At 42.3% G+C, this 72,089-nt stretch overlaps 1 protein-coding gene and 1 long non-coding RNA gene across 6 annotated transcripts in view; one reads left to right on the top strand and one right to left on the bottom strand.

Annotated features, from left to right (window-relative positions):
- LOC125436606 overlaps nt 1-5,083 on the bottom strand; it is a 17,890-nt gene extending 12,807 nt beyond the window's left edge. The window contains exon 1 of the long non-coding RNA XR_007245091.1: nt 4,975-5,083. This is a non-coding gene — a long non-coding RNA (uncharacterized LOC125436606). The remainder of the gene's footprint in view (nt 1-4,974) is intronic.
- A 7,551-nt stretch (nt 5,084-12,634) lies between these two features.
- SYK (spleen associated tyrosine kinase) lies at nt 12,635-65,317 on the top strand. 5 transcript variants are annotated; one of them, XM_048503771.1, is made up of 16 exons: nt 12,635-13,406; nt 17,212-17,261; nt 27,136-27,216; nt 31,434-31,884; nt 33,929-34,089; nt 40,527-40,665; nt 41,000-41,087; nt 43,399-43,445; nt 46,898-46,966; nt 53,741-53,825; nt 56,186-56,363; nt 57,730-57,939; nt 59,601-59,787; nt 60,653-60,793; nt 61,097-61,209; nt 63,092-65,317. In XM_048503771.1, the coding sequence occupies exons 4-16, from the start codon at nt 31,471-31,473 to the stop codon at nt 63,162-63,164; spliced, it is 1,905 nt and encodes a 634-aa protein (XP_048359728.1). In that variant the 5' UTR covers nt 12,635-13,406; nt 17,212-17,261; nt 27,136-27,216; nt 31,434-31,470; the 3' UTR covers nt 63,165-65,317. The 5 variants fall into 5 exon arrangements, with proteins under 5 accessions (XP_048359728.1, XP_048359729.1, XP_048359727.1 ...); XM_048503772.1 differs by lacking the exon at nt 27,136-27,216; XM_048503770.1 differs by lacking the exons at nt 17,212-17,261; nt 27,136-27,216.
- Nucleotides 65,318-72,089: the final 6,772 nt, after the last annotated feature.

Genomic DNA, 72,089 nt, shown 5'->3' with positions numbered 1-72,089 from the left:
AACAACAACAACAACAAAACAATGACACACAAAAAACAGTTACAATTACACAACAATTACACACAGTGAGCCAGTTCAATCAACAAAAAGTGACAGTCAATAACCAGCATATTAGGATGTTAGAGGCATAGCATAAGAATTAACATGACGCATTACTTTCAAAAAGCTATACACAGAGTATAGACCACAAGTTCCAATAATTTATCCAAGTAAGTTTGTGAACCATTTTGTGCAGTGAAACCCTATTACTGAACAGAAAAACCTTCTTGAATAGTTCAGTTTTACATAATTTGTGGAAGACCAGGAGAGTGGGAACTCCTGGGGCAATGCCATATTTTTTCTAATATAAACAACATATAGACTGTTTATTGTGTTATCTATACTTTTTTAAAGCATATTTTGCTGATGAAAACAATTTTGGTTGTGCAATCTTGCTGATATAAGCACCAAAAAGACTGTCTTGTTGTATGGCCCATACCTTTTGAAAGAATATTTTGATGATGAAAACAATTGTGGTAGTGCATAACAACATATTCATGCTTGTGGTAGTGCATAACAACATATTCAAAAACACAGGTTTTTGTTATTATCCCTATGCATGAAAAAAGAAGCATGACACAGAGCTGGAGCAATGCAGAAAGGAGCATAATGAGAAATTAGCAAACTGCAGAAAAAACTAAATTAGCTATTTCCACTGAATCCCCCCTTTTGCCTGCATACCCCTCTCATGTTGTGGCATCCGTGGACCCCAGCCTCTGAGAACAGCATTTTGTGGCGATCAGTAGGCTGCAGTAAGAAAGGAATGGCAAAAATGGTCCATTCCATTGATGGGGAATTTAGTCTGGATTTCCATTTCCAGTTTGGAAATTCTTCATTTCCTGATATTTGAGGAATTCTTTTATAAGGGTCATTCTTGGGTCATTTTGGTCATTCTTCTTTTGGATCCAATGCCAGGTTCAGACCTAAGTCTACCTAAGTCCACCTTCACACCCGCTGTTTCTAATACCTCCACTAGTACATTCAAAAAGACAGAATCTCTGCCTTGAGAGGCAGAAAATTAATAAACATCTCAGATACCTTAGCTATAGAAATTATTGTATTTTGGAGAAATTGACCAAGGCTACCAATATTATTATCAAGGAGGTGGACAAGGTTGTTGTGGTGGTGGTGTTGAACACAGTTGATTGTCTCAGATCAGTAACTGGGAAATACATGCAAATTTACATGAAAATTCCTAAGGACCCCACTGGTCACATTGCCTCTATTATTAAAATAGCAATTCAAGAAGCCATGGTCATGGATATAATTAAATGAAAACCTAGCTAGATATCTTATGCAGCACTCCCTCAGAATACCAGTTTTTTATTTACTCCCAAAGATTCAGAAGGCAGGAATTCACAAGGCACCTGGCAGACCCATAGTTTCTGGGATGGGTCACTATTTAAATCATTAGCTACCTATGTTGATTTTTTCTTACAGCCTTTCATGGCCCAAATGGCCTCATATATTAAAGATAATGGGGATTTTATTAGAAAAATAGAAGGAACAATATGTCCATTAGGATCAGTATTAGTGATCTTAGATGTTGGTGCCCTGTGCACCAGCTTTACCCATAATGATGCTAGGGATGTCTTCATATGTGCCTTCTATTTAAAAAAACTGATTTAGATCCCCCACCCTTCTTTTTAACTGAATTGACTGACATCATATTAGAAAATGGCCATTTCCGGTTTAATACACAATTCTACAGACAAATAAAAGTTGTCAGTATGTGCAGCAGCATAGTTCCAAGCATTACTAATCTTTTCATGAAGTCATGAGAAATTTGAGTTTATATGTAATAACTGCAATAACCCATATTTCCAGTACATTGTTTTATACAAACATTACATTGATAACATATTTGTCACTTTGGATGATGTTTATATATCAACTGCATTTATTAAATGGTTTAATCAGATGCGTGCCACCATAAAATTGAAACATAATGCTAGTCCACAGATGTACACATATGTTTTTATGGATTCTGAGTGTAAACTTGCCATGAAGCCATATCATAAGCTGACAGATAAGAACACAGCTTTGCATTGTTCATCACATCATCCTAAACATAACATTTTACCATATAGCCAATTAATCAGGATCAAAATAAATTCAATGTATAGGCAGGATTTTGAAAAGGAAGGTAAAATTATGCTCCAACAGTACAAAAATCACCAAAGTGGGGATATCCACAGCACACTTTGGAATAAAGAATATACAATAGATAGGCAACAACTTTTATCTCCTAAAACTAGAAGGTCTGGCAACAAAATCCAAAATCATTCTTTTGGATTCATCTAAAGTGCCACACCTCAGAGTTCCTGACTTTAATAATTTCCGATGATGCCCTGCAATGTTGTGTCTCAGTTTCATCACAAGGAACACCTGTCGTATTGGAGGAGGCAGAGATTCCAGCTTATCCTATCTGCTAGCTTAAAATATAGTAACACACATATAGGAATCCATGTGCATGCAATCACTGTCAGAGAGGGGAAGTCTGCCGGAAGAACAAAAATAAGGAAGTAACTTGCCACCCTATTTGTAGTAAATTAGAGAATCAGAGCACTGTCCAGAAGCCAGATGTTACCATGTTGGGAGGTTTCAGTTTGCATAAGCCATGCAAACTATAGAATCCTCTTGCTAATTGCATCTCTATAGAAGTGACATGAATATTTTGACTGTATACTGGGTTTCCCCCCCAAGAAAGCATTTATATATCGTGTTTTTAATCACTGAGCAGAGAAACTTAAAGGTTGTCCCAGGGTGTTTCTCATCCAGGCAACATACAAGGCCAGACTTGCGTTGTTTCAGTAGAATATCTTTTCAGGGCTTTTCTGTATCCTTTTTCAAGGCCATGAGAAGTCTTATGGTCTATAAGTCAGTGGTCGTCCCTATTGGCACTGAATTTCACCTTGCCCAGTCAGCTGTTCTTTACAGTCTGATTTCAGTTATATTTATTTGATGCTTATATTTTTACCACCAAAGCGTGGTAAAAAGCTTGCAACAGCAGGCTTTGAAAAACAAGGAACTTGCAACAGCAAACAGTTAATAGGCATGGCTTGTGATTGAACCAAACACTCGCTTTCTTCCACTAGACTGGGACATGCAGAACAAATGGCCAAGCTTCAAAGCAAGTGAAGGGGTTCGTTTGTTTTATGTTTTTATTATTAAAATACATAGACTGCGTTTCTCCATTCAAGGAAACATACAGTGGCTCACAAAAAGCTTGACAATTTGGAGCACACTACAAATATGCTCTCATCAAGAAAATAAGATTGAGATAAGGTATGAACCAGTGTGGTATAGTTGTTAAGAGAAGTGGAGTCCAATCTGGAGAACTGGGTTTGTTTCCCTGCTCCTCCACATGAAGCAAATGAAACCCTGGGCCAGTCACAGCTCTCTCAGAACTCTCTCAGCTGCACCTGCCTCACAAGGTGCCATTTGTGGGGACAGGAAGGGATTGTGGGGACAGGAAGGGATAGAGAAAAGCAGGGTATAAAAACCAAGTCTCCTTATTCTTAATCTTAACTAATGTGTATGCCCCTCACTTTCTGCAGTCAGCAGAAACAGGATCTCCTTCAGCATCTCAGTTGTGGAACTTCCTCTTTGCAACTATTCACCTGGTACAGAATTTGTTTAGTTTTGGACACTAAGTAAAGATGTTTCCTTTTAACCCAGTCTTTTGGTTAAAAGTGCTATTTACCTCTGTCTACAACAGACTTAGAAGGGTATAACTTAGCATAGGATTGCACTGCAAACCTATGCATTCAGTTGCTCTAATTTTCATCTGCAAGGTATATGCAGCATTAGTTAGCTGTTACTGAAAATAAATTAGCTTGAATGCATGCAAGACTCTAACCACTTAATTCTCATCTCTTTTAAGAGAGTGCTGAGGTTGCAAGGCCACAAATGGAGAGACTTCACAAGTGGTTAAGTTAGCTGGACACTGCAAATTTGTAGTTTCCGTTCTCATCCGTCCTTAAGCAGTGTACTATCTGATTAAAACAAAGTTAGACTTTCATATTAGTTTCAGATTTTTTAGAATGTAAGTAACTTTTCTTATATCTTTAGGTGCATCTTTTTAATAAGAAAAAGTAAAATGTGCAATTTGTCTAACCTGTGGATGAAATTTCATGCAAATTCTCATGTTTGCTGCAGAATCTGATAAATTAGATGATTCAGAATATCAATTAATAAAGTAGAATTCAGTGGTGTGGAGATTTAACTAAAAGGCCCCCACACACTGATTTCTCAGTGTAAAACAGTGCCCCACCTTGGTTGCCACCCACCAAATGGGAGCTAGAGTTCTCCCAGTATTACTGCTGATCTCCGGAATCACACCACAACGTTCAGTTCCCCTTGAGAAAATGGCAGCTTTGGAAGGCAAGCTGTATGCATTCACATCCCTGTTGAACCCCCTTTCCTAAACTTCACCCTCCCCTGACTCCGCCTCTTAATCTTCAGGAACTTCCTAACCCAGAGTCTGCAACCCTACATTTAAAAATGTTTGATCTCTTAGGGAAACTCATGTATTGCCATCCTGATTTCTACAAATACTATGAGCTTTCAGGGAAGGGAGAATGCCTGTAAAAACCAGGTAAATGGAAACCTACATATGTTTCTTGGGATACTCAATGCCAAATTAAATCCCCCATGAACTCTTACAGTCTGGGAAAACAGTACAATAGGAGAGGCTGAAGTCGCTTCTTCACACATAACATAGTCCTTCTCTGAATCAGGCACCTTGCATGCTGGAACTGAGGAGAATCCATAACCAATATCTGACGGCTATTCAAGGTCGGAACCAGGCACCAGCCTATGTACTTCATAACATGTCAATGCTTCAGCTCTTCTAAGAGTTACTCAGTCAGTATATTGACAGTATAACTTCTCCACAACATGCTTTCTCATTAGCCAGAATGAATATATTACCTTCTGGTCTCCTCCAGGGAAGATTCAACAGTATCCCATATAAAGACAGATTCCATCCTTGCTCCTTGAAGAAAATAAAAATTGTTCAGCATGTGTTTTTGTGCTCCAGCTTTTATGTAAACATTCAGGAAGTTGTAATTTAACCTCTGATAAACACATATAGCACTCTATCTGATGAGAGAATTATGACCTACTTTCTAGCTGATGTTAACCCATGTCTCTGAGGACTCCCACCCACAATAGTTTTAAGGTCCAGATATCCAAACGAGTGTCTTTTTTTAAATCCCAAAATTTAAAAAAGCTTTATTGCATGTAATGGCATTTCTGATTGGGAATGTCTTATACCCTGTCCAGGATAAAGATGACAGGAGATTTGTGAATTCATATGCCGTTTTCTCGACAGTCTTTGTTCTAGAATGCTCCACTTGGATCCAGAAGTGTAGCTCGGGAAAATGGAGCCCGGAGCAAAATCTGAGTGCCCCCCCCCCCGTATGGGCAGCCACCCTCCTCCCCCACAATAACCAAAGGCCACCCTCTCCCACTACAACCAAAGAATGATTTTTTGCACCAGGTCATCTCAAAGCCACCATTACATTATAGAACATGTCTCAACTCACAAATCTGAACACAGCAATGGGCCATGGCACACAGCAGAGATGAAAAAATTGACATTTTCAAAATGCTTTCAAAATGTTTTATTACTGCTATAAATAATGTTTTATTACCCTCCACTCATTCCTTTGCATTTCTCCCAAGCATTGCCAGAAATAATAGCCAATTTGGATTAATATCAAACCTGTCCAAACAAGCCACAGTACAAGCAAGCCTGAATTTCCATCTCTTCCTATGAATGCCTATTTCACACTTATATCTACAAGAACTACAAGAACTGCAAATTCTTTTGAATTTATATGGTGAGCTTTCATCAACTTGGGTAGCCAAGGCCAGAAGCTGCTGTGGGCACAAACTCAGAATCTACTTTCTTTACTTGCTCTTGAAAAATCTGTCTTGAGTGCTGAAACTGTGCAGAACTTCCACATTCAGAAACAGTAAACTTCTGAATACCAGTACCAAGAGGCAACATCAGACTTTGGCCTCTATGTTTTTTTGTTGGCTCTCTATAGTAACTAGCTGGCCACTGAGTGTGACAAGATGCTAGACTAGATGGACTAATTCTGCAGGGCTTTATGTTTTTCACTAACTTCTTTTTTAAAATAAAAAGTCAGCTGAAATATTTTGTAAATTACCTGAAAATAGACTCACTGTCGCTTTCTCTTCCATGAGGAATCGATACTATCTTCCCCCACACCTATACTATTGTTCTAACTGGCAATTCAAGAATGTGTGTGCACACATAGAAAAAAGCCAGTTTAGAATTCATGATAAAATGCAATTATTTTAAAATGTTCTCAGAGGCTGCTCATCATAACTGATGAAAAAATTACAAATTGAACCTCGGGGAGTTTACTGTGGGGAGTTTACTCTAAGCATTCCAACACATCACTCTCTACAATCCCAGATGCAGAGAAATTATGAACAGCTATGTGTTCATGTCCCCTGCTCTTTCTTCTAGACTCCTTTGTTTACAATTTATTAATCACAAACAAGCAGTGCTCACATTAAAACACTGAAAATATAGCTATTATTAAAACATCCTACATTGTGCAGAACTAGGGTTGCCTGCTCCAGACTGGGAGATACCGGGCCATTTGTCCCCGGATGTCCTCGTGGGATCTCTGCCACTGCTTGGATCCTAGTGCCTTGGGAACAGAACTAGGTAGGCACTTGACTCAAGTGGAGCATCAAGAACAAAAACAGCCCAGGAAAAAGCCCAGGAAATGCCAGATGAATTCACAAATTTCCTATCATCTTTATCTTGAACAAGATATACCAGCTTTTGTATTACTCGATACATCAAGAGCTGGGGTAGACCTCTCTTGAAAATCTGAAGAAATTTAGTTTGTTTGGGAGAAGATATTTCCATATACAGGACACATATTTAGGGTAGGATTACCAGGTCTGCCCTTGCCACTAATGTGGGGTGGAGGGAGGGTTATAGGGTGGCTAGATCCAGCCTGGGAAGCTCCTGGAGATTTGGGAATGGAGCCTATAGAGGACAGGAATCTCAATGGGGCACAATGGGCAAAGTATCTATTTCTTACAGGGGAACTGATCTCTACAGTCAGGAGATGCACTGAAACTCGGGGTGTTCCCCAAGTCCCATCTGGAGGTGGCATTCCTAATTTGGGGATGTGTAGGACATAACAAACTCTTCAAATTGTGTCCTAAAATTGACAGGGAACAAATTCAGAGAATCAGGATCTTTCCACACTGGGGTTTCACACCACATGTTTAATTTATTCCTTCTTTTCACAGAAGTCATTCCACAAGTATCAGAATCATGATGGACATCGGCCTTCCATATTCCGACCCTCCCTGGTTTGCCTGCTTCTGCATGGGCTGAGAGAGTTCTGAGAGAACTGTGACTGGCAATGTCCATTTTCCCCCATAGGAAAAACTGAATACAGGACCTCAGAAAAAACCGATATGTCCCTCCCCACCGCAAAACATTTCTGTGTCTTTTTAATAGACACATCTAGTTTTTTCCCTAGAAATTATTGCTGTTGTCTGCATTGATGTATTGAATAACCTAGTACAAGAAAATGAAAATGGGCACACTGCCAATTAAATAATCTTGAATTCTTGCACATATTTTGGCCAAAGGCAGAATTTAAAGGGGGAGATGATATGTTTCTGCATGAGAAAAACTCAAAACCAATTTTTGGGGGGTGGGGATGGGAGATGTAGAAAAAGTTTATCTTGTGTAAGGAGACAGAACCTACAGAAAAAGCAAGTTATACATGACAACCATTGAGGTGGTCAACCTTTTTTTTTCTTTTTGAGGGAATGATTTCTTTCACGGTGAAAACTGGAAGAACAAAATCTGAATGCTGGTGATTCTCTGATCAGTTGTGGCAAAGAAACTTGGAACTGCCTGAGAATCACAATGTAACTCCAGCAAAACAGAAAGCAATAGCAAATAAGACGTTAGTTCACTTGGCAGAAGCTTATGAAGAGCCACAGAGGCACATCATACCACATCCCCCATTAGGCTTGTGAACTGATATATTCCAGTGATATATACCAGATATATACCAGAAAGAATATATATCCACTGATATATACCAGAAAGAAAGTACAGCAATTCTTGACATCGTGCTAAAGGTACTTCTCCTACATTCAAAGTTAGTGGCCTCAAAATAAAGTGTTTTTCGGGTTAGTTCATTTTATGCTCACCAGTGATGGGTTGAAGAATTTGCCATGATATAAGTCTCTGATTGGTTGCAGAAATTAAAATATCAGTGGAGTGAGCAAAAAGCAATAGAAAGTGCATGTGTGTGAGAATCTCTGCTTGACCACAGAAAATAGAAAGTGATAATAATTCCCCATTAAACCTCAATAACTGTAATAGCAAGCATAACATTTGTAAGAAGGAAGGGAGGGTTATTAACAGGCTCTCAGGAACATCTGTGAGCAATATACTACTGTCATGTGCATGCTCATTTAAAAAAACTCAACTACACCTATTAAAAAAGGTTCTGTTGGGAGAGGAGGTGCTATGGCAACATGCCTGGTAGAGCAATAACTATGCATGCACCATCTTTGTATAGCAACGTATTGATACTGTTCATTTTTAAAAGACTGAAAATGAACGTACAAGTATCTGGGATGTGGAACAGAGAGCTTGGTCTGATGATGATCCCATCATGTGGGCTTCAGGTGGGGAGCAGTGGCCAGAATAAACAGAACCTAACATTACACACAGGGAACAAATGCAACTCAAAGTTGGTTTCTGGGGGGGAAAAGATGGTAAAAATGACCCAAAAGAACCAGAAAAAAACCAGGCCTAAAATATGAGGCAAATAAGACAAAATTGTATGGGGTCAGAACTGCATCAGTTTTTCCCTCCCTTGCATGCAATATTGTCTGCCAGTTGTTGCCCCGCCCTTGTGATTTTTAAACTTTTTTCTCCTACCACCTGCATAGCTATATTGTGTGTAAGTGAAGGAGAAAACCAATGCAATTAAGATGAGCTGCAGCAAAAACACAATAAGGAAAAGCCGTAAGATAACATTAGTGGCTTCTTCCTGCCCTCCCCTCCCCAACAGCTGCATTCTACAGTAGTGGAAGCTTTAAGGACAGCCTCATACGTAACTATCATTTGGATAGAATATATTTTATTAATTAAAGTATTTTGAACTGAAAGGATAAAAGAGTGCTCTAAAAATTGGCAAATGCAAATAAGGTCTGCAAACAGTTTCAATGGGAAACCTTCAAGACTCATGGAAGAGGTGATTTCACCTTTTTCCCTCCTTGCTTCTCCTGCTCCCAGTGGCTCCCTCCCTCCCCCAGCTTCTGTTGCTTCCCCTGCAACACACAGCGTTCCTCATCAAAAAAGATGAAATGGAAAATATTCCTTGCATGTAGGAAGTTTGAAAATGGAAGTCCCAATTATCCCCCTGAACTCTGATTCTATGTAATTGCACTGGAGTAGATCCCTGCACTGCTGGCAGAGGTGTAGCAAGGGGGGAAAGCACCCTCTGCCCCCGTCCTGCCCCGGAACACCCCATCCCACCTTGGAACGCCCCTGCCATGCCCTCACCACACCCCCAAAGAGGCATGCGCCCGGTGCATCACACACACTTCTCCCCCTTGGAGCTATGCCTCTGGGAGCTGGAAAAAGTGAAACAAAAAAGGGGGCAACCAAAAATGATTATGGGATTGGAGAGCTTTTCCTGTGAGGACAGGCTGAAATAATCTGGGACTTCTCGGGGGGGGGGGGGGGTTGGCTCTCCAGAGTACCTGGTTGGCTGCTGTGTGCAACAGAATGCTACACTACATAAACCAGTGGTCTAATCAAGAAAGACTCTTATGTTTTTAACATGTTGGGAAATTCTGACATGAGAGGTATCTAGTTCTTGTGTAACTTGCTCTCCATTTTTCCCACTCTTTTGCATAGGAGTGGCTAGGAATGCAAGCCAGGAATTTCTGATAACTGCCTGAAGCTGGAATGGCTTCTTGACAGTCATTTTAGGAGTAGGTGGAACAATCAGATTTTTAAATAACTGATGATAGTTGGAGAATTTACAAACAGACATGAAGCCAGTAAAAATTTTTCAGTTGTAATATTATCTCATAGTAAATGCAGATTTGTATAATTTACTATGTTTTAAAACTGTATATAGAAAGAAAGCAGAACCAAAAATGGTCCTGATACTCATGTAGGGTTAAAAAAGAATATTTAAGCAGATAATTTTATTGGATAATTATTCTGTATTAATATTAAGCACAGGTCATTCAATACTTCTTAACTGAAGCAGCTAATATTTAAAAAGTGGCTTACACACAGAGCTGATATAGTGAAACAGGGCCCTATCTATGATAGTGCAATATAATTCCTAACTCTGAAAGTAACTGGGCAATTAGCATGTGACATGTATGTTCCTTATGTAACCACAGCTATGCTTGGTTTTCACAGTGTCAACTGCCTTCCTCTTTTCATGAGCACAAAAATTGCACTAATCAAGATTATGAACTTCCAGCTCATGTTTTTCTTCCATACAATTAGATTGCTAACCTGCCTTTTTCCCCAAAAGCTGTGTATGGCACACACAGTTCCTTTCCCATTTCATTCTTCCAATTCTGTAAAGAATGTTAGACTAAGAAATTATTTACCATCCAGTTAATGGTAAATCTGGGCAAATGTGAGGCATCACAGGCATGTAATATGGAGGAACTGCATCAGGGACGTAGGTATAGATTTTTTATGGGGGGGTTCGGTGGTGGGGCCACCCCCACCCCCCACCCCTAGGGCATGGCCACGCCTCCCCAAGCCCCGCCCCTGGCCTAGCGCTTATAAAAGCAGCTCTCCAAGGTCGGGGATGGCAGACTCCCCTGCCCTGCCCTCCCCTCTGGGCAGAGGCATAGAGGGAAAATGGAGCCTGGTGCAAAGTCTGAGTTTTGCACCCCCCCCCCCTCCAGGCAGCCGCTGTGATGCTGGAATCCACCCCCAAACAGCATCACTTTCAATGGTGTTTAAACTAGAGAGCCCAAATTCTCCTTTTAAATCCACCTTAAAGGGAGAATCTGGGGTCCCTAGTTAAACAACATTGAAAGTGATGCTGTTTTGGGGTGAATTATCCCCCACCCTGAAACAGCATCACTTTCAATGTGGCGTAGTGGTTAAGAGCAGGTGCATTCTAATCTGGAGGAACCGGGTTTGATTCCCTGCTCTTCCACTTGAGCTGTGGAGGCTTATCTGGGGAATTCAGATTAGCCTGTACACTCCCACACACGCCAGCTGGGTGACCTTGGGCTAGCTTTTCGGAGCTCTCTCAGCCCCACCCACCTCACAGGGTGTTTGTTGTGAGGGAGCAAGGGGAAGGAAATTGTAAGCCCCTTTGAGTCTCCTACAGGAGAGAAAGGGGGGATATAAATCCAAACTCTTATTCTTCTTCTAAACTGAGGACCTCAGATTCTCCCTTTAAATCCATGCCGAAGGGGGTGAAAGATTTTAAAGGAGAATCTGGGGAAATTTGGGGGGTGCCTGCTGTCAGGAATGCAATTGTTAAGCTAGAAGCACCAAACTTTTAGGGTATCATTAGGAGTCTCTCCTAATGATACCACCCAGATTTGGTGAAGTTTGGTTTCTGGGGGTCCAAAGTTATGGACCCTCAAAGGTATAGCCCCCATCTCCTATTAGCTTCCATTGCAAACAATGGGGGATGGGGGCACCCCCTTTGGGAATCCATAGCTTTGGACTCCCTGGACCAAACTTCACAAAACCTGGGTGGTATCAATAAGAGACTCTCCTGATAGTACATCCCAGGTTTGGTGAAGTTTGGTTCAGGGGGGTCCAAAGTTATGGACCATCAAAGGTATAGCCCCCATCTCCTAATAGCTCCCATTGCAAACAATGGGGGATGGGGGCACTCCCTTTGGGAGTCCATAGCTTTGGACCCCCTGGACCAAACTTCACAAAACCTGGGTGGTATCAATAAGAGACTCTCCTGATAATACATCCCAGGTTTGGTGAAGTTTGGTTCAGGGGGGTCCAAAGTTATGGACCATCAAATGTGTAGCCCCCATCTTCTATTAGCTCCCATTGGAAACAATGGAGGATGGGGGCACCCCCTTTGGAAGTCCCTAACTTTCGACCCCCTGAACCAAACCTCACCAGCCCCGGGTGGTATCATTAGGAGAGACTCCTAATGATACCCTAAAAGTTTGATGCTGCTAGCCAAAATAATGCGCCCCCTGCAGGCCAAAAACTGAAAAAGCACTAAAATGTTTTTAAAACCCACAAACGGAGGGGCGGAGCTTCGGACATGAATGTGGGGGTTCAAACCCGAGAACCCCCCCCCCCTTACCTACTGTCCATGAACTGCATACTCACACCAGCTCTTGTAAACTGCTTACCTCCCGTTTAATTTGCCAACTGCTTGGGAAGCTTTTCTTCCCGATATGCACTTTATACTATACGCTACAGCAAGTTCTCAGCAAGGGCAGCAAGTTCTCAGCAAGCACGAACATGAACCGACTGGTAAGCTGCCTTGCATCCAAGCGCATCTAAACCCCATAAGCACCTGGCTAGAGACTGGAAAGGGATCCACATTTTCTCTCGATCAGATTTCTCAAGTGAAAAGCAAGACCATTTACTTGCTTGGGAGATGAAGTCCTGGGGAGATTCGCCTCTGGGAAATCCCTGCCCGCCATGAAGCCCTTCACCTTTAAGAGCGAGGCGCTACGCCAAGAGGGAAGAAAGGTGGCAAAAACGGCCCTGTGGAAACGCACTTCTCGTGACGAGAGGAGGAAGCCCAAGGAGGCAGTCATGTGGCTCGCAAGACTTCTCCGTGGGAATGTGGATTGTGACACACATTCCCTCTCGTCAAGGTTCGCCGCCTGCCCCAAACGCACAGTCGCTCCAGAAGGACCCAATGGGGTCCCAGAGCACAGAACACTGGCAGTCTTCCAAAGCCGGCTATTGCTCTTTTGGAACAAACTGGACTACCCCCTGTAGTCGACCCCGCCGAGATCTCCTTCGCTGCCCCCGCCCCCCGCCCTCAAGCAAATGAAGGGCAGAGGCGCCTTCGGTCTGACGAGGAAGTATTGCTCAGCTCAGCTGCAACCCCACGCTGAGGAAATAGCTGCGAGAGAAAATGAGGAAGCGAGCGCTTCAGTCAGCCTGAACGGGCGCGCGGCTGGCACCGAGAGTTCAGCGTCCCGGAGTCACAGCTGGGGCCGGGCAGGCGAAGCGTCTCCCTCAGGGGGCTGCGCGGGCCCTCGCTCTAGCTGGCGTGTCGGTCCCCGCACAGTTTGCTTGCAAGCCCTGCGCAGGCCCTTGCTTCGGCTCTCGAGTTTTCCTGGCTCAGGTAAGCGATGCTGATGCAGCTTTGGGAGACACTAACCGGAAAGGGGGTTTGGAAACTTCCTTCAGATTGTAGGGCGGGGAAGCCTAGTGGGAATGTCAGTGAGACAGAAGGTTTCCAACGAGCAACAACGAAAGGTCACAAAATGAGGAAGGAGCAGGGTAGCGATGAGACATTTCTTGGGGAAATCTTAGCTAAGCATGGAAGTGATGAGGATTGTGAGGCCAGGGGGCAACCTCATGTAAATATAGTGTACATATATTTTATGTGTACATATATCGTGCTACATCAGTGTACCCCATCCCTGGATGTTCATGATGAGAAGTGGTTCATTTGTGGCATTTCTGTGTGCCACACAGCCGATAAAGGCACTTCTTGATGAGCTAGAGTAGACATCCAACGCTGCCCTTAGAACATTTCTAAGATATTTTTATCTAAGTGTTTTTAGAAAAGGTCGTCCCATGCTCATCTCCTGTCCTTTCTGCATCGCAGGCAGGGAAGTGTTCTTGGCGCTGCTCCTTTTTTACTCGCCACATTTTTGTGAGGCAGGCTAGGCTGAGAGAGCTTTCTTTGTGGAGTGGCAACTAGTCATCTTTGCTAAGCAGAAAATTGAAGTCAGAACCTCCCTGGCCCAAACCTTGGCATGTAGGCTCATTAACTGAGCAATCCAATAATCTTTCTTAACAAAATAGTTTTTAAATTGTTTCAGGAATTTAATTTTGTGTCTCCTTATGTGAAAGTGGAATTGTCTTCTGAGACAGTTCACCTTACAGGATGAAAGACTGCTAACCCTTCTGTAGGATTGCACAGCTGTTTTTGAGAATGAGAAATTCCCAAATAAATCATGCACCTAATCTTTCAAGGGGATACACTACTTTGCATCACCATCTTGGTTATGGGTTTCACTTCAGTGTGTCATAATCCATAACTGACATAAAACTCCACCATTCCTATTACATTTAAAACTGTTGACTTTAGCATGATAATACTTGTTTAACTGTGTTTTTTAGATAAGACTGACTTCTGATGTTAATATCTTCAGTTTACTGTCGCTGTAAAGATTTAAGAAAATGATAAAAGTCTGCTTATTTAGTAAAGATTATAAGAGGAAGTATGCATTTGTAAACTCAAATTAAATTAACAGAGTTTATTTTCTCAGAATATATTTAGGATTGGAGCTTGAATGGACTTTCATTTAAAATTGCATAAAATCAATGAGCGGAGCTGTAGATCCATGGTTCAAAAGTGTTCATTACAGCTAGAGAAGGATGGGGATACGTATTGCAACCTTCACAAAGTGCAGAAGCAAATTTCTGCATGTTGATCTGTCAGACTGGGTCAGGGTGAGTATGAACTGCAACTAGGAGAAGCTGCAGACAAAGGGTGTTAACTTACCTGATTCACTCAACAAGGACAATGAGGCTGAAAACGTTTGTTTTCTCTGTAGGCAGAATATGTTGAATTCAAGGGTCAGGATACATTAAAATATAACAGAAGGATAGATCTGATGGGAGGGGCAAATGTTCTGCATTGGGAAAGATGAGCAGGTTGAAACCTGAATGGAAAGCTGTTTGGGAGCATTCAATGGACTGTTCTGTACTTTGCAAGGAAAAGGGTTGCAAACAATTCAAATAATTTCTGAAAGCTTACTTAACAGAAACATGTCTTTTAAATCATAACTAAGAGCTGAATCTCAGAACTAAATAAAATGATGATCAGATATATGGCCACAATTAAAGATGGAGTTAGGTCAGTTGACAACTATTTATAACAGCCCTGTGAGATAATTAAGATGGCCCTAACACAATTCTTCTTTGACCTCAGACTTCTACTACTAAGAAACTATTCCAAGGACCTAGGGCAGTGGTTCTCAACCTTCCTAATGCCGCAACCTTTTAATACAGTTCCTTATGTTGTGGTGACCCCCAACCCTAACATTTATCCATTTTACAGATGGAGAACACAGATGCAAAGAGTCTTAGGCGACCCCTGTGATAGGGTCGTTTGACCCCCAAAGGGGTCCCAACCCACAGATTGAGAACCACTGACCTAGGGACTTACTCATCAATTTTCACTACTGAGGAAGCATATTAGTTAGCTAATTTGCATTACCTCCTCTTTTCCAGTCCTCGAGAAAGGGGATCTTTTGTTTTTCATTGGAGTCTCAAATTCTGTAGCCGAAATAAAAATCTGAACTTCAAAGTCTTCAGTTTCTGCACTGTACCTATGTAGTGATTCAGAAACTTCCTTGTATTAGATATAAGATTCTGAGGCCTGAAAATTTAATCTAGATACAACCAAGTTTCAAAAGAATTGGCACCTTTTCATCCAGGTTCCAACATCCTCACTGCAGCTTGTTTCTAGTGAAGACATCTAAACCTGCCCTGGGGGGGGGGTGCCTTCTGTCAGGGGTGCAATAGTTTAGCAGCACCAAAATTTCAGAGTATCTTTAGGAGACCCTCCTGATGATACCACCCAGGTTTGGTGAAGTTTGGTCCATGGGGCCCAAAGTTATGGACCCTCAAATGTGCAGCTCCCATTGGAATTTTTTTTTCAAAACGGTGCGTATACAAGCAGGTCCAGGAAAATCCTGTGAAGCGCCAGAAACGGGACTGATACGTGTTCCACAGTTCGGCTGTGAGGAGATTTCAAGGGAACCTCGATATTTCGACCTATCCCAGGATTAATCGTCAGTGAGGATACCTCCTGAGTCTCTGCTTCTCTGCTTGCTTTGAAATCACGCTGAAACTTGGTATCTGCTCCTTTGCTTACGTTAGATTGTCTTTTTGGTTTACTGGCTGCTCAGGCATGGTTGTTGCAGCCTGCTTTGGACACTGTTGAAAGTAGTCCATATAAGTAGCTATATAATCATATGTGCCTTCCCCTCTTGTTCTGCCTCTTTCAGCCTCTGATCTTCCCATCTTAAGCGACATATGTTTCAAGTGTGCGGGCCTCTGGGATGCTGCTGTCCCTCTCAGCACATTCTGATATTGGGCCCTTTGCTGTGTGCTCAATATTATTATGACTTCCATATCTTTCCTTCAATAAAAGCTCTTTCTGATTTCATCATATTTCAGGTCTCAGAGGTTTTTTTAAAAATATGTGTGAAGATATTGTATTGTATGTGTGAAGATATTGTAACTATGGAAGTTTGATTACGATGATTTTGTGTGGTTTTATGCTGTACACTGCCCAGAGCCCTTCGGGGATGGGGCGGTATATCAAATTAAATAAACAAACAAACATTGCTGAACAAACTCCTTTACGCCATCCTTCAAGCTGGGTGCAAAACTGACAGCTCCTTTTAGCAGAGGAGTCAAGAATGACAGAAGAAAAAAACACCCAAATGTATGTCTAGGCAGATCACGGTAACTCTTGAATGTCTGTCTCTTTTTCGCATTAAATATTTTTTCTTTCAACAAAAGCAGACCAACTTTGGTATTCAGCTGAGATAAATAAGCAGAAATCTTGTATTGTCGAAGGCTTTCACGGCCGGATTCAACTGGTTCTGGTCGGTTTTCCGGGCTGTGTGACCGTGGTCTGGTGGATTTTGTTCCTAATGTTTCGCCTGCATCTGTGGCTGGTATCTTCAGAGGTGTATCACTGTGTCTAAGTGAGAAGGGAAAGTTTAGTGGGGTATATTGTCCATGTCCCAGGGTGGGGAACCAATCATTAAGTGTTTGGGTGGAACTTACTATGCAAAGGTGTGGTTGAGTGCATTGCATTGTGGGTGGGGTTATCAGTCCATTTTTTAAGTACTGGGAGCCAGGCTTTGCTAATTTTTAACGTCTCTTCTTTCTTATTGAAGTTGTCCTGATGTTCGTGAATTTCAATGGCCTCCCTGCACAGTCTGACATAGTAAGCTTCTGAATTGTCCAGAATTACAGTGTTCTCAAATAAAATATTATGTCCAGTTTTGTTTAACACATGTTCTGCAACTGCAGATTTTTCAAGATGGTTAAGCCGACAGTGTCTTTTGTGTTCATTAATATGGGTCTGAATGCTGCATTTTGTGGTTCCTATGTAGACCTTTCCACAGCTACAGGGTATGCGATATACTGCTGCAGAAGTGAGGGGGTCTCTCTTGTCCTTTGCTGAGCATAGCATTTGCTGTATTTTCCTGGTGGGTTTGAAAATGGTCTGTAGGTAATGCTTTTTCATCAGTTTCCCTATTTCAGTGGTGGCGAACCTATGGCACAGGTGCCAGAGGTGGCACTCAGAGCCCTCTCTGTGGGCACACATGCACAGAGTTCGTCATGGTGGGGGGTGGAAAATTGCCCCCCCCACACACACATCTAGGCTGACCTGGGCCACTGGGCATGACGTGTAGGTAACCCTGTTAAGTGCTGTTAAACCCAACTGATTTTCATGGGAAGAACTGAAGCGCAATCCTTCACCTGGGAGTAAGTACGGTTGCTGAAAATGATGCTTGCTTCTAAACCCTCCTAGGTTCGTGATTCACCCATTCGAAGTGTTGCACGGTTGCTTCAAAGCAAAGCCACCGACTACCACCAAGCTTACTCCCGACTAATGCACACCTTGGAGCCAACTGATTTTTCTAAACCAAAACTTCAGTATTCAGGTCAAAATGCCATGTTGGCACTTTGCAATAAATAAGTGGGTTTTGGGTTGCAGTTTGGGCACTTGGTCTCAAAAAGGTTCACCATCACTGCCCTATTTGATCTGTGATTCCCTTGATGTATGGTAGAAATATTTTTCCGGTGGTGGGCTGTTTCTCCTCAGTCCTCTGGGTTTTTCTTGGCCTTAAAGCAATTCTGATTTCTGTAGTGGAGTAGCCATTAGCCTGCAGAGCCCAATCTAGATGGTTGATTTCATCAGGGAGGAGATGATGTTCACAAATTCGTTTTGCCCGATCTGTCAGAGTTTTGATTATGCCCCTTTTCTGTTGTGGATGATGATTGGAGTTTTTATGTGTGTGTGTTGGCTTTCTGTATACTGTGTGGCCCAATTGGTGGTTGGGTCTGCGAAAGACCAAGACATCTAAAAAAGGCAGTTTCCTTTCTTTTTCAGTTTCCATGGTAAATTGTATGTTTGGGTGGATGCTGTTAAGGTGGTTCAGAAAATTCAGCAGTTCCTCCTCACCATGGCTCCAGATTGTAAAAGTGTCGTCCACAAATCTGAACCAAGTTGCAGGTTTCCTGGGTGCTGTTTTGAGGGCTTGTTTCTCAAAATGTTCCATGTAGAAATTGGCTATCACTGGGCTGAGGGGGCTTCCCATGGCTACTCTATCAGAAGAAATCTTGATACACAATGACATTTAAACCTAACCCATTAGCTGAGGCAACTTGCAACCCTATTTTACAGCCCGGCTTTCAGCCTAATTCTGATTTCTTAGCTTGAACTACTTTTGCATATTATTTTACATAACATTATTTGCTAGTAATTGCTGATCTTTGACTTCACAGTTTATACACATTCTTACAACTTTTAGTATTTCTCAGTCTACATTCATTTTCATTCTGGAGCTAGTCACAGGATGAGATCCAGGCCCCTTCCGCACACGCAAAATAATGCGTTTTCAAACCACTTTCACAACTTTTTGCAAGTGGATTTTGCCATTCCGCACAGCTTCAAAGAGCACTGAAATCAGTTTGAAAGTGCATTATTCTGCATGTGCGGAATGAGCCCCAGATTGAATCGTTAATTCTGAAGGTCAGATTGCCATGCCTCCCAGATACTCATGAAGTACACTTCCCATCAGCCACCGCTTTGGGAGACCTGACTGATTATTATTATTTATTATTATTTATTGGATTTAATATGTCGGTTCTCCCCTTTGGGGCTCAGGACAGCTTGCAACATATATCCAAAGCATAAAACTCATAATGTACATCCGAAACATTAACATAAAAACGCTCCAATAATAAAACCAGGTAAACATTCACATTCTAATAATTTACAAAAATTCAGTTTTTCCAGGATGGTGAAAATGCACTCAAGTCCTATGAAGGTTGAATGCTAACTGAGCACAGCAAGTTGTAAGGGAAGAGAAGGAGGAGGCCCAATGGCCTCAACTGTATGTCTGATGGAACAACTCTGTCTTATAGGCCAAGCAGAACTCCATAAGATCCAACAGGGCCCTGGTCTCACAAGATCGAGTGTTCCACCAGACTCTGGTTGAGGCTAGCTGAATAAGCATACTAATGACATCCCAGTCATTACTTGTACTTTTAATTCTGATTCTTATTTTTTCCCCATTCTTATAAGCCTGTAGAGATGAGGGAATCTAAATTTGAAGACCATTTAATTTTTACTAGTTAGCAACATTTCTTGTATAGTTCAAGCTTTGTGTTGAAAAATTGGATCATTGTCTTTCTTACTCATTGTAATAGTCTGTGAATTGCATCCTTCTTTAAAAGATGAAATCCATCTGGAAATGGGCTGCACTGGCATTCTTAATAAGAATGTTCTTACACTGAAAAAGTATACAGAGTCTTGGATAGAGAATTATTTTTAGGGATTCTTCTTGCAGTTAAACTTTTTTAATTCCACAGCTAATGTTTTCATCTTTACATATTTCTCTACTACCTCTGACATTAGAACCTTTTTTATGTCCATGTACAGTGTCCTTGAAGTATCAGGAATTTCTTGAGTATTAGTATTATCTCTCCCCACCCCTGGGCCACATTTCCTCTTACGTGTTTGTTACTGGTAACTTGAAATGTGACTTAAAAGTGAAGGATGCAACATAGTTAACACAAGACTGGAATTGAGGGCACTCATATGCATCAGTAGTGATCAGTGATATGGGATTCTGCCATTAACAGCAAACTCACAATTCCCCCCCAAAGCTCAAGGTTATCTAACTGTAATTTTGACTTAGCTTTTAATAATTGAACACATAACAAATTACTTTTGAAATCCCTTTGAGTCTTGAAAATAAGTTGGTCAGCTCTTGCTGTTGGAGAAACATGAGTTAGGTGGTTCCTTGGCAATCAGGCTTGTAGGTCTTGTGTTTATATCTTAGTTTTCAATTTAATTTAAAAGAACTATCTTGCTTATTTTCCTCTTTCATAGTTCACATTGTTAAATAATTGTGATGTTTATACCACAAATGATACATAGGAGATGTTTCATAAGAAATATTTGTGACCCTGCATGTGAGCTGCCTTTTAAGAAGAAAAACACAGTTATATGATTAACCAAATTAGTGCTTGAAATGTAGCCTTTATACATGAATTCACACAAACCTTTAAACATGAATGCACACAAAGTGTAGCTTTGTTTTTTAAATTACATTGAAACACTATTATTTGAATACACTTCTGCATTTCAGGTTCGTTTTCTTAGCTGACTTAGCATTGGTTTCTGTGTTTCTATATTCCTTATTTCACCCTTATAGTTGGCTTCATAGAATCATAGAGTTGGAAGATACCACAAGGGCCATCAAGTCCAACTCCCTGCCATGCAGGAATACACAGTCCAAGCACACCTGACGCATGGCCATCCAGTCTGTTTAAAAAAATCTCCAAAGAAGGTGACTCTACCATACTTCAAGGCAGTGTATTCCACTGTTGAACATCCTTTGCTGACAGGAAGTCCTTCCTGATGTTTAGGTGGAATCTCTTTTCCTGTACCTTGAATCCATTACTCCTTGTCCTAGTCTCTAGAGCAGCAGAAAACAAGCTTGCTCCCTCGTCAACATGACATCCCTTCAAATATTTAAACACAGTTATCATGGCATCCCTTAAACTTCTCTTCTCCAGATTAAACATACCCAGCTCCCCAAGTCTCTCCTTGTAAGGCATGGATTCCAGACCTTTGACGATTTTGGTTTCTCTCCTCTGGAACTGTTCCAGCTTGTCAATATCCTTGAATTGCAGTTCTCTGAACTGGACACATTCCAGGTGAGGTCTGACAAATGTTGAACTAAGAGGTACTATTACATCCCTCAATCTAGACACTAAATACTCCTTTTGATGCAGCCCAGAATTGCATTGACTTTCTTGGCTGCCACATTATACTTCTGACTCATGTTCAGTTTGTGGACTGGTAAGAACTCCCAGGTCCCTTTCACATGTACTGTTGTCAAACTAAGTGTCACCCATCCCATATTTGTGCATTAAATTTTTCCTCCTAAATGTAGTACCTTACATGTACCTCTGTTGAAATTCATTTTGTTAGTTTTGGCCCCGCTCTCTAATCTGTCCAGATCATTTTGAATTCTGCTTCTGTCCTCTGGGGTATTAGCTATCCCTCCCAATTTGGTGTTATCTTCAAATTTAACATGTCCTCTATTGCATCATCCAACTCATTGATAAAAACGTTGAATAGCACTGGGCCCCAGGACAGAACTGTGTGGCACCCCATTAGTCACATCTCTTCAGAAGGAAGATTAGCCATTGGTCATTCAATCAATTACAAATTCATCTAACAGTAGCCCATATTTTACTAGCTTTCTTACAAGATTATCATTTGGCACCTTGTCAAAGGCCTTACTAAAATCCAGGTATTCTACAACCACAGCATTCCCTTTGTCTATCAAATGTGTTTCTCTATCAGAAAAAAGAGATAAGATTAGTTTGGCATGATTTGTTTTTCAGAAACCCATGTTGACTTTTAGTAATCACATTATTCTCTTCTAAGTACTTACAGACCATCTGTTTAATGATCTGTTGTCAAATCTTTCCTGTAATTGATGTCAGGCTGGGTGGTAATTGTTTGGGTCCTCTTTTTTCCCCTTTTTGAAGGTGGGGACAACTATAGCTCTCCTCCAGTCTTCTGGAACTTCTCCTGTTCTCCAGGTGTTCTCAAAGACTGGAGTAAGAGAGATTAATTCTGAGATTAATTCTGCCAGTTGTTTTAATACCCTGGTGTGGGGCCAGGACCGCATCTCTGGTCCTACACAGCTGAATTAGTTTAAGACTAAGTTAGAAAACACCCAAGAAACAGTTTTGAAACAGAAGATAAGTTTACTGGACAGCATAAGTATCTGACCAGGGTGTCCCCGTAAGAGACACACCCACTTCATACAAAAGGACCAATTTTTTAGACACAGAATTTAGAAAGTTACAGAAGGTAAACCCTTCCGGGTTGCTCTCGAAAGAGACACGCCCAGCATAGGAAGAACCTTAGTTTTTATAGATACAGAAATACAGACGTCATACAATCATCATCCCCTTACTCACGTACATGATCCAGACCTCTTTCACGTGCTATAAGCATGTACCTTAAAATCCCATTGGATAGATCTGTCTCCTTGTCACATTAAGACAGCCTCTTATTCTACGTGTCAGTTTCCTTAGCTCATGCCCCTCTCTGCCCATATGCAAAGGGCAGCAATAAAACTAACTGCCTTCAAGAATAACTTGTTCTTCTGTTTTTCTAAGTTTGCTCCCAGAGAGAGAGAGATATCCCTAGGGCATGCAGGTTGATATACATTCTTTAGGATCATAAAATTTCCCTTCTTAAAATGATTTTACCTACACTGATTCTAAAACAATAGAATTATAGTGAAATACTAATACATGTGAATCTCTCATTATCATTTCTGTGTTCATTTAACTATATAGAAAAACACTTTTTCATATTAACTAATCACATTCAAAGTTATTCTAACAAAACAAAGTTATAAAATGCATATGTCTGCTGTCACGTTGGCCTTTAGTGACAAGATCTTAAAGATGTTATCTTTGCTTGCCTGCATAATCACTGACAAGCTTATAACATTCCTTTTTGACCTGCTGCAAACAAGCAGTCTTTTGGTCACTATACAGAAGCTCCCATTTTGATTCTTCATATCTTTGGTTCAAATGACTTCCATATTCCTTAATCCCAGAAGTGCCCGCTCCAATGCGGTGTACCCCAGGGGGCACTTTTATCCCCGCTGCTATTTAATATCTATATGCGACCTCTTGCTCAGCTGGTACGGAGTTTCGGGCTAATTTGTCATCAGTATGCAGATGACACACAGCTTGTTCTGTTGATGGAGGGGGGAGCAACCGCCGCCCCTGTGGCTCTACAGCACTGTTTGGAGGCTGTCGCTGGTTGGTTGCGGCAGAGCAGGTTAAAACTGAATCCATCGAAGACGGAGATCCTCTGGCTCGGCCGTGAAGGGGGGGAGGGTCTTTCCAGCCGCCGGTGTGGGAGGGGGTCACTTTGGTGCCGACCCCCTCCGTTCGCAGCCTGGGGGTCCACCTGGATTCGTCTCTCTCAATGGAGACCCAGGTGGCCCATACAACCCGGACTGCATTTTTCCATCTTCGCCAGGCCCGGCGGTTGGCTCCCTTCCTCTCCCAAACGGACTTAGCCACTGTGATCCACGCAACGGTCACCTCCAGATTAGACTATTGTAACTCGCTCTACGCGGGCCTTCCCTTGCGTTTGATCCGGAGATTAAAACTGGTCCAGCACGCAGCAGCGCGCCTGCTTACAGGCAGCGCCACCTGGGCACACATCCAGCCTATATTGCACCAGCTGCACTGGCTCCCGGTGGAATTCCGGATCACTTTCAAGGTTCTGGTATTGACCTTTAAGGCCTTACGCGGCCTGGGACCATCGTGTCTTCGGGACCATACGTCCCTGCACGGCCTCTTCGATCAGTGGAGGCCAACTTACTGGTGGTCCCTGGCCCCTCGGCGATACGGCTGGCCTCCACACGGGCCAGAGCCTTTAGGGCTCTGGCCCCGGCCTGGTGGAACGCTCTCCCTCCAACTGTCCGGGCCCTGCGGGACCTTGGTGAGTTCCGCAGGGCCTGTAAGATGGAGCTGTTCCGCCGGGCCTTTGGAGGAACCAGACGTTGATGGTGCCCCTTTCCCCAGCCCTGATATCGGGGTCAGCTGCCATCTAGACTCGCCACTCCTCCCTTTTGGAAGGGGGAGGGAATTTTTAGATCGGAACATGGGATGCTGTTTCTCCCCCCTTTAGGGGAGGGGATGGAATTATAATAGCAGATTGCTGAACGCCATCTATCCTACTGTAATTTATTATATCATTAGAAATATTTTTATGGCTCGCTGCTTTTAAATGTTTTAACTGCTTATATTGTCTCCTTTTATGTTGTGCACCGCCCAGAGCCCCTTGGGGATGGGGCAGTATATAAGCTCAATAAATAAATACATACATACATACATACATACATACATACATACATACATACATACATACATACAAATTTATAGACATTCTTCCCGTCCCCACACTAGGATGTAGTTCATCAGACCCTGAAAATTTGAATTTGTTTAAGGTAGCCAGGTATTCCTATCCTACCTCTTTATTCTATGCTGCATTTCCCCTACTGTATTTTCTGTTCTATTTCTCCCTGGTTGAGCACTGTTTTACTTTTGGGAAAAGAATGAGGCAAAGGAGTTCTGCCTTTTCTCTCCCCCCATTGGCATTTTTCCATCTTCTCCATGCAGTGACCCTATCATATCCCTTTTCTTCCTCATTCTACAGACATAACCAAAAAAGCTTTTTAAAATTGTTTTTAGCTTCTCTGGCAAGCCTGAATTCATTCTTAACTTTAGCTTTCTTTACTTTCTCCCTACACATCCTGGCTGTTTGTTTGAATTCCTATTCGGTGATTTCCCCCCTTTTCAATTTCTTGTACATGTTCTTTTTAAATTGTAGCTCAGTGGAAAGTTCTTTAGACATTCATTCTTATTTTCTTGAACACCTCCCATTTTTCCTCCTCATTGAAACTGTTTGAAATTGTGCCTTCAAGATCTCACTTTTAAGAAACGCCTGTCCATCATGCCCTCTTTTCTTTTTTTAGTATTCTTAACCATGGGATCATACCCAATAATTTCCTACATACAGCTTTCTTAAAATCAGCTTTCTTAAAATTTAGAATGCATGTCTAACTATGGTTGGCATCCCCTTTCTATTGTAAAACAAACTCCAGGAGAACATAGTCATTCTTACCTACCACTTCTATCACATTAACCAGGTCACTGTTGTTGGTTAGGAGCTGATTGAAAATAATCAATCCCCCTGTTGCCTTTTCTACCATCTGGACCATGAAATGGTCTGCAAGACAAGTGAGGAATTTGTTGGACCTTATAGTCTTGGCAGAGTTTGACTCCCAACAAATATCAGGATAATTGAAACCTCCTATAACATCTACTTATCTCCTTTCAGAAAGTTTGATAATTCCAGGAAGGCATCATCCAACTCTTCAGTCTGGCTTGAGTGTCTGTAATAGACCCCCAAAATGAGATCATTGATGTTTCTCTCCTTAATTTTTACCCTGATGCTTTCAACCTCACAGGTGTAATAATTCCTGATGTATAATGTATATACTCCTCCTCCTTTCCTAGTTGGTTCTCTGAAATAGGTTATACTCTTCCATTATTACATTCTAATCATGAGACTCATCCCACCAGGTTTCAGTAGTGCCTATTATATCATATTTGCTTTGCTGTGTTAAGAGATCAAGTTCATCTTGTTTATTTTCCATGTTCTGTGCATTAATGTAGAGACCTCTATGCTTCATTCCTCCTGGCTGCTTATTTAAGGCATTTTCCATCCCACTGTTCAGTTTTCTATATAACCTTTGTACTATTATCTCTAGCACTTGATAAACTTCTGCCCACTTGAATTCTGTCTTCCTTTTCCACATAACTCAGTTTAAAGCCCTCCTGTAGCTTCCTAGCAAAAATGTTCCTACCTACATCCATGAGGTGAAACCCATCCCTTGCCAGTAGTCCATCTTCATGAAACTGCAGACCATGGTCCAAGAAGCCAAAACGTTCCTGGCAGCACCACTTGCTAAGCACATTGCTCACCTCCCTTTCCCTCCCTGGGTTGTGTCCTTCAACTGGGAATAAAGATGAAATGACACCGTGTGCATACAGATCCCTCAGCTTCATACATGTAAAGAATATCAACAGCCTTCAGGATAGCAGAAACTTTACAACACAATTGAGAAAATGATGGTTCTTTTTTTAGTTTAGCTTTTGGGCTCCAGTATACAACAACAAAAAATAACAAATGTTTGAAGACATGAGAACTACTAGCATTTTTATGGGTTAAAATTTTTTGCAGGCTTATTTGGAAGACAGTTTTATTAGAACTCCTCGTTTTCTCTTCAATGACTTCAGGAGACCTGGAAGGGTGTAATTTTCTGTGGAATTGTACTATGCTCATGCTGAAAAGGAATTTGCCAGCAAGTTGTTTACTAGAGTGGACTGATATCAAAATAATTATACTTGATATTTTAAAAGAAGTCAAAATGTAATTACATCTTAAATACTAACTTGAAACTTACTGTAAGAAACAATTTATCTTGATTAATTTTATCACAAAGAACAAGTATCTGTTCTGACTTGTCAGATGGGTGTTACATGTTATTATTTAATATATCTTTACCCAGTATTGTGGTTGCTTTTTTCCCTGTAATGTAGCTGCTTGTATGCATTTAATGATAACTGTAATGTAACTATCTTACCTCTTTGCACATGGCTGTATATAATGAAACATTCTGAACAAGTTTACAAAGAAAAAAATGCTTAAATCTATGTATTGGGATCTTATATCAGTAAGTAAATAGTCAGGATGTATTGTAATGACTGTTGCCACAACAGCACCCATTTTAATATTAGGTAGCCTAATGGCTGGTAGTAGGTTGGTAGATTCAACCATCCTCCAGATGCATAAATATTTTAATAAATTAATTAAAGCATTAATACATTTTATGCAGGGGGCTGGGAGGATAGAAGTAGAAACCACCCAATCAGTTTGTAATAATTGCATGTCTCTCTGTTTTCTGCAGTGCATTCTCCTGTAGCCTTCAGGAGATTACTTTTGATTAAAACGTGGTTCTGAATGTCCACAAGAGGAAACAAAAAAGCTGGTTAGACTTTTCACTTAGACATATGTTTTCTTAAATGCTGAACAGCTGAGAATGTATGGCTTCCTGTGTGAAATTAAAGTAATAATTTTTAAAGAATAATCTGTGAACCTGACATTTTAAAGAAAGCTTTGCTGCAAGGGGCTAGGGTAGTAAAAAACAAACTGAAGAAAGTGCAGCATGCAAGCAGATTTTGGCGCCTGAATATTTGTAAACTTGCAGGAGTTACAAAGGCAAAGAACAGTTAAATTAGTGATACACACCTAGAAAATCATTTACATATATGTTTGTACTATAGTAGACAAACATGCGGACAAGCTCTGACGTTGCAGTCAAATGCAAGAAAAGATACCTTGTAATGGCCAGGACTGCTATGTGAGCCAGAATGATCATCATTCAAATTGTTGTCATGGGTATAAACTTGCAAAATTGTTTTCAGGCAAGCCACTATTTTTGAACAGCAGCTATCCCTCCATAATGTATAATGTCATTCTGCCTTTCATCTGGGAAATATTTCAAACACTCTAAAATTCTATATAAATGTTTATATTATGCATTCTGTTGAATCCAAGCATCCATACAACTCATGGAATGCAGAGTAGCATTTTTTATCTTATGTGAGTCATTACTGTAAGAAGATGATGACTTTTATGTTTTCTATGGATCAGTTTAAGTAGCTACTATATTATTGATGCTTTCTGTGAGTTCTCAAGCATTTGGCGCACTCTGAAACTGACCAGCTTCCCTTCCCTTCTCTACTGCTTCTTAGTTCTGGCTGAACCAAACCAACCAGTGCTTAGTCATGGTGTAGTGCAATATCCACATGACTAATCATAGTTTGCAGTTTTCAAGAAAGCTGGAATCTGGAACTGGGTTGAAGACCCATAGTAAACCATAGTTTGTGGTATTGATTTAAATATTTATTGTGGCGTCCCGCCTCCCCGCGGCCTCCCATGGGCGGGGTATCCTTTTCTCATTCCCTGACCTGGGGGTTCTCAGTTTCAGTCCCTGGTGTTTCCCTTTGCCCACAGCTCGGCTGCACAGGACTACTGTCCTTCGTGTGCCTCCATAGCACAAGGGCTCCCCTCCGTGTCCATGGGGTGGCCCTGACTGTCTTCTGTCACCTCCCACCAAGTCTCCACTACACCATCCCATGTCCATTCCTCGCTTTCCCCCTCTCCCCATTTCAGTGCTGCCGACCCTCTCATAACTCCTCCTCCTTCCCCGTGCCCCCGTTCTCCTCCGTCCTCTTCCTTAAGTGCTCATCTCCTTAAGTGGCCCCTCCCTCTTCCCAGCTTCTGCACTCACCCTGGCGGCCCCCAGCTGGCCATCCCTGTCCTCATTTGCTTGGATGCGGGCAGTACAGGCCGCAGCTGGGTGTCTTCACGCTGGGGCTTGGTCTCCTCTTCTGTCATGGGGTGGGGTCCGGTCGCCTGCCACGTCTCTGGCTCCTGTGGTGCCCGCATCGACGGGGCTGGCACGGCACTGAGTTGGGCGGGGCTGGCCCATCCCTGTGCCTGAGCCTGGACACTTATCTTTAATTTTTTTCCATGTAAAATATTTATACTATTTTACAATAGAAATAGGAAACCAGAAGAGCTGAATAAAATGCAAGTGAAGGTGTGCCCATTTTTTAAATGTTTACACCCTGAATTTTTTCTTAGTTGGAATCCAAAATAGTTTACAACATCATTCTCCTCTCTATTTTATGCTAAGAGAAAGTGACTGCCTCAGTTTCATCCATTAAGTTTCCAATAATTTAAAAGCATTGAAATATAGAAATGCTAAAAGAAAACCCAGTGCTAAAGGAAAATAATAGGTTTTGTCCCAGACTGTGTGATGGAGTGGCTAGAATATTGAGCTAGGAGCACTGGTTCAGATGCAGTACTTCTTGGACGTTTGCTACATTCCCTGGGTCTCTCAGCTGAACCTACTTCACACTGTTGCTATTAAGATAAAATATAGAGCCATCTCCTTTGGGAAGACTGGGCTAAAGGATTCTATCTAGAGCTAGATCTAGAGCTAGATCTAAGGATTCTATCTAGAGCTAGATCTAACCAGTCTACAGATATGTCCTTTCTAAGAGAGAATGTGATTCTGTCTGGATCAGATTGAGTTCACTTCCCAAAACTATTGAAACATCTCCCTAACCTTCACACATCATTTTGCATTTCTTCCATCTGTCCTGTTTCAGTTTAAAAGGAAAAGCAGAGCTAGCCTTCATCCACATATTGCTAGTTTATTTAGAGCCATCTCCAGAATCAGGCCCTAATCTGGATGGCCCAGGCTAGCCTAATCTCATCAGATTTCAGAAACAGAGTCAGTCCTGGCTAGTATTTGGATGGGAGACCAGCAAGGAATGCCAGGGTTGCTATGCAGAGGGAAGCAATATCAAAACACTTCTTTTAGTCTCTTGTCTTGAAAATCCTGGTGGGTTGCAATAAATCAGCTGCAATTTTACACCACTTTACATACACAACAGACACTAGACTGAAATAGATGGACAACCTATCTCCTCCAAAGCCTCTGAAGTTTAGTTACTGCCACCTACTTGATAGTTGGGGAATGGATGGAAAGATTTGACAACTAGTTTATTAGTGAAATCTGGGATAATGAGGGTTAAGGAATGATCTCATGGCAACCTTTCTTCATAGTGGCTGGAACCACATCTCTGTCAGAGAAACTTTAACGGTATTTTATCTGAATAAGCCTTTGTTCTCTGGTGGATGCAATGGATCAAGAAGTGTCGAGCAAGGAAAGAGAGGCTCCACCTTCCAAACATTCTGTCCACATCTTCTGACTGCAGCAATTGGAATTCATCAAAATAAATTGGATTAGACAGTTTTTAAAAAATACCATTCTGCAACTGTTTTCAAATGGCATCTGTCAAATCAGATATGAATGATTTTTACAAGCAAAGTTCATCTATTAGATTACCAACTATAGTACTCCAGATAAAAACATATACATAAAAGTAGTTTCGTAAGAAATGGCAAGAGAACAATCAGAACTCTGACTCTCCAAATGGGATACAGTTCATAAATTGCTATGATCTTGTAGTCACCACAATAGTACTTTCTGTAGTTTGGTGACTACTATTGTTGGTAACATTTTTATTATTCCATTATGCATGAAACACCTACTCTCTGTGCAAACAGCTCATAGTAAGCTCTCCTCACACTTCTCTGTTTAAACATGAGGCGGCAGTCCACAGCCTACAGTGCAGTTTGTCTGTTGAACTCTGCTGTATCTCTGCTTCTCCTGGTTCTCTTAACTCCACTCATCAATAGCCTCAAAGGCATAGAGCTGATTCCCCCCGCCCACAACTCCCTTCCCCTCCACCACACACACTCTCTGCAGCTGTCATAAGAGAAGAGGGGGGGAAAGGATTGTTTTACAACAGAATCTTGCCTGGAATAAAGTTTTAAAAGCCCTCTCAGCCATTGGCGAGGGCAAGAAGCAGAGCCAGAGAGGTTCCTGCTTGTACTGTTCCTTGCAAAAACCCTCTTTGTTGTTACTTTGTATCAAAAGATCAATCTCTCAATATGTGCAGTTTAAAGAAGCAGGAAAGAGCTGGCAGAATGGAGACAGGGGAGAGGGGAGAGGCTCCTGGGCACCTGGCAACTGAGGCTGTGCTGAGGCTGGGCTGGTGGAGGAGAGACTGAACACAGACGTTAGAGATAGGGGCTGTTCTTCCCCTGCCACTGTACATACAAGAGATCAATCTCTTCATCAGTGCTCTTAAGAAATAAGGAAGGAACTGACAGCATGTGGGGGGAGGTGAGGGGAAAGGCATGCAAAGCTCTGTGAGGGAGTGGGAAAGCTGGCCATAGGCAGAGGGAAGAAGTCCAGGGCAAAGCTGTGCCTACTGGCAAATCTGTCCCGCTCTAGTGGCAAAGCAAGATTTAAACTGTTCTGTAAGTATTTTTGCTTTCCACAAAGAGAGTGGAGAGTGAAAGTGGGGCTCCAGAAAATACATTCATACAAAAAATCTTGCTGCAGCGAACACTGGCCTCCATTATGCAGAAAAGGCTTTGTGCATAATTGGCCATTAAGTGGTATATCCCATTTTATGACCCCCCCATCTTCAAAGTAGCTTAAAATAAAAATGTATAATGTACAACATAATGTTTGTGTATGTACTGTATTAAATTTTACTACTGTAGTTTTACCTTGTGAAGTGTCTTATTCTCAGACTTCTATTTCTTTTTGCCTTCCAGACCCACATTAAATGCTGCATGGTTTTAAGGAAAAAAAATGGCCAGCAGTAATGCTAATTCTAACAATCACCTCCCTTATTTTTTTGGCAACATCACACGAGAAGAAGCTGAAGATTATCTCATGCAAGGAGGGCGGAGCAATGGATTGTACTTACTGCGAAAGAGCCGACATTTTCTGGGAGGCTATGCCTTGTCTCTGGTTTATGATAGCAAAGTTTATCATTACACCATTGAGGGGGAAATGAATGGCTCTTATGCCATTGCAGGAGGAAGGTCTCACAGAAGTCCTGCAGAACTCATTAACTACCACTCAGATGAAGTTGACGGTCTTGTTTGCCTTCTCAAGAAACCCTGTAATCGACCACCAGGAGTGGAACCAAAAACAAGTCCATTTGAGGACTTAAAAGACAATCTAATTAAGGAATATGTCAAACAAACATGGAACCTACAGGTAATTCTAGCTGGGGGATTTTTTGTACATGATATATAGAACAATTGACCCTGGCTAACATTTGCATGGGAGACCTCCAAGGAATACCAGGGTCATGACACAGACATAGGGAATGACAAGCCATCTATGAAGGTCTCTTGCCTTGAAAACATATTGGGCCGCCAAAAGTCAACTTTGAATTAATGGCCATCCAACCAACCATCCTACACACTAACAGCAAAGCTCATTTTATGGCGTAATAAAATGGTGGCTCTTGTGTGGGGGTGGCTCTTGAGGAGAGGAGGCATGCTGCTTCGCCTGCTGACCTGCCTTCTGCTCCCAACCACTGTCGCTTCTGCTGTCACTTTGGCTTACTTGTGGGTGTGGTGCCCCACCACCCAGCTTAGTGTTGGGAAAGGGTGTGCAGAGGAATGGAAAGTGTGCTGGCCGGCCAGGTTTTTGGGGGTTGGGAGAGGGTATGCAGGAGAATGGGGAGGGTACTGGAGGCTGCTTCCTGGCGCGGCTTGTCGTGGACATGCTGCCTTGCTGCCCAGCTTGATGTTTGGTGGTTGGGAGAGGGCATGCAGGGGAATAAGGAGGGTGCTGGCAGGGCCAGTGGGGCAGCACTCACCAAGGTGCCATTGTTCTTGTGTTTCATGGTTGGGGGAAGGCATGTGAGGGAATGGGGAGGGCGCTAGAGACTGCTGCCTGGCCTGGCTTGCTTGTGGGTATGCTTCCCCACTGCCTGGCTCAGTGTTTGGGGGTCAGAATAGGGTGGGTAGGGGAATGTGGAGGGTGCTGGTGGGACTCCGGGGAAACAAGTGCCAAGGTGTCGCTGCTCAGCCTGATGCTTAGAGGGCAGAAGAGGACATGTGGGGGAATGGGGAGGATACCGGTGGCTGCTTCCTGGCCTGGCTTGCTTGTAGGCATGCTGCCCACCACCTGGCTTGGTTTTGGGAGAGGCCATGCGGGGGAATGGGGAGAGGGTTTGGGCCAGAGGGGGAAGCATGCCAAGACACCACTGCCCCACCAGCTGAACTGGTGTTTGGGGGTCAGAGGGCATGTGAGGTCAGAGGGCATATGAGCAAATAGGGAAGTTGTTGGAGGCTGTGGCCTGGCCTGGCTTGCTTGTGGGCATGCTGCCTTGCTGCCCAGCTTGGTGTTTGCGGGTCAAGAGAAGGCATGTGGGGGAATAAGGAGGGTGTTAGAAGCAACTGCGTGGCCCAGGTTGCTCATAAGTGCACTGCCCTGCTACCCAGTTTGGTTTTTGGGGCTTGGGAAAGGGTATGTGGGGAAATGGAGGGTACTGAAAGCTACTGCCTGGGCCAGCTTGCTTGTGGGGGGGACAGCAAGCAGGGGAGTGATTGGAACAGCCCTCCCGCCAGTGGGTGCGCAGGACTGCATTCTGCCCATCGATTGTTGGGGGGGGGTTGTCATTAGAAGGCCACGATTAGCGGCCACTTAGAGAATTATATATGGTAAGATAAGATGCGCGGTGTATGACAAATGAAGGAAGGATGGAAAGGTATAAACTGAAACCTTGAATATGCCGAGGGATGCCAAAAACATTTTTCAGGTTCAGAGGTGAATTTCCCATTCAACAGAAATGCCATTCTAGTTGACATTCTCTCCAACCTCAATAGCTTTCAAATAAATATCATAATATTCTGCAAATATAAAATGGATTAGCAAGCTAATTTCTTTTCTCAATCCCTGACTGAAAAAGCACTAGCTTCATTATTCAGTGACAATCCTGGGTGATGAATTTGCTTACATTCTTCTTGCTTTTGTTTAATATTAGATTGTTCAGTGTATTTAACAATTGTATGTTTAGCATACTCCTTTTGAAATGTTCTCACTTTTTTATTCATTGTGATTCATATTATTATTTTTTTTAAAAAAATAATGTACTTATAGTGCAGGATAATTTCAGATGTTTCGGGCCAGTTATTTGGGATATGGCCAAACCATTCAGCCCTTAACTGAGCTTCAAAAATTGTTTATACTATTTTTTTGTAGAAAATAGTATAACTTACATATTTTTTAAATTTTGTTCACTGTTCAGGGCTATGCTCTGGATCAAGCAATTATTAGTCAGAAACCACAACTAGAGAAATTGATTGCTACAACGGCACATTTGAGGATGCCTTGGTTCCATGGGATAATATCTCGAATTGAATCAGAACAACGCATTCTTCTAGGGACAAGGACCAATGGGAAATTTTTGTAAGTAAACATTTTTCCTGTTTGTTCTAAAGGGTGAAAGAAGAACTAAATAGCACTTTGTGACATTCATAGCTTAAGAATTCCAGAACTGTATAAAATATCTTTGAGCTAATGCATATCCATCTGTCTAACCTTGTGGAACACCAGATCCCTACAACTTAGCTGCATAACTGCAGCAGAAAAGACACAAATAAATTCATTTCATCCATTCAAGTGATATCTAAGTAAAACAGTCTTTATAACCTTTTTGAAGGCTTTGTAAAGGAGATTTCACACCACCAAAGTGATCTTGATCTATTGCTATGGTATATGGCCATCTATGCTACTCTGAGACAGCATTTTCAACAACATGTATGATCATAAATGAGCGACCAGTCCTTCAGATTTGTAGGTCCAATTGGCTGAAAGCTATTTGTGGTACATGAATATATGTGTATATGTAAACGCACACACATATAGTCAGAGCTGTAGCGAGGGGGAACTGCGCCTGGGGCACACGTGCGCCTTGCACCCCCGCCACACCTCTGCACCAGCGCACGCCCAGTGCATCACGCACCCCCCTGTCCCCTTGGTGCTAGCTACACCACTGCATATAGTTTTAAACTAGCTTTTAAAATGTAGGGATGGAAGGAGAGGTCATTGAGGAAATTTCAAACAAGAGAAAAGGTCTCCATCTGCTAGAAGACAGTGGTGGAAAGGGACCAATTAATATCTTTTGAGAGGGTGCTCTAAAACTTTTGTGCCATAACTGTGAAGGCCTTTCTTGAGTTACCACCCATCTAAACTCAGAAGGTGGGAAAACCTGAAACAGTGCCTCAGAAGATGATGGTAGTGATAAGGTAGATTCATGTGGGACCTGATGGTTTTTAACGTTTGTTGGTGCAAACCATAGGGCTTTAAAGGTAAGCACCAGCATCTTGAATTAGACCTGGAAACAAAATTAGCCAATACCGATGGAAAAGACTGGAGTGATATTGTCCCCATGACTCCAGTCATCATCCTGGCTGCAGCACACTGTACCATCTGAATTTTTCAAATACTTTTCAAAGTCAGCACCTTGTAGAGTGCATTACAGTAATCTTATCTAGATGTTACCAGGGCAGACTCTGTTCTTTATCCTCGTGTGTGTACTATCTAAGGTCTTAGCAGGTATAATTTAAAGAATAGAATAGTATTCTTGAATATGAATGAACAGAAGATAATCAGTTCTGTTGTAGGCTCTTCAGTTTATTCTGCAGCCATAGCTCCTTGCCCATAATCAGTAGTGGGCTAATAAAATACCCCATGTGAGAGCCAAATGACGAACTGAAAACACTTATTTCTCATAAATCTGTTTTCTCCTCATGAACTAGATTGGATTGTTCTCTTTTCTAAAGGCAGTGGCCTGTAATAACATCTCTCTCTGCCTTTATTGCATCCAATCATAAAGCAAATGTTACTGTTTTGTTTTCTTACACGTGACTTCATCTCACTTGACAAGTTCTAAAAGGCCACGGATTTCTTTATAAGGGAGCAAATTAACTGAATATCTCTCCCTCATTCCAACTTATTTTTTAAATTAACATTGTACAGTTTGGATGTTCTCCATATCCTTTGTCCATTTCCTGTACCATGTGATATCAACATGTGTAAGAAGTTTGGAAAAGTCTTGACAAGATCACTTAAGTTTTTCTGCTGCTTTTTAAAGGCAGCATAAAAATGATAGATTTCCTTCTACATGTAGTTCTGCTGCAGACAAACAAGTTTCAAATGAGGTACACTCGTGCACAAAAAAATCCCTTGAAATTAAGGATAGAATGTTTTCAATAAACAATAAAATGAAGCCATATTTTTAAAGAACTATAGGCAGTTTTGTGAAGGATCCACCCGGCAGTGGTCGTGGTAATAGCAGAAGAATTAAGGAATGAAAAACACAGGAACCCAGGCGTTGTTCACTTCAAAGAATAGAAGGGTTTTATTCCTTGCTGAATAATGTACTTTCACATGCTGAATAATGTACTTTCTATCCATTGTCAATGTATTTTGCAACTTGATTTTATTGTGTGAAACGGCAAAATCCACTTGCAAACAATCATTAAAGTGCATTGAAAGTGGATTATTCAATATATGTCAAAGCACCTTAAGTGTTTTTATAGCATATGGGGCTATGAGCATTTGTTAGCTATTATCTGTTCCTAAATATTTTAAAACTAGGGAGGCCTTTTCTGTGATGGTTAAGTGAAATCCTGTTGAAATAAGGATTTGGGTGCTGTGTGGTTTCCGGGCTGTATGGCCGTGCCTTCGACAATACATTGAACATCTCTATGGGGAGAAATTATTCCAAGACACAAGGAAATTGGAAAAAGTACGGCTCAGGAAAGCACACTTACTGTGTTCTCTAACCTTTCTTCTACGCTGCAGAGACACAGGTACTATTCCATCATTTCTTGCAGCCAAAAGGACTTGCAAAACACCACAGGCTCACCTCATCTATAACCGCCTAGAATGTACGCTTTTACGTGAGAGAATCCACACCACCCGCAAAGAACTTGCAAACTTAGACAGGGAGTTATTAGTCCTTCATATCAATACCAGCCAAAAGATGAGTGCACAAGACTGGGATAAAATTGACAACTTCACCTACAGCAAAATGGAGAAAGACATGGCTTACCACACTAAAAGGCAGAAACTAAAATTCAACAAATGCCAAAAACATCAGGTGAAACCTGTACTGGACACATCAAGGACCATCATCAATCTGACTGAGAGGCAACTCTCTGAGGCTGAAGTATCCATCTTAGCAAAAGGAGGCAACTTTGCTGTTACCACCACCAGAATTCCAGTAGAAAACATCATCGCTAATGTGGAATCAGCGATTTATCATCTCCCTGAGGAAGATTTATCATCTCCCCTGAGGAAGTAAGAGGGGAAACAGCAAGGATTCTGAGAAAGGCAAAACTTCCCTCCAGTAACATAACAAGGAAAGAAAGAAAAGCCATCAAAGATCTCAATTCTGATTCAGAAATCATCATTCTACCAGCAGGTAAAGGTAATGCCACGGTTATCATGGAAACAGACCAATACAAAGAAAAAATCAGACAACTTTTGGACCCCACAACATACAAAAAGTTAAAACAGGACCTAACCAACAAAATCACCAGGAAAACCAACACCTTGGTCAGAAACTCTCCAGTAGATCCAATCATTAGCAAACGTCTGTGTGCAAATCCTGAAGCTCACCCTCTCTAGACTCATGGACTCCCAAAAATCCACAAGGACTCCACACCACTCAGACCTATTGTGAGTGCAATTGGATCTCCTACATATGATTTGGCAAAGTTTCTGGCCACACAACTGCAAATCCATATTGGACTTACTACACATTACATTAAGGACTCAACTCACTTCATTGAAAAAATCAGCAAACTCAAACTCAACCCCAATGACAAACTGAGTCAGTTTTGATGTGAGATTGTCCCTATTCACCAAGGTCCCCATAGCAGACACCATGACACTCATTAACCAGAAATTCCCTAAAAGACATCACAGCCCTGTTTCAACATTGTCCTCACTACCAGCTACTTCCAGTGGGGATAATGAGATACTATGAACAGAAGATGGGGTAGCCATGGGTAGCCCTCTTAGCCCTGTAATAGCTAATTTTTTATATGGGAACATTTTGAGAAACAAGCCCTGAATACAGCACCAAAAAAAAGCCCACCATATGGTTCCGTTATGTGGATGACACATTCACCACATTTGGGAGCCACGCGAGGAAGAAAGAACTAAACAAGTTCCTGGACCATATCAACAAGATCCACCCAAACATCCAATTTACTATGGAGAAAGAAAATGAAAGGAAAACTGCCATTTTAGATGTTTTGAAAGTCATCCGCCATAAAACCAAACCAGCAATTGGGAGACACGGTATACAGAAAACCTACGCAGACAGGCAGATATCTACACAAAAAGGCCAATCACCATCCAGGGCAAAAGGAGCACCATAAAAGAAACTTTTGGTACATCAGCGCAAAGCAAGAATCTGTGAACCTCACACTCCTACAAGATGATGGTCTGAATCACCTAAACAGGAGGCTCTACAGAAATCCAGAAGGGCTGCCAAGACCAAAAGGGAACAAGCCACATGAACAAAGAGATAAAGAGCCATCTAGAGGGGAAAGTGTTGCTTACACCATACATCAAGGGAACCACTGAGTTGCATAGGAAAACTGATGAAGAAGCACAACCTACAAACTAATCTACAGACCCACTAAGAAAATTCAACAGATGCTACGTTCAGCAAAGGGATAAGAGGGATCCTTTAGCTACTGCAGGAGTCTATGCGCATACCATGCAGCTGTGGACAAGTCTACATAGGAACCACCAATCGCTTGGCGCACAGACGCGTTATCAAAGAACCACGAAAGGCACTGCAGACTATTTCAACCAGAAAAAATCAGCAATAGCAGAATTTTGCATGATAAACCAACCTGGACATAGAATATTATTTGAAAAAACAGAAATTCTGGACCGCTCTGAGAGAAAGCCACTCACGGTCCAGACTACGCAGAGAAACAATTGAAATCCATGGCACATGGACAATTTTATCAGGAAGGAAGAAGTATGAGAAATGAACAGGACTTGGGTGCCAGTGTTGAAAAATACTAGAGTCAAGACAGTGTCTAACCAGCTCCACACAAACACAGGATGACCATAGACAAAAGAAACAAAGGCCAGGATACTTCTATTCAGATGCTCCCACCAGTGACCTTGCTGTCTCCAGTGTTGCATGCATGGTATAGTCGTCATTGTTACTCATACTTCTATTCAGATGCCCTCAACTATTGACCTGGTTGCCTTCTTTGTTACTCACAGACAAGGTTTCTCCACCCACCCTGGACACTCCAACAGATATATACTCCACTTGCTTTCCCAACATCAGATCCTCTGAAGATGCCAGCCACAGATGCAGGCGAAACGTCAGGAGAGAATGCTGCTAGAACACGGCCAAACAGCCCGGAAACCACACAGCACCCAAGTGATTCCGGCCGTGAAAGCCTTCGACAATACATTGAAATAAGGATTATTTCACAACTATAATATACTGAGGAAATAAAAATCTAGAAACAAGTGTTTTCTGCTATAATGGCAATCCAGACAGAATCTCTAATTTTGTTGCTGAAAACCCTGCATACAAAGTTTTCCCATAATTCAGGAGTCAGTGAAATGAAATATTCACCTGTCTATAGTTTTGGCTTTATCTCTTTTATCAAAGATAGCAGCAGTTCATCATGGGATAGGATTCTTGACTGTAAAGGCTGTTGTTGGGTTTTTTTAAATTTGCTACATAATCATGCCTAATAACAATTGCCAGTTTTCTTTTAAAAGCCCTCAGGTAGTATGGCAGGGAGAATGCCAACCAGGAGGGTTTATGGAAGGAAATCAAAACTGATGGGGCTAGATCTTCAACAAGATTCACTTTTTGAGACAGAAAGTTTACCAATGCAATGAATTGTTGAAGGCTTTCATGGCTGGAATCAACTGGCTGTTGTGGGTTTTCTGGGCTGTGTGGTTGTGGTCTGACAGTTTTCCCTTTGTGGAGAAACACATCTCACCATGACATGCCTCTGAAAATGTCAGCCATAGATGTGGGTGTAATGCCAGAAGTAAAAACTGCTAGACCCCAGTCTGGAAAATCCATAATAAAATCCAGTTTACTAATACACTTAGACTATGTTCTTTATGTTATTTGCCTCTCAAAATATATTAAAAAGTAGTTTAAATGACATTTCTTATTCTGCAGTTAGTATCCAAATTATCTGGCGTGATCAACAACAGTAATTTGGCACTTGATAAGATACTAATATATAATCATACTAGAAACCCATAAGCCATCACTGGCACAATTATCTACTAAATGGCGGGCAGCCCTATTCAGAAGCTATGTGGCTGCGGATGCCACCAGAAGACTTTCAGATGACACGGGAGGCTGCAAAACAAGATTAAAAACTCCACCACCTAGAAAGCACTCCATAGGGCCAGCTCCATTGGCCCATTGCCCCCCCCCCCAATAGAATTGGGCTGCCAGAATCCAGATATGATAAGAAAAATGATTTAATTTTTTCCATTGCATCAGAAGAAGTGAGCTTCACTCTGGAGTAAATGTTGTCAGTCTTTAAGATCCCACTGGATGTGATGTCAGTTTTGTTTTTCTGTGGTAGACTAGCATCCCTCTGTAATGCAGATTCTACTCCCTTCCCCCCAGATCTGCTACTTTCTCTATAAAGCTATTGCTAAGTTTTATGGAAGTGCAGATGTGGAGGTCCCCACCATTCAAATTACTGGTTTTCCTCTCAGTTCTTCCTGATAGCTTCAAATTTGCCTACTTAAGGATTTTTCTCCTTACATGCCCCCCTACACACACACAAATGCATACTGAGTTTGGTTTGTTTTTGCAGAATCAGGGAAAAAGACACCAATGGATCCTTTGCACTCTGTCTTCTCCATGAAGGAAAGGTTGTCCATTATCGCATTGATAAAGACAAGAGGGGAAAGCTCTCCATCCCTGAAGGAAAGAAATTTGATACACTGTGCCAGGTTTGTCAAATTTCAATCACTCAGCTACCTGTTAATTTGCTCACTGATTCCAGTCAAATGTAAACAAAGCAAATTCACGGAATGGCTCCTTGTTACATATTCCTTCTCAATGCATACTCATACATGCTGAAACGCTGCTCTTGTAGCTCAGGATTCTGTGGAATCATATGGATTGCTGTACCTGGGGCTGTTGCAAAAAGGAAAAATTAACATTTTGAAGGCTGTTGATGAAGGAGCTCAACTTTGCTGAATTTGCTACTCAAAGCCAAGATTTTGCACACCACCAGCAACAATTAGACTGCTCATCTGATCTTTCTTATTTTTATTCTGATAGCTAGTGGAACATTATTCTTACAAAGCTGATGGGCTGCTAAGAATCCTCAAAAATCCAGTTCCGAGTCCAGATTTTCCCCCTAGAAATGGTGAGTATTTTTGTTAATTATACAACGTGGATCAATTATCACGTACATCTTTTTTTAACTATGCGACCAAACACCATGGATCTTTCTTCTGTCACTTTATTTCCTGTCACTGGAAGTTAGTAACATCTGTTGATTGTGTTCTATGAATTGTCTGAATCATCCCAGAAATAACGGCACTAGATTCAACTAGGCTGTAATTGCGACAGGAGGCAGGGCACTTGGTGAACTCCGGTGCGGTGAGCGTGCGTGCCCTGGGCTGGCTGGGTGACCGAGCCACACCCGGCCTGATCACGTGATGCACATGAGTTGTAAGGATAGAGCATGCTCCCTATATATTAGGCAGCACACGGTTGCTCCAGCCTTCTTCGACGCCTGGAGCAAACTGAGTTGGTGCCAGTGGCTGTCTGGAGAGCTAGGCCATTTAGGGGGCTAGGTGTAATCGGGGTTGCAGCTGTCGTTCCTACAATATGGGGTACAATATGGGGTACAGCTTTCCTTGCTTCCCTGCGCAGGGAGCGTATTAAAAAAACACCCCGCTGGTAGCACCTAGGTCGGCCAGTGGTGACAAAGAAGGGCAATTGGGGCCATTTGGTGACCCAAATAGTTAGTGAGTTAGGAAGGGACGACTTGAGGAGCGGTCTCGACAGGCAGACTGCTTGAGTATTCCAGCACCAGATCGGGCGCCATGGTTCAGGGCTCGGGCTGCAGCTAGGGCTGGACCTCACCATTTCAACAGATGCGGCTCCTGATTTGGAGAGTCTGAAATGGAAAGAGGGGTCTCCCTTCAGGGCTGCGGCGCTCCCCTTGCCACGTGCAGTGCATTTCATCTCCAGCTTCAGGGCCTTGACACTGGTGGCGATGGGGCCAGATACACTCCAGGTGGCGAGTGAGTTGGCTGGGGTGGGAGCAGAAAAAGAAACCCTGGGCATGCCCCCTAGCTTTAGAGCCCCGTCTCTGTCAGCGACATGGCCGAATTATGGTACACCCGCGAACGCAGTGTAGTCTTCAAGTAGCCTGGGCCCGACCTTTGGGGGCCAACCCGTTCAGTTGGGTGGCCCGTGCCCCTATTTTATTCCTTGTACTGGAGCTTCCAGTGGGGGAATGGCAATGCCCAGGGTCTCAGAGGCTCCGTCCACCGAACCCACAATCCCTGGTGTGGCGGGTCCCTTATTGGAATCAGCGCAGCCTGGTGGGGCTTATTTGGCTGCCAGCCTCCCAGGAGCCACACCCCATGCAGGGATGCCAGCTCCCGGGTAGGAGATTGAAGAGGAAGCCCTGTCAGAGGAGGTATCTTGTCGGCCAAAGGGGTGGGGTCATGGCAGACGCGTTCACCCGGTTGGGTTGGTGCGAGTTGCCGGTCTCCCGATTTAACTCCTCCTGGTGAGTCTTTTGGTCAATGACCCACGCATACATTTGTAACCCTTGTCGGGGACAGGGTTCCAGTTAGGGTGGGGTCCTGTTTGTAGTCGGGATGCCCACTAGGATGAGGAGGGGTTAGCCAAGTCAGCGCCTTGGCCCTCTTGGGGACCCTGGGGGTTACAATGAGATAGCAACTTTTTAGACGGCTGGGTGTCGGACCACACCAGTATTTTCACTCAAAAGACTCAGGCCTGGCTTGGGAAGTTCCAGACTGAGCTTCTACATGTGTTTTTCGGTGCAGGGCTAATTTCCCTCAAGAGCAGCAGTTAACCCATCCTGAAGGGGATGCTGTCCGGGTCACACATCCCCCCTGCCCTCCTTTTTTTTTTTACGGCCCGGGGCTTTGTAGCAGGGGTTGCCATTCTTGCGGCAATAATATGTGGCACAGGCATCCATGATTAAAAGCTTAAACATTTGAAGGGATCTGGGGATTAGCGTAGGGTAAGTTTCAGTTGGGTTGCCTAGACGGCCTTTTGAAAAGAAGTAAGGGCACTAGCATGGTAAAGCGTGTGCATTGGTTCGGCTGGATCCATTGATGTTCCTCGCTTTCTTTAGACTTTTGGGCTGACCAGCTCCCAGGCAGGGGTTGGCCTCTTCAGAGCAGGCACCCAGGGGGCCGGCTTCATACCTGTACAGTGGGTTTTGACTTCTCTCCCTCCTCGAATTTTCTGGTTGTTATACCGATATGGGCACTTCCTTTGGTGAACCGTAGTTGGGGAGTTACCCCCCTCCCTGGGGAGGTGGAGGTTTTTTGCGGGTGCTGGAGTTATTTAAGCCTTTGGATTCCTTTTGGACAGCCGGTGGCACTGTCTTTTTAGCAATCCACATAATTCCTGTTGGTAGAAGCAGCAATTTAATTTTTTGTAGTAATTAGTATATGTCATTATCATAGGCAGTATTGATCTTGGACCCTGTCCACCGCTTCCTGGTCGTGGCAAGGTAAGAAAATGTACGGGTCAAAATGTCAATGATTGTTTTAGTGACAACATGTAATTTTATAATAATCATACAGTAGCATCATTCATTATGTAGATGATTTGCTCAGCCTTTAAAGATTATAAAACACCTAATTTGTGTGAAAATAACTACAGCAATGGTGTACACCAAAGTAAGTATTTGTGCTTTCTCTTATATACAAGATATCCTATGTCAAAATCTTCCAAATTCCCAGCAAGGAAACAATAGGTTTTACACTCCAAATAAGTAATTTTAAAAGTGGTTCTGCATATATATTTACTTCGCAATTATTTTTACCTCTAAAATTAATTTAAACAGGGAGTTTAAACATGTTGATGAAGAAAGTCACAGGTAAGGAATGAAGACCGAAAACAAGATAATAATTGAGGCCATTTAGAGAGAGATAGGGAGAGCTGCAGATTAGAAGACTGAAGCACTAAAGCCCTTTCAGCACAGCACAGATAAAATGTCTAGGATGAGAGAAAAAACATTTTGGGGAGGAACTCCACACAGATTTTTCACCAAAATGTCTTTAGGATGTTTTTTTCAGCTCAACCTGAATGTTTTTGAAAATGCTAAATTAGCAATCTTTTCCTCCAAAATGGGTTGAAGGTGTCTCCTGCTTCCCCTGTTTGAACAAACAGGCAGGAAACATTTTATTTCTCCTGTCCAGTAAAGCTCTCACTTTCATAAAGCACCCACCATTTGAATTCTGCCATTTGAATCCTCCGTTGCTGTGGCCATTTGCTGAACTTACCCTGGGATGTTTGTTCTGCATGCATTGTGTCTGCGCTTCTTTTCAGTAAATAAATTTTATGAATCAATTCAGCTGTTCCTGCTGATTCTGGCAATATATAGTTTTCATGTTTTTAAAAAAAATAAAATTTGATGAGCTATCTTCAAAGACTCACACGATGTGAGAATCAAAGCTGTCTTTGAAGATAGCATATCAAAAATTTAAATAAAGCAGGAAAACTATATGTTGCTGAAATCAGTAGGAACAGTGGTTTCATGTAGTTCATTTACAAAAATAAGCCTGGATACAATGCATTCAAAGAGAACATCCCAGGGCACATTCAGCAAATGGCCACCACAACGGAGAATTCAAGCAGCAGAAAATGAAGGGCACCAGCAAAAATTAAAGTGAGAGCGGTACTGGGAGGGAGAAAAAAAAATTCTCCCTCCTCAGATGCTTTAATTTTTTTTGTCTTATTCAGACAAAAATGAGATGGGTTTTTTAAGATGCTCCCAGGAAGTCTTATATTGGTTGTACGGAAAAGACCAGTGTTATCCATCTGTAGCACTGAACAGTATTGAAGCTTTCTATCTTGCTTATTTTAAATAAGGTATTAAAAGTTAACTTGATTTGCTTCATATATACACCAAATGCTGCACTACATGGTCTAAAAACTGAGTGCTATTTTAAGAGCAATTATTTTCAACAAATAGGGTTGCCAACCTCCAGGTGGGGCTTGGAGGTTTCTCCAGATTACAGAAATCAGTTCCCCTGGAGGAAATGGCTGCTTTGGAGGGCCGACTCCACTCAGATCCATGTCCCCTCCAAACCTGCATTCCCTAAGATCCAGCCAACATTTTCAGGCATCTGTATCAACAAGCCAGGCCCAGTTCACCAAGCAAACAGCTTGAATTACAGCTGTGAAATGTTTTTCCTTATGGTTCTTGACTATGCTGAAAATGGCTGCAATGTTGCAATTCATGTGGAACAGTTTCAAGCAACCACTCACATAACTAATTACTTAAATTATGTCTGAGAGAGAAAAGTTTTCAAATATACAAAAATACAGTTTGGTTTACATTCTAGTGCTAAGTGCTATATCACAGAATCAACCTTTTTAGGGCAAACAGGCTAAAAAGCTTAGAATTGGGTATTTAAAATTAAAGATTATAGAGATTTCTCCCTTCAGTGATCTATCTTTCAAAGAATATCCTAAATTAGACTAATATCCTAATATTAGACTAGGAGTTTAGAGACCTGGGTTCAAATTAGCCACGAAGTTTATTGGAGCTATAATCTGATTGTGGCCCACTCACACTGGGGGGAAGGGTAGGGAGAGGGAAAGGGAAGAGGTCCTGACATATTGTCATGGCCCACCCACCCTGGGAGAAGGGGACGGGGGGGGGTCTTGTCATGTTGTCATAGCCCACTCACCCTGGGGAGAGTGGGCCTGGCAATTGATTATGGCCCACCCAACCTGGGGGGGAGGGTGCCCATCATCTGGTCATTGCTCACCCACCTTGGGGGACGGAAAGGGAGAGGAGAAGGGAAATGGGCCTGTCATCTGTTTGTGGCTCACCCACCCTGAGGGAAGGGTAGGAAGGGGAAAAGAAGAAAGCCTTATCCCAAATTATAGATGTGAGGCTAAAAAAGAGGATGGGAGAACCACATATGTCATGACAAAATATGTGATAAAAATATGGTAGATAAATCTATTTTTCTGAAAACACACTCATGTTTAACTGACTTTTCTGTTGTCAAGTAGGCAACATTAGCACAAGCACAGTAGTAAGTCAAACATTTTGAAGAAAAACATATCCCAGATTAATTTTATGAAAACTGTATAGCCTTTCACATCAAAAAGAAGATAAATAAAATGTACTGGATAATAAAATGATTTCTTTAAAATAGTTATATTGCTAAGTTTAAATCCAGAGTTTTAAATCACCACGCTTTTTTTACATAATCTTGCCCATTTTTCTTTCTCACTGCAGTGGCCATCTCACTTGACTTTTGTTTATGTAGGGCCCCTGAGCCTCAATGTAACCCTTTCTGTTGGCCACAGGAGACTCCCTCTTCCCCTTCTCACCAACGGGAAAGCAAGATGGACCCAGCCTCCACTCATTTTATACATTTTTTAACATCATAATGGTCAGTTGAAGACCTTTTTTGTATCATCCACCATGACAGTTTTTGGCTGTTGATTGTTTACACATTTTTGATTTAATTTTATATTTAATGTTATTGTTTAATATTTTAATGTTTTTATGTTCACCACCTTGTGGATTGAGCAGAAAACGTTTTAAATACAATAAAATAATTGTTTCCTCATTTGACTTCTGCCTGTACAAGGAACCTATTCTCTTAGAGAAAGGGCAAGATTGTACTTGAATAATAATAATTAAATTATTAATTGATGGGCTCCAGTGGTCAGTAGAAATCACATGAAGTTTTAGATTTGTGTGTATTAGGGACAGGCAATAAATGGTTTATAGAAGAATCAGCTGTGTTATTAAAGGGAAAGTTTGCTACATATGACCTCTGGACAAGATACAAACAGCACTATAGAATTCAGCTCTTGGTAAAACTTTTGGAAACCAACTGTTGTTGTAAAACATAGGCATGTGTTTATGAAATACTACTTTAACATTGTCCTTATTCCTTTATTGATCCTTTTGATATCCTTTATGGTTTCTAGACTTTGTCAACAGGTGGAATTTTCTCCAGACTCAAATCATACACTTTCCCAAAAGCAGGAAGCAAGAAGGTGCATAAAATAGTCTTTTGTAGACTTATAAATGCGTGGAAGGACTTACCCTCACTTACAACTCTCTTTAATGGTTTAATAACTGTGTGCCTTGCTGCTAATACTCTGCATAAATTTAGCAACTTTCTTCAGCTTTTACTTCTGGCCTGATTTTATAGAATTAACCCATGGCTAACATAAAGCAAAAATATATTTCCAGTATTTGTTCCTGACATGCACTTGCATCATTCAGATCTTCTATATCAAAGGTGGACATTGTCTACTTGGATTTCCAAAAGGCTTTTGACAAAGTTCCTCACCAGAGACTGTTGAGAAAACTCAGCAATGAAGGAATAAGAGGGGAAGTCCTCCTATGGATTAAAAACTGGTTGAAAAACAGGAAACAAAGAGTGGGTGTAAATGGGAAGTTCTCACAATGGAGAGATGTCGGGAGTGGTGTCCCCCAAGGATCCGTTTTGGGACCAGTGCTCTTTAACCTATTCATAAATGACCTGGAAGTAGGGGTGGGTAGCGTGTGGTGGCCAAGTTTGCAGATGATACCAAATTATGTAGGGTGGTGAGAACCACAAAGGATTGCGAAGAGCTCCAAGCGGACCTTGATCAATTAGGTGAGTGGGCTCAGAAATGGCAAATGCAGTTCAATGTAGCAAAATGTAAAGTGATGCACATGAGGGACAAAAAAAAATCCAAACTTCACATAAGACGCTTACAGGGGTCAGTGCTATCAGTCACAGACCAGGAAAGGGGATTTAGGCTGTCTTAGTTGATAGTTCCATGGGAATGTCCAACTCAATGCATGGCAGCTGTGAAAAAAGGCAAACTCTATGCTGGGGATCATTAGGAAAGGAATTGATAATAAAACTGCAAAGATTGTCATGCCCTTATATAAAGGAAGCAGTGAGTGCTGACCAAGCACTTGGAGTACTGTGTCCAGTTCTGGTCGTACAGATCTCAAAAAGGATATTGAGGAGATAGAAAAAAGTGCAGAGAAGGGCAACAAGGATGATTGAGGGACTGGAGCACCTTCCCTATGAGGAGAGAGGGGCTGCAGCGTTTGGGGACTCCTTTAGTTTGGAGAGGAGGCGCTGAGGGGATATGGATTGAAGTCTACAAAATTATGCATGGGGTAGAAAATGTTGACAGAGAGAAATTTTTCTCTCTTTCTCACAATACTAGAACCAGGGGGCATTCATTGAAAATGCTGGGGGGAAGAATTAGGACTAATAAAAGGAAACACTTCTTCTAACGCATAGCGTGTGATTGGTGTTTGGAATATGCTGCCACAGGAGGTGGTGATGGCCACTAACCTGGATAGCTTTAAAAGGGGCTTGGACAGATTTATGGAGGAGAAGTCGATTTATGGCTACCAATCTTGATCCTCTTTGATCTGAGATTGCAAATGCCTTAACAGACCAGGTGATCGGGAGCAACTGCCGCAGAAGGCCATTGCGTTCACATCCTACATGTGAGCTCCCAAAGGCACCTGGTGGGCCACTGCGAGTAGCAGAGAGCTGGACTAGATGGACTTTGGTCTGATCCAGCTGGCTTGTTCTTATGTTCTTATGTTCTTAAAGGGAACTGAAAAACCAGATAAGAGAAAGATTAATTAGCCTATGTGTATTTCATGTTAAAATCTCAATCTTTTAAATTGAGCCTGTTTTAAATATTATTAATTTTGAAAAATTATCTTCCTTCAAACAGCAGAAAAAAGAATGCAGTTGTCTCTGCTTCTTAAAAAGGCCAGGCTCCTTTCCAGGGCAACATCTAGGGACCGGATTACGCCGGTCCTATACCAACTACACTGGCTGCCAATTGAGTACCGGGTCATGTTTAAAGTTTTGGTACTGACCTTTAAAGCCATTCGCGGCCTTGGCCCTGCTTATCCTTGGCCTGTCTCTCCCAATATTGCCCTTCTAGGCCCCTCTGCTCATTGGAGGTGGACCTACTGGTGATCCCTGGCCCTAAGGCGATCCGGCTGGCCTCTACAAGGGCCAGGGCTTTTACAGCTCTGGCCCCTACCTGGTAGAACAGGCTTCCGGGTGAGATCAGGGCCCTGCAGGACTTACAGAGTTTCCGCAGGGCCTGCAAAACAGACCTGTTCCACGAGGCATTTGGCCAGCCGGGATGATTTCAACTTCACCATAAAGAACATCTGGCCTCCCGTGGGTACACAAAAGGGGGAGGGAGGGGTTGAAGCCATCTGCAAGTTTTAGTATTTTATGTATTATTATGATATGTTTTTAAATTGTTTTATGACTGATGGACACCGCCCTGAGCCTTTGGAGGAGGGCGGTATATAAATATGATAAATAAATAAATAAATAAATAAATAAATAAATAAATAAATAAATAAATAAATAAATATTAAAAAGAAGTTGTTCTAAAAAAAAAAGTTGTTCTGGCCTTCTCATTCCCTCCAGTTGTGATGGCTGGAGCTTGCTGTATCAGCTGGCCAGATCTGAAAACCAGCCCTTTCAGTCCATATTCCTGACTCAGGAGAAGTAAAATAATTTGAACTCTCGTGGGGTAGAAGCAGTGGTGGGATTCAGTGGTGGGAACAACCAGTTCCGATTGAGCAGGGGGGAAGGTGGCAGCAGCTGGTGGCAAGCCATGGACCCGCCAGTTGCTTGCCACTGGCTGCTGTGCCCCCTTCCCCCAGGAGGCTCACTTCCAACTCCTGGGAAGCTCACACCTGGCTGCCTGAAGGCCAAGGCCTGGCAGCTGGTGTGTTTAGCTGAGGGCCAGGGACTTTTTGCATGGCTGGGCCTTCCCTGGGTGAAGCCCTGGCCATCCCCAGCTTATGGCGCCAGCCATCAGGATTCCAGGCCAGCGGGCAGCCGGGCATGCATGCGCCTCTGGGGAGGGGAACTGGAAGGCTTCCATTCCACCCCCCGGAGGCTCGCGCCCAGCCATCTGCCAGCCTGAAGGCCATGGTCTGGTGGCTGATGGGCTGGGGACATTTTGCATGGCCGGGGAATGGGGGTTGGATCCCCCCACGAGGTTACTACAGGAAACTCACCAGCCCAGGAAACGCTTGCTCACTCTACTCTGGAGGAGGGGCCAAGTCAAGGTTGAAGTCTTATAAAGGCTCCTGACCTCAGACCACCCCTCCTGCTGACATCATAACCAGTGGTAGAATTCACAGATTTGGGGAACTATACAAATAATTAGCTACCAGTTCGCCTGAACTGGTGCAAACCCGCTAAATGCCATCACTGGGTAGAGAGGAATGGAGTTATTGCGGAAGTGTTAATGAAAGATCAATTATGGAAGTGTTAATGAAAGATCAAACTAACAGAAGTGGTACTGTTTTTGATACCTTTTTTCGTTTGTGTGTTTGTATTTGTAAGTCTTTAAGATGCTGCTGAATATCCTTTTATTTTGCTATAACCGTCTAATACATCTACCACTTTGCAGTTCATTATTGACCAGTCTAATGGTTACCATGTGAAGAGCATTATCAGTTTGTGTGACTCTAGCATAGGCTGACCAGCCGCCGTCCCGCAGGTTCTACAAATTGTCCCGATTGGGGAGGCTGCTGCACTGCCTTGGGGGTGCAAGGCCTCGCGGCAGCCTCCATCTGCTCCGACGCGGGGAGCGCGATAGCTGAGCTTGCCGCTTGCAGCTCTGTCACAGGGCAGCTTGCCGTTTGCAGCTCTGTCACGGGGCGGCAACGGCAAGCCCCAGAAGCCTGCGATGCGCTTCCTTGGCGTCGTTGGTAAGCGCTTTCCTGGGGCTTGCCGTTTGCGGCCCCTTTCACAGGGCGGCAAACGGCGAGCCCCAGAAGCCTGTGCGCTGATGCAGCCGTGCGCGCACACGGCCGCCTCCCCGTCCCAGATAACAAAGGTGACCATCTGGTCACCTTACTCTAGCAGAGTGCCATAGCAAGAATTGCAGTTCAGAATAATGAGTTTTCCTCTTTATTAACTGGGACTTTTAGCACTGACAGATCCTGTATTTATTTAGCAGGACAGAAGTTTGGTTCATTTAAAAATACTGAAGTTAGCATTTTACTTTTAGTCTTCCACTACATTGAGAAGATAAGCAAATTCTGTTGCATAAGAACTGTCATTCAATTCAAATGAAAAAAAGTTTTCTGAAGTCACCCACTTCTGCTGGTTGTGTATAGTAGTGGCAGGAAATTATTGTTATGGAAAGTTAATAGCATAATAATAGTTAATAGCATTACAAGCAGGAGGCTGACTATGTGATCTTAAACAGTTACACATTTCTAGACCCAGTGACTGCAATAGGCTTAGAAGGCTGCTTAGCGTTACACTGTGAATATAGCAAACATTATAATTAAGTGCCATATAACTCCAGGACAAAGGAAAACATAATATCATTTTCTCTCAATTTGAGTCCTTCGGGTAGTTCATAATAATTCAAACTGTAACTTTCACCCTGTCATAAAATGCTGTCATCCTAAACCTGTTTGACAGCTATTTTGCCATTTCTTATAAACCTTTTTTTTTTTGCTACTCAGAATCCATGCCACACAAATTCAACTGCTTTGAAGAAAATTGAACACAGGGCAGGACTCTTATATTAGAAAGGTTCCCTTTCCCCTATTTTATATTAGAAAACTTTTTAAAAAGTGTAATATGCTAAGAAAGGAAACAGTAATGATAGCCAAGGCCTCATCACTCTGCTGCCGCAAGTAATAGGACCATGGTATGAGGTGCATTCTTTTCTCCTCCCTTCCTCAACTTGTGCTGCTGATTTGGAGTTGGATGGCAGCATCAGGAGCTGGGGAGGAGACTGATGCTTCTCTTGGAGCCTGGCAGCTCTGTGACTGGGGGTAGGGAAGGGGTTTCTGCCTCATACTCTGCAGTCCCTGTTGATGCTAAGGTGAGCTGCAGATATCCTGAAAAATGATGGACAATTCAAGCCATGTCCTTTGCCTACTCCTGTTTTCCACCCTCCACTCACTTCTCTCTCCTTTCCTGCCCCAAGCAGCTTCTTGGTCACTTCTTGGTTTCTGTTTACCACCAAAAACACTAATCTGAATGCTTAGGGATTGTACAGCAGAAGGACACGTACATGTTTCTTGGGTCAGTTCACTTCCATGCTTGCCTTTCCTGTGAACAGTTAACAGAATACAACAAGTCTCTCTTTCCTTCTTGCTAATCTTAATGAATTCTGACAAGCCTCACTATAAAATGATTTCTCAGGGCATTTAGTCTGACTCAGGGTAACATAGGCTGCAGTGTTAAGGACACTTTCCTGAGAATAAGCCCCAATGAATAATACTTCTGAACAGACATTCTTAGGATTATGCCATCTGCATAATAAGACTAAATCTTATCATAGAATCATGGAGTTGGAAGAGGCCTCCAGAACTGCTCTCAGTACTCCAGGTTTGGGCTGATCAATGTGGAACTTTGGCATCTTATGATTTGGATATTATACCTCTGATGATACAGCCCAAAACCATATTAGCTGCTTTTGCCATTACATCATATTTGGTTTACAGTTCATCTATACCCCAAGATATTGTTCACATACACAGCTACCCAGAAGTATATCCCCCCATCTAGTATGTGTGCTTTTCATTTTTGTTACCCAGATGCAGAACTCTGCATTTTTCTTGCATCTTGTTCACATCTGTCCACTTTTTCAAAAGCGCCGTCTTCCACCTGCTGCCGTGCAAACGGCAGCAGGTGGAAGGTGGCGTTTTGCCCGTGCCAGCCCCAAACGCCTCCTTACCTCCTTCTGGCTTCTGTCACTCTTTGGAGGCCAGGGGACAAGCCTCCTGGCCTCCATCCCTGCAGTTGTCGCTCTGGCCATGGGGGCATGTCCCCTGGCCTCCACAGAGTGACAGAAGCCAGGAGGAATAAGGAGGCGTTTAGGGGCTGCGCAGCCGTGAGGAGCCTGCTCCACCACTGTGCGAATGGCGCCGGGGCTTGCATCGGCATGAACCATGCCGATGCAGCCCCGCTGCTCTGACTGTGCAGGAATGGCTCTAGAGTGGTTATGGTATGATGTGATGGTGTGTGCATACACACACACAAACAAACAAACAATGTCCCTTTTCCAGTCTTTGGGTGCTGTTTGTCAACTGACAACTTTAGAGAAAGAGCACACTCTTTGTATACAGAAGGTTCTGGGTTCAATCACTGACATTTACATTTGAAGGATCTCAGGTAAAATATGATGGGAAAGTCTTTCACTTTCTAAAAAAAGCCAGCAGGCGCAAGATAATTTATGTGAAGTAGTCTTTAGGATTTTGTTTTGCTGTATGGAAAATAAAGCCAAGTGGAGGAACACAGATTGATTGGCCTAACAGGGAATGTGGCCAGCAAAATGAACCTATGCCTGCTGCTGTAATTTCAAGTTAAATATGTAAACTTGGCTTCAGATAACTGTTGCAGAGTCCATACATTTTGGGGAAATGGACTATATAATGCATAAATCTTGAAGAAAACCATAGTAAAACATTAAAAAATTGGGAACGAAATTTAAGCTGCTCCAGTATTAGATTGACCCAGGATTTGGAAGTAAGGTAATTATTTCAAGAGAGTTATAATTTCATGCAAAGCCATTTGTTAATTCCGTCATAAGACAGTGCTCTGTAGTACTTGTAGAATTCTTTTGTGCTTTAGCAGTGTGTGTTTGGCTGACATATTTACTCAAGAAATAACCTGATGATTTAGGTAAGCTTTGCTCCCTTTCTTGTGTGTTAATCCTTGCCTTCATCTCTCACTGCTTGTATTGGAATCTCCAAATGACACCCACAATGTACTAAGATGAAATTCTGTTTATGTGCTACAGTTACCTGTACCTGCACGTGCTTACAGTGATGATACTGATGTGCCTACAACATCTAACACTTATGAACTCTCACAAGCAATGACAGGTAGGCAGTGGTTTCATATTTGCGCCCAGATGTGCAGAGATTCCATCTGGTGAATAACCACAGGACACATCTTGGAATTAAAATGGGCTGCAGTCCTTTTTATTGAGGCAGAAGCTGGGCAAGCAAGAGGAGCACCCCTGGCTGACTCCGGCACCAACCCCAATCCATATTGGGGGGGACAGAGAGGTACTGGGCCACCGGGGCGCCTGTCCGTTGTGGCCGCCTTCCTGCTGGGGTGTTGGGCTCCATTGCAGAGGTCTCCGCAGCATGCATTATGAGCCCACCCCACCCCAAGCCTCTTATGGAGGCCCCCAACCATGGGAGGTCCAGCGTGCAAGCTCAGCCTCCCCCTAAGAATGTGCTCCTCTGCCCAAACCGCCAAGGCTGTGACAAAATAAGCAGCAAACCCTGCCCAAATAGGGAGGGTGGGTGGGTCAGTTTGCTCCAGGCGTAGAAGAAGGCCAGACCAAACGCGTTCTGCCTAACATATAGGGAGCATGCTCCACCCCTTGTGCACATCACATGATCAGGCCGGGTGTGGCTCGGCTGCCCAGCCGGCCCAGGGCACGCATGCTCACTGCTCCGGAGCTCACCATGTGCCCTGCCCCCTATCACAATTACGGCCTAGTTTATTCTAGTGCTGTTATTTAGTTTAAAGCTGTCATTCTGTAGAAGAAGCTGCTCTGCTGGTTGGGGAATTACTTTGTGTGTTTCATTACCTGTTAGTCTCCCTTGCTTTCATACTGTCTTAAGTTGCATCTAATCACATGGAAAGTGAAAATTCTATTTTCTTTTGTGCTCATCGCTATTGGGTATGCTGTTCCTTGGAAAACCTACCATCCCAGTTTGGTGGCTTGAGGTCGACTTTAATTTGCTTTATATCTAGCTGATACTATGAAGTTTTTATTCCATTATATAATTGGTAATATCTTAAACCCTTTTTATTGGAATCCCAGAATCTGCCTTCATCCCCAGTTTTAATAAGGCCTAAAAAAATATCTCTGCCAGATTCCATTTTCCCAAAACGTTTGCCTGCTGCATCCCATGCAGACCCCATGGGAGTCCAGTTGCTTTAATACCTACCAGGGCTTAAAGCATAGCAGGCATTTTTGATTAGGAAAATGATACAGGGTAGGGTGGGGGACTTAACCCTGCTTCTCAGCATAGTACTGCTGATTCATATTGAATCTTTTCTAGATCTTTTTAGGGCAAAATAGCATTACTTGGAATTATATTACTATGATTTAAAGTGACGTGTGATTTGGCTGTTGGATACCCTTATTTTAAGAACTGAACTAACTAAAAACAATATGTTCCACCTTGCGACCCAAAACTGGGGCCACCAAGATGGCTTACAAAAGCAGAACATTATCACACATAAAATTGATTACAATAAAAAAAAGAAAATATTAATTGAAAACAGTAATTAAAACATGAAGAGGGAAGGAGTGGTCATTGTATAGTTTTCCTCTTAAGAAAGGAAGTTCCACAATTTTGATGCCACAACCAAGAAGACCTTCTCTCATATTGCCATATGGCCAACTGAGACCTAGAAGTTCTGTGGTGGCAGCTTAAATTGGACCTGGAGAGGATCTGGCAAAACCACTCCCAGTGAGGACTCTTGCTCAGGCACTCTTTGCCTCCTGACCAAGCCAAGGCCCTATTGGCTCAACCAGGGGAAGAGGGTCAGGGAGGCCCAAGAAAGTAGGGAATGGCCCATGTTTGTGCAATGGCCTTCCCAGCTATTTTCCTGCCACTGTGAGAGCATTTGAACATTTGTTGCCTTCCTCCCTCATCCCCCGTGGGCCCGCAAACTGGACTCAGGTGAGTCCTATTCTCACTTTTCTTAGTTAATTGGATATGTTAGGAAATTTGTCTACCAGCTTTTACATAGGTACATAATTAACCCAAGATTGTCATTTAAGTACCTTCTGCCTTTTTGCTGTTGCTGCTAAGTATTTAATATTTTCACTTAGCACTAGTGATATGCTAGTCATTGTACAAAATATAGACACAGACTCTGTCTAAAAAATGTAAGATCTGCATTAAATTACTATCAAAACAGTAGATGAAGTTGGAGCAGGAGGGCAGTTAGATAACATTAGGAAAAAGCTAAACTAAGGGTGGGAGGATGTCAGAAAAGCCTGCTGAAGAAATTGATCGAGACAAGAGATGCTAGCCAAATTGTGGGGTGGGAGTGTTACTAGTATAACATACAGTATGGCAGAAGACATGGATACAGGAATTAAACAAAGAAACAGAGGGAACATTTAATCATTCTTAGCATAGAGGTAATGGGACTTGTATGAAGATGGATTACCAAAATGCGTGGCAGTAAATGTGTTCTGTTCAACATACAGGCTATCAGAGGGAAGCTTTACCCATGGACACCGCAGTCTATGAAAGTCCATATGCAGACCCAGAAGAGATGAAAGCTAAAAATGTCACTCTTGATAGAAATTTATTGACTCTGGAAGACCAGGAACTTGGCTCTGGTAACTTTGGTACGGTAAAAAAAGGCACCTATGAAATGAGAAAGTAAGTTGAGAAATACTGATAGGGCTATAATCTTGTATTTCCATCCTGAATATTCTTCCTGTAGAATTCCTTCATACCAAATATTTGAAAACTACCCCAACATAATTTGCTTTTTAAGATGGCTTTGTCCAACAATTTATTCCATGCACGCTCATTCAGAAGTAAGGCACACCGACGTCGGTATGGCTTACAGAGTATAACTTGGTTTCGAATAACACTTTTATCTATTTGCTTCTTAGAATGGGTGTATTCTTGAATAGACATGTTTTCTTCTTTGTTCATCTATTTTTGTATACAGTCAAACCTGATTTCATGTCCATGTTTTTTGGGGAATCAGTCTTGGTGCAGAACATAGAAGAGAGATGTATTGCATATTCAAGAACTGTGAAACTTTTGGAAATTTGGAATGAAAAGAAAGGGACGAACGTAGCATTCTTTCTTGTTTTTAATCTTGTGTCCTGGTGCTGTTCTATGTAACTGGGAAAGAAAATGTTCCCTGTATTGCCCCCCCCCTTTTCTTGTGAAAGTGTATAGTAAAGCAGAATAATACCAAAGGCCGTTTCTGCACGAAGGCGGAAACGGCCGGGTTGGCGTTTCCGATGCCGACCAGATGACACTGGGACCGTCCGCACGGACGGTCCTGGAAACAGCCGTGCAGCCGGCGCCACGGAGCGCCGGTGCCCGGCCAACCCGGCATGTCCCCGGGCCTCCGGTGCATCGCCGAGGCCTGGGGACCGCCAACTATCGCCTGCTCCAGCAGCGCGGGAGCAGGAAGCATACGAACACCGGCGTGCATGAGCCTGACGCCCCTGGCTCTGTAGCGTTCGCTCCAGCAGCGCAGGGTATATCCTCAGGCCTCGCATACCGAGGCCCGGGGACAAGGTTCGTAAAAGATACTCGGGTGGAGGCGTCGTTAAGCCCGCTGCCATTCGCTTGGCAGCGGCTTCACGGTGGCGTTTCCCCAAAAAGAGCGCTTCCCAGTGCTCTGGGGAAACGCCGGCTTCAGGCCGGGTGGGTTGCGCGAGGGCGGCGCGGCTGCATTGCAGCTGCGCGCCTTTGTGCGGAGATGTATGCCTGGAGACGCGCAGTTTCGCCACTCCAGGTCGCCATTTAATGCCCGTGCGGAAACGGCCTAAGATTAGCTCTGGGAAACATAGCCTGCTGCCTACAAACATTCCCATTCAGAGATCAAATTCTGGATGGGTAGAACCTATGCCTATCTTTCCATAGGGGCCTGCCCTTTTAAGCTTTGTTACTTGTAAACCAATAGAGGTTGAACAGTGGAATATTAATAGCATAAATATGTCAAAAGTTAAGAATACTTACAGGTCTGCATATAATTACAATTTCTGGAAATGATTTACAGGGGTAGGAAGACAGTGGCTGTGAAAATTCTCAAGAATGAAAGTAATGATCCATCCTTAAAGGATGAACTGCTAAGAGAAGCCAATGTAATGCAGCAACTGGATAACCCATATATAGTCCGGATGATAGGTATATGTGAAGCTGAATCTTGGATGTTGGTAATGGAAATGGCTGAACTTGGCCCTTTGAATAAATATTTAATAAAACACCGGTAAGTTGACTTTCATTATTTTTCTTTATATTTTTTAACTTTAATTAAAAAACTGATGTAAATTAATCTCTTGAATGAGCTCTACAAATGTGTCGTGTGGGTGCTATATGAAACATCTATTGCATAACTAAATAACTATTTAATAAATTGAAGTTTTCTCCAAATTGTATATCTCAGTTTGCTCTGGTCAACCCTTGGTTATACAAAACACTCACATTAGTTATACTTCTAAAGTTATCCTTCTTCATGAAAGTTACCATGTTGTCAGAGATCATGGAGGAAGGTTGGCTTAATTGGAAAAGGCACACCTGATTTTTAATGTCTGCCTTTGCACACTTTTCCTTCTTGCAGTCTGATTGGCCATCCCAAGCTATCAAGTCTTCAATCTTGCCAGGATCTTATCTTCATTAAGTCAGTAATTCACAATTGTATCTCCTACATAGATGTCCTTTTTGTGTAGGAAACTATATGGTGTCTTCCACATGGCATATCTGCTCTTAGTTCAATGCTTTTGGAAATCAAGTTTTTTCTCCTGTTTTGTTTCAGCATTGTGGTACACCTTGGGGTTTCCCTGACTTTTCTATGATCTTTGTCAAACCCACTTTGCTCCAAAGTTTTGGGGAAGATTACAAGTGAGCCTAGATGTCTGCTGTGTGGGTGGGTAAATTCAGATTTTCTGATCCACATGGCAGAGTTCCAGCTCTGGCTTTCTAGATCCCAGGATCTGACAGAATTCAATAAAGCAACAGCTCTTGAAACATTCTTGAATCTCAATTATTGACTGGAGTAACAGACCCTTACACCCAGCTGACCAGAATGAATGCTTAGGCGAGGCACAATGAGGACCCAACCCAGCCAGAGGAGGAGACACCATGATGGGTCATGGTCCCAGCTCGAAGGAAACTGAGGAAGTATTAGGGACTAATTAACACAATCAATAGGGGGTAGAGCATGTAAAGGCTGTATTCCTAGTGAAACCCTCTCAGCCTCAGGCCATTGAGGAGTTGGTTGTAGCTACTGCTACTGCTGTCTCAGGGCTGGTAGAGCCAGAGACAAACAGGAAGAGGATGACCAGAGTGAGCACAATCCCCTCCCCTCCAAAGCTAAGGTATGAGGTGGGGGTGTGCATTTGGCAAAACCAAACTAGAAAAAAACCCTGAAAAATACCTTATTGGGAATTTCTGGGCCGGGGGGGGGGGGGGGGTTATTCTGAAAAAAAATGGTGGCAATTTAACAGACCTGAAAAGCAGATCAGAATTATTTAGGCCATTTTGGCTTTGCCACCATTTTAAAAAACTGAGGGGAATCCTCTCCTCTCCCTCACTTACTCTCTTCTTCACTTACAGGCTGGCTGGGTCTTGGAGGCAGGAGGTGGCACAATGCTGAACACTAGGAACTAGGTGTAGGCTTCAGCTGCTGGGCTGAATTCCTTCCTTCTTCAGTCCAGTACTCTGCTGACCAAGTCACCTTTCTATGGTTGCCAGCTTCCCTGCAGCTGTACAGCACAGCTCAAGCCTTTCACACTAAGTACAGGGGACAGCAGACAGCAAAACTAAGCAGATGTTACTGGCAGGAGCCTCCTGGATACTGCTGTTGGAGACATGTATAAATATATAGTGTGTACAGAATACTAGAAATTGTTAACCAGTGATGTTTTTTAGAGATGTTACAGAAAAGAATATAACAGAACTGGTTCATCAAGTTTCCATTGGGATGAAATACTTGGAGGAAAACAACTTTGTGCACAGAGATTTGGCTGCAAGGAACGTGCTACTGGTTACACAACATTATGCCAAAATCAGTGACTTTGGACTTTCAAAAGCTCTTGGTTCTAATGATTACTATAAGGTACAACTGGACTAAAATTTCTCATCACAATGTCATGATTTGTTGTTACTGCACACTTTGCCTTTATTACAATTCCATAAGGGTTGCAAGAGGGCTTTGGAACTCTTTTATGGTTTTAGTAGTTTTTTAAACTTTTGGGATAAGGATATGTTAAATGGATGTTGTTTATCTACTGGATGTTATAAATTATGTGATACTGTTGTCCTTTTTTTTGTAATAAAAAGCTTCTTAGTTTTGTTATCTAAGACAGAGTATATAACCCTCCTTCATCAACACTGCAACCCTGACTGGGAATTCTATCTGAGTGGAAAAGTGGTATGATATATGAATGTTTAAAATAAAGAAATAATAGCCAAGTGACACAGCAGAAATCCCCAAGGAGCACCAATTGATACTTATACTCCAATAAAGAGAAGAAAATATTTATATATATATGATACTGAGTCTCCCAGACTCAGTCTGACAAAGCAGGCCAGAAAGATGCCATGCATGATGATATCAAAAATTGGTGAGCGGTCTTGATGGACAAAAAGGAACATGATCTCCCTTCCCCTTGGCAGGCATAAATCATCCAACAGGGCAACCAAAACCATTTCCTGAATCTATACAAAAAAAAGAATCTATATACTGTTTTTCATCTAACAAGTCAGTTAAGTGATACTGGCATCTTGACATCAGTTCATGACATGGGGCTTCACTGTGAAATCTGGGCCCACCCATCCTTGTCCATTCTGTTAACTGCTGTATCCAGTAGACACACAGACTGTTATCTTAGGCCTTCGAGAAAAAGCAGAGTTTAAAAGTATCAAATACATTTATTTTATACAGCTAATACTGTTATATTTTGTTTTTTGGATCATTGTAGGCAGAACATTATGGGAAATGGCCTGTCAAGTGGTATGCGCCCGAATGTATGAATTTCTTCAGATTTTCCAGCAAGAGTGATGTTTGGAGCTTTGGTGTGTTAATGTGGGAAGCTTTTTCTTATGGTCAAAAGCCATACAAGGTGGATATCTTCATTAAATTTCCCATTATAATTCCACACTCAAAACTGAAAAATTGGTGGGAACAATTCTAACTTGGTCTACTCAGAAGTAAGCCCCATTTTATTCAGGGGAAGAACTCAGTATTTTTAGGATTGAAGCCATAATGTAGTTAAGAGATTAATTGGCAAGGAAGGTAATTTAAAATTGTTGATTGTAGTTACTCTCTGGGGGCAAAATGAACCAGAAACTGTGATGTTCCTGTGACTGCTGAGTACATGCATATCATTCTGACACCAGGGTCTATAATAAATTAACTATTGCAGGGTATGAAAGGAGGGGAGGTTTCTCAGATGATTGAAAGAGGAGAGCGAATGGAGCGTCCACCAGCTTGCCCTCTTGAGGTCTACGACTTAATGAAATTGTGCTGGACGTATGAGTGAGTATAATCATGTTTCTTCTGATAAAAACAGTAGCTTGTTAGATTACAGTTATAGTTCTGTCCTGATTTTTTTGCTTCCCTGTAGCTTTGTTTTTATTTTATTTTAGAATTTATGTGAGCTCTTCTGAACCCCCCAAATAGTATGAAAGTTGAATAAGTTGATTAATCAGTTCCATAGCACAACAAAGCATTTTTTGATAAATGCTCTGATAAAGGCAAAATGGGATATAGGTGAGTAGGATCAACCTTTCCAAAATGACTGTTACACAGCTATACAACCAATTTTCACCACTAAGCATTAGTTACTGTTTAACAGCCCAGTATTTCCACAGAATTATTTTGTTTTATGCCAATTATGCAGAACACTGGACCACAACCAATTCTAATATACCTAATGCAACTATGGTTTTTAAAATTTGAAAGCAACTTTGATGAAAGGTGAAAAATGCAAATTCACAGGTTCCATGGTAGAAAATAGAGCAATATTCTTCATGCTGTTAACATAACTGACAAACAGAACCCATTCTTTCAAAGAATAAGATTCCCTGGAACTCTTGCTATAGCTTTACCAAATGTTCACCAGTGTGAGTGCAGCCCAACATCAATTCATGGTGGGTATCTGGAACACAGCTGTTTGGGGCAAATTAAGAAATGGAAGAACTCACAGACAAGTAGCATACTTTTGAATGAATGTCTGATGCATAAGCTTTTTTTATTCTTCTGTCCACACTTTCAACATTATGATTAGAATCCATTTCCAGTGTCCTCAAAACATGTCATTCCACCATATAGCTTTTTGCCAAGAAGTTGCTTCTGCTATTGGAAAGGTTGAGGTGAATCATAATACACTCACTAGTGCATAATCTTTATAAATAATTGGCTAAAGGTTCAAACGTCCAACAACAAACTTTTAGCCAATTATTGTGCAGGATGGACAAGGATCAGAGCCCCATGCATCCTGCATTCCCATTGGCCATTGCCACCTGCAGAACAGCTGCTTTGCATCCCAGCAAAGGCTACCTGGCTCCCTCCCACCTCCAGCTGCGCCAGGCCACATAGGGCCCAGCAGCAGCCACCCCAGCCCAGCCCTGCTCTCTCCCACCCCCAAGTTCTCCAGGCCGCAGAAGGCCCAGAGGAAGTACTCCCGCCCCCTCCCACACACCCACCCCAACTCAAGTCAGGTCCACAGAGGGTCTAGTAAGAGCTGTATCCTGTTCTGCCCCCACAAGCTCGCCAGGCTGCAGCAAGTCTGTTGAGAGCATCCCCACCCCTAATCTTGTCAGGCCGCAGAGAGCCTGGCGAAGACAGCCCCACTCCTGCCCCCTCAATTTTGTTAGGCTGCAGAGAGCCTGAGAGCATTCTCATCCCATTTCACCCTCCCCACTCCAAACTCTCCTTGCCACCCTCCCCCATCCCTAGCCACACCTTTCAACCCTCCCCCATCCCAACACTCACCTTGATGCCATCCACCCATCGAAGCCACTCCTCTCCACCCTCCGCATATCCTCAGCTTCTTACCTACCACAAACCACACCTCTCCCACCCTGCACCAGACCCAGGTAAGTGACACGCCATGAGGAAGGGTGGAGTGGGCACAGCTACAGCCCCAGTAAAGCCCACTGCAGTGGGGGGAGAGAGAGATGGTTCCTCTTTGACCCTTTGCTAGGGCCAAATGCATTTCCCCCGCAATGGGCTTTGCTAATACTAAATGAATAACAAGCCCTGAAAATACTGGTCAGTAAGTGCTAATGTTAATAATCTAATCAGTAAAGAGTGGAAATTGCCCTAAACCTTAGGCCTTAGCCAAAGGAGCCAGACCTTAAATTTAAAGAGCAAAAGCAGAAAGTCTCTACAAAAATACTTGTGTTTTCTCTTGTAGTGCTGATAATCGGCCAGGATTTTCTGCAGTGGAGCTCAGGCTGCGCCAGTACCACTATGAAATTGCACAATGAGAGTATTGTGACTGAGATTGATGTGATTTGTGAAAGAAGACACAGAGGCAGATAACAGCAAGGGACACATCTTTCAAAATGACTCTCCTGACGCTGCTGCTCTACAGCAGCAACAGTAGCAACAGCAACCATTTTTGCCTTGACTGTTTTTCAGAGCTTTTTTCACACTGAAAGATTTTTTTTAAAAAAAAAGATGTGTAATTCCAATTGCTCTTTGGTCATTTGTTGCATTTTATCTTCTTGATTCTGGATTGGTGCAGATTTTATTGAGGAGGGAGAATCTGGAATCATTGTTTTGCTGTTGGCTGGCCTCAAATACTTTTCAGCATTTAGTAGAATATTCATAGCAGTATCTGGAAATCTTCAATGTTAATGTTAAGGAACATCAGTACTTCCACTTTTAGAGACTTTCTTCAGGATTGTCCAACCAAGGTTTGCTTTTGAACCAAAACTGAGCCCATAATCGGTTCTAAATAAGGACCATACTAGATGAAATGTCCAGTGATGCCAGTTTAGATTGTGGCTTTGCAGGGGGAAAATGTTTACTATTCATTTCCCACAACCGGGGGAGGCTTTACGTTGGTGAAACCACATGGTAAGAGGGAAAGAGTTGCACATTCTTCACACTTCATTATTGCCCCAGTCTCTATTAGGCCTTCACACAGCTTCTGTTAGTATTTTAAGGAATGCTAGGGGAGTTCATTTGTATGTCTAGCATCTCACTTATTTTGACCCCTACCTGGCTTTGCTTTAAAATATCTTCCCTGGATTATTCATGCATTTTCATTACTATTTTGTTTGCTTAGTACATTTTTATCATGCTCTTCCTCTGAGAAGCTTAATTTGGTGTATGCTTGTTGTGTGCTAATCAATTTTATCCTCCCAATTACCATGCAGGTAGATTAGGCTGAGGGAGCATGATTGGCCCAAGGTCTTTATGGCAGACTGGAAATTGAACACAAATCCTAATTTGGCACTTTAATCACTGCACTAAGCTGGTATAGTGCATGTTTTCATGTATTAAGCAACAGCCATGCCTCAGCCCCTGTCCCAAGCTGTTGGCCATTCCACAGAAGCATATAGTAGTATTCTATGTTATTTTATGGACTGTTTTCCACAACATCCTAAGTCTTGGTTTATGTAGTCAAAGAGCTTTTATAGTTAGGAAAAACAGAAGGCATACTTGGGCTCTGGAATCTGTATTTTTTAGGATGCCATTAAACGTTATAATCCTACCAGAGAGGCTACAGTGGGCATAATATTTTGAAGGCCCCTACTATGTACTTCAGTCTAACTACACTCTGTTACTCAGCTATCACTGCACATTTCAGGAGTAAAATGAAACTGGCATGGGGAAGCTGGATGCCACCGAGCTGACAGATGCAGTAGGAACATACACTGCACAACAGTAATTTTTCCCCAATAGCTATTAAGAATAGCCCATAATATTTAAATGGGTCTTCATAGCCTGCCTTATCAGAACTGTGATAAATACTGACTAAGGAAATAAGTATTTCTGAAATTTCCTTCCCTTATCAGTACCAGAACCACAAGTATGGATTTATGGGTGGGTGATGCTAGGTCAGGAGGGACCTGGCTGGCTGGCTGGAGCTGGAGCACTGCCTCAAAGAAAGGCAAAAGTGTATCCCTCTTGTGGCCTCTAGGGGTCTCCTGAGTCTCCCACTAAACATTCTGAATGAATGACTGAATGTTCAGTAAGTTTCAAAGGTTGCTTCTCTTAATTATATTTTAGGAATTCAGCAACAATTGCAATCCTATTTCCCTATAATGAAAACATAGAAATAGTGAGAACCGAAATTTTATTGCATAAATACTTCTTTATTGTTGTTTTTCAAATCCACAAACATAAACTTTTAAGGTATTTTTAAACATACAAATCTTTTAATTTCCTTTCTTAAAAAATTAATGGCTATGTAGTTTGTCTTTTTTATTTTCAAAATTAATATGCAGTACTGAAATTATATTTTGTTGTTTTATATATCTCAGGAACTGTATCTATAGTTGTTGCCTAAACATTACACTTATTTGTTTTTGCAAAGAAAAATCTGTAACATTTAGAGAGGGGATTAAAACTGCTTTTTATTTTTGTATATAATTAATATTTACAACATAATAAATAAATATCAGTGAAACTTCTGATGCACATATTAATGGAATCTATCATGTGGAATTTGTGTACAGCCTTAACTGGGTGAGTGGTCATGTTCAATATCACAATTAAAAAAAAATTATCAAAAAGATTTGTGTTAATAAGATTCTAATCCTTAGTCCACAGAATATAACCAAGGTGTGCAAAGGAGATGTGATTAAACATGTGTACATGTTAAGAATGATGCAGAGTTTGTGCCCAGATGAGCAGAGATTTCATCTGGTGAATAACCACAGGACACGTCTTGGAATTAAAATGGGCCGCAGTCCTTTTTATTGAGGCAGAAGCTGGGCAAGCAAGAAGAATACATCCAAGCAGCCGGTCAGCACCCATGGCTGAACCTCGGCACCAATCCCAATCCATATTGAGGAGGACAGAAAAGGTACTGGGCCACCTGGGCACCTGACCGTTGTGGCCCCTTTCCTGCTGGGGTGTTGGGCTCGATTGCAGAGGCCTCCATGAGCCCGCCCCACCCTCCCAAATGTGGCGCGCAAGCTTGGCCTCCCCATAAGGATGTGCTCCTCTGCCCAAACCGCCAAGGCTGCGACAGAATGAGCAGCAAAAAACCCTGCCCAAATAGGGAGGGAGGGTCAGTTTGCTCCAGGCGTCGAAGAAGGTAGGAGCAACCGCGTGCTGCCTAATATATAGGGAGCATGCTCCACCCCTTGCGCTTGTGCGCCAATGCGATCAGGCCGGGTGTGGCTCAGCTGCCCGGCCAGCCCAGGTCATGCATGCTAACTGCTCCGTAGTTCACCTGCCCCCTGTTGCAATTATGGCCTAGTTGACTCTAGTGCCATCATTTCTCATTGCAGGTTTCAAAGACAATTCAGCTGTCTCATAGAATTCACATTTCTATACCCAACTGCTGACATCTAATCCTCTTTGCAGACTTTCTAATTTATTGGTAGGAAAAGAAATGAGCCCCTTCTTTCCCAGAAGTTTACCTGGGAAACAACAATATCTCATGATAGAAACTTGCAGACAAGAACATACAGCTCTTTTATCTTTGGCTCCACTGATATATGTAATAGTTCTTCAACTGTTCCAGCTAGTAAATTGTGAGTGCTATAACTGGGATTGCAAATAGAACCCATGTGTGTATTTATCATGTCCCATCAAATTGCTTCCAACTTATGGCAACGCTGCTCTCCAAATGATCTCACCAGTAGCAGATTCTTACGCTTATTTTTTCTAGCTCTTTCACGACTGCTCTTTCCAGTCTCAGTCTTTGGTTGGTGATTGAACCAAGGAATAGAAAATGTTTTAAATTGTCTTCAGCATCAGCCTTAAAGTTGGGTAATTCCCTAGTAGTCATTATTTTTGTCTTTCTATTCAGATGTAATTCTGCTTTGGCACTTTCTGCTTTAACCTTCAGGAGTTGTTTCAAGTCTTGACTTGAAACCAGAATGTGGTTTCATCCGCATATTTTATTTAGTTAATGCTTCTTCCACCAATTTTCACTCCGCCCTCATCCTTGTGTACACTACCAGTATATTCCAGCTGGAAAATGCAAGCAAATATTTCAAGGGAGCAGTGAGTGATGTATAAAGGAGAAGTGCCTAGCCACAGGATGGAGCACATTTAGTCCTTACTGGACACGCTTTTAAAAAGGGCATGTTAATAACTAGATGGTAAAGGGGATTATGGTGAGTTGTGTTCTATTTCTCTCACACTTCCATCATAACCGGACCTTTACACACACATCCCTTTTTGGTGCAACAATTATGAAGGCTAACAGTAAGCATGATGAAAACTTTGATGTGAATGCTGGGTGCAGCTGTTTATTGCACTGCTTTCTTTTATATATTATTGGGAGGTACAGGAACACAGCAGGTGGCAACAAAGAAGGTTTGTGGAGTTCCTACCAGTCATAGTTGCTACTGGTATTGCCACAGACCTCAACTTGCTGTACTGCCCTATGAATAGGGAAATACTTTGCATCTGCACTTGTTGGGCAGTCCAGAATGCCTGTGGAGAAATTCACGGAGACAATGGTCATAATGGTAGATGCTCACTAAGGGTTGGTAAGCACATGGTAAATGGAATGCCATTAACCCAGTGTTCTTCCATTTCTCACACACCAGAACTTCTTCCCCATGGTTGTGGATCATTTGGTGGTGGTAGATAATATAGGCATTAAATCAGTATACTGCCATTCCATGTAAGGAGTTTCATTGGATATTTCATTGTATATCTAGCAGAACCAACAATAGGAGTAGAATGCCTAGTGTTTACCTGTAGAGATAGGTATACTTTCCATTGTATGGTAGAACCTAAAGTTGGTTAATGAACAACAGGAATTGTTGACCATTATCACAGTACTTTCTTACTTCATGTGGAAAACATTGCAAATACTTGTTGAGGGAATTTTTAAACAGTATGTAGTACTGGAAATATTAGGGTAGCAGAATACTATCTGGTTTGTCTTTGCTGCTAAGAAATAAAGTTACACACAGACTCTCTTTATCTTTGTAAAATGAGTCCTAATTGTTTCTAATCTAGTCTTAACTAGGATATATATAGAGATGCTGGATGCATGTCCTGCCCTCATGGTGCAGAGATGGAGAAGTACTGAGAGAAGATGTCTGGAGGAAAGAAGGAAGATTTCCACAGAGTAGCAATCTTTCTGCACATCAATTGAATAGTATTAGAACAGCAGAAAGGGAATATTTCAGTGTCCTGACCTATCTAACTCTCTGACTCTCACTAGTCCCACTCTGAAGTTTGAGATTAAGAGACAGCACAAAATACTTCACTTCCAACATGTAGTACATGCGAGGTATGCAAGGATTGGATAAGAGGGAGTCATACTTGGAGGTAAGCAAGCCTGCCTCCACCTCCTGCTAACAGGCTGGAAAGACAGATTATTCGTGACATGTATGTTATCAGAAGTCACAAAAGAAGTTGCTATTGCTCCTGCCCTAATAACTGTTTCCACTTCAGATGCTGAATTACTCAAATTTTCATGCTTCTGACATTTGCCCAGAAGGGGAAGATTAGCATTCTCCTAATATTAGAACAACATGTGTATTTCCCAGCATAGGTGAGAATCTCACCCAAAAGGCCTGTACAAAGGACTAGACACTTTGTATGACCTGAAGATCTCTGCTGATAGAACTTTTAAATTTTCAGAACCAAAGCAAGCATAGCAGCCTCTGGCCTATTGAACACCGACTGATGCTCTTGTTTTTTGTGTTATATGCAAAAGATGAAAAGGAGCTGTGCCCCTTATGGCAACTGGCAAATCGAGGTGGAATCTCCTTCCTAGTATTTTCCTTTTATTCTCCAGAGAGGTTGAGTTTGGGCCTTGGTACCCTGAATAGTCATGGGGAAGGGAATAATCATTCTGTATGCAGTCAATATTCTATTGTACACAGCAGTTAGCAACTGGATTTATTACTACTGTTTGGATCCTATGTTTCAAATGAAAATATCAAATTTTCTTCTCCAAGTAGTGTACACAAGTTTATAGGTATTGTGGGGATCCCCCCCCCCCCTTCCAGTTATTCTTTTTTGGGTGTTTTATTGGTCCTCAGCATTTTGTCAATTGTCAGCATGAAAAGTTAGGATACCTCAAAACAGAAAGTTTCCATTCAGAAAAATAAATACCGCATGACTGGAAGTCTCTCTTGTTTTTTGTGTCTTACATTCTACACAAGGGCTATTTACTGCATTAATGTCTTGCATCATTTTGCCCTATTCCCCTAGTTTTGAGGCAGTATAAGCCTGAGGTGAAGAGTCTCCAGCCAATAGGGAAAGCATAGTATGTAGCTTTATAGAGAAGCTACTCCCTCTCCCACACAGCCTTTTGTTGTTGTGGCTGACTCACCTATTCTCCTGTTCAATCATGCAGGATCATCTGTTTGCTTTTATAGGGGCAAGCAGAAATTGGGGCCAGGACTTTACCTGATTGACTTTTGGAGAAACTATGTTTTGCATGCCATCAATGTCCTGAAAGGATGAGTGCTTAGTAATCAAGGCCTGGTCATAAACTGTTAAGCCACAGTTAGCCATCAGGATTGGGGGTGGGGGGACTGGTTTAAGTTAGGAAGACAGACTTGGCAAACACCTTCAGGCATCTGGCATATATTTATCTTACACATTTACAAGATATAGATATATTTATCTTATGTCTTCACATGGGCACTGCCAAGGCAAGCTAAGCTAGTTCCATTTTCCCCCTTAGGATCACATTCTGTATTTGTCAAAATCTTAAAGTTAAAAACTCAATTAAGATTAAATTATTACATTTTAAAATGGATTCTTAGAGAATTTTCTACTATTTTCTACCTCTTCAAATTCCATTATTGTTGTAGTCAGTTGCTGGTATATAAATTGGTTAGGTAGATAAATAAACAGCATTCATTACATCATTTTGTCAGTACTATAACTGGTGCTTTGCCCTGACCTGGATGGCTCAGGCTAGCCAAATCTCATCAGATCTTAGAAGCTAAGCTGGGTCATTCCTGGTTAGTACTTAGATGAGAGATCATTAAGGAAGTCTATGATTGCTGCACAGAGGTAGGCAGCAGTGAACCACCTCTGTTCATCTCTTGCCTTGAGAACTCTTCTGGGTTGCCATATATCGGCCACATATTGGCAGCCCTTTGCACCAACAGATGTAAAAAGCAGCTTTGACCAACAGATGGCGCTCTTTCAACATACATTGCCACATTTAGTTTTCACTGTTGCAACAAACTCTCAAAAAGTACGAATGCTTTACTATAGTAACTAAAGATCAAATTAAGAGTTTCTTACTTTTCTGTCTATAAAGCATTTCCCAGCCAAAACATGCCTGCAGACTGCCATACAATCACATGCATGTTTACTCACCACTAAGCCCCTTTGAATTCCATGAGGTTTTTCCCAAGTATGCAGGCAAAGAATTTCAGTGCTGCACATAATATCCTTATGAGTCAACATGCATAAGATCAGACTGGTAGAGTCCTGAAATTATATATAGGAGGAGGGGGAAATAGTTACTTTTGAAACATTAACTCAAAAAAGGAATTAATCTTGTGATAAAATAATTTGCATATAATGTACCTTCAGAATATTATCTAATACCTGGGAAAGAGAATTTGCATAAAAGAAATGGAGAAAATGCTGGAAGAAATTCAGCACTTACATAATGAAAGGTTATCCCTGTTAAAGGGGCAGTGGATATACCATGCAATGATCTACATTCTGATCAGTCAGGTTACAGTAATGTGCTTCATGCAGACCTGCCTTTGAAAATTGTCCAGGAACTTCTGCTTGATTAAAATGCAATGGCCAGACTCTTGTCAGGGGCTGGATGTAGGAATCTATCTCCCCTATGTTAAAAGATAAGCACTGGTTGCCTGCTTGTTTCCAAGCACAATTCAAAATGCTGATTCTTGGTGCTGGGGTGTGTTGTGATGGACAGCAGGATTATTTCTGTGGGTTAAATGAGTTTATTTAAGCCTAACAATAACAACTATAAAAACTATAAAACAGTTAATGGCTAACCAGAAGGTCTCAGTCCTAACTCTCTCAGGTCTCAGTTCCAACTGCTTTTCCTGGATCTCTTAACTCCGTCCATAAACTCAAACTCTTAAAGGTACATACCATCACAGGATTCCCGAAGGACTGCTTCCTCCTGGCCAGCCTGTTACGATTCTCATTCCAAGGCTGTTCTCTTTGCCCGCACTTGTAGATAGGAGAGGCAGGTGGCAACCAGAGTGGGCTGGTGACTTAAAATGCCTCCCCCCTTGAAGTTTGCCTGGTACCTGCATCATTGTCTTTTAAGTTTATATTTTATAATCATAGCATTTTTACTGGTGAGAAATCTTGAGTAAATCTCTTGAGTGGTGGCATATAAAAGTTCTAAATAAAAAAAATAAAAGTCTGTGTTGAGAAAAGGCTAAGTAAGCAGAAATCTTGATCAAATGGAAGCTGAAACAAACAAGCATTTTAATCCACTCCTGCCAGTTATGGAGTTTTAGCAGAACCCCTGTGTCTCAAGTCTTCATTTTGCATCTGCATGAGACTTCAATCATGAACAGAAGGAAGCAACTGGGATACAAGGAAGGAAAACTCTGACAGAACCTCTGTGGAGGGCCATTTGATAGTGTGTATAGTGGTTATATGACATTTTACCCTAGGTATTTGAGGAAGAATAAATCACCTTGCAAGATGAATGTGGAAAGCTGCATTTCGAGAAACTGTCTTTACACAAAGGCTTGCTAAAAAGTTGAAGGAATCCTACTCCCCCAATAACTGCTAAATTCTAGTCTGCAAAGGTAGCAGGGGGGGACTCTTACATTAACAGAGGGATCCCAGAAAACAGTAGCCTGGAGAAGCTACCTGTATTCAAGGGAAAGCTATCAGAATTTTCTAGTTGCTGCCAGATACATTTCTATAGGACAGTGGTATATGGCCTTTTTCTATAGGACAGTGGTATATGGCCTTTGGGATGACTCAGACATTGGGGGAGGGAAGCAGTAGTGGGATTCAAATGATTTAACAACTGGTTCCGGTGGTGGGATTCAAATAATTTAACAACTGGTTGTTTACAAGCACCATTTTAACAACCGGTTCTGGCGAAGTGGTGCGAACCTGCTGAATCCCACCATTGGGGGAAGGTACTGAGAGAGGCAGAAATGGGATGAGAGGAACAGCAGAAGGCCAACAAATTATCAAGAAAGCTAAAAAAGATATGATGAGATCTTAAACAACAATTCTGTTACCTTTAAATTCCTTCTGCCCATCTCTTTAGCATCACAACAAGTAAA

Source organism: Sphaerodactylus townsendi, linkage group LG07 (genome assembly GCF_021028975.2).
Source record: "Sphaerodactylus townsendi isolate TG3544 linkage group LG07, MPM_Stown_v2.3, whole genome shotgun sequence".
NCBI classification, from domain to species: domain Eukaryota; kingdom Metazoa; phylum Chordata; class Lepidosauria; order Squamata; family Sphaerodactylidae; genus Sphaerodactylus; species Sphaerodactylus townsendi.
This window is presented reverse-complemented; position numbering and strand designations above follow the sequence as displayed.

What these genes read in the sequence shown, in the direction of transcription:
- SYK (XM_048503770.1), top strand. Translation starts at nt 31,471, where the DNA reads ATGGCCAGCAGTAATGCTAATTCTAACAATCACCTCCCTTATTTTTTT. An exon ending in ATGGTCAAAAGCCATACAAG is followed by an intron (nt 60,794 to 61,096) that starts GTGGATATCTTC and finishes TAACTATTGCAG; the next exon opens with GGTATGAAAGGAGGGGAGGT. An exon ending in AAATTGTGCTGGACGTATGA is followed by an intron (nt 61,210 to 63,091) that starts GTGAGTATAATC and finishes TTTCTCTTGTAG; the next exon opens with TGCTGATAATCGGCCAGGAT.